Raw genomic sequence first — 68150 nt, forward strand, 5'->3', positions numbered from 1 at the left:
CATTAATGAAATCGTGCAGCCCTTCGACGACAGGTTGAAGCCACTCATCGACTCCCTGAACGCCGATCTCCACGGCTCGCATTTTACCATGATCAATTTTACCAGTCTTATTACACAAGGCCACAATTCAGCATTACGTAACTTAATTATAGTATTTATGTAATTAACTATAGTAAATTTTTTTTATGTGTTAGTTATCTTATGTTGTATTTGTGCAGGTATTAAATTTACAAATGCTTCGTGCTGCACGGTATCAAAAATAACAGGATTATGTAACGCTGGAGAAGAAATATGCAGCAATAGAAATGACTATTTTTTTTGGGATAATTATTATCACACTGAAATCGGAAATCGAGCTGTAGCTGCGAGATCCTCCCCGTGCGGAGCTGCCCTCCGATGCATACCCTTTCGACATTCGTAGTCTTGTTCATCAATAATTTCTTTTACTAATTAGTTTTGCATTCCTCCAAAATTATTTTATTTTTCCTTAATTTGAAATGATTTTTGTATGGAATGGTCGTTGCTTTTTTATACAAAAATAAACGATTTAGATATAATTTATCGGTGATATATGCTGGATGGTAGTAGTAATAAAAACAATACAAACATCAGATATACATTATTAATTAAGTAGTAGTAGTAGTAATTAGTTAAGCATTGTCAAATATTTATAGGTCACAAATACATATATGAACTAAATTTGAGGCCTCAACAGACAAGAATACAACATTAACATAAAAGTTAATCAACCAACAATATAAGTATAACGAAGAGTTTTTGAATCGATGGAGCTCACTTGCGACGACAGAACAGCCTCCACATAAGGTTAGCTGTTAATTCCACAAGAAAAAATAAAGATGATAATTTTAGTAATTAATGTTACACTAATTAATATTGGTAATGGTAGGAGAGGCTTACACTAATTGCAGAGAAGTCTGGTCTTGCCTATGGTAATCATCGGAGGGTTGGAGATAATCGAACGGCTGAGATTGAACGAGGCCGTGATACTGATCGGAACTCCCGGGCATCAAGTTCATGTGCTGCTGCCCTCTCTCAGTTTCAGCTATCTATTTAACAACTCACACTCATTAATAATTCATTCAAATTGTGAAAATTAATGCAGAGAAATAGACAGACATACCTTTGCTCGAAGGTATTGATTGTTTTGATGTAAGTCAATCTCCTGCTGCCAATATAATTTAGTAAATATAATCAGGCACAAAAATTGTTCTAGTAAATACAATCAAAAAAAAAAAAAAAATACAATTCACTTCATAATTAAAATGTTACTGATTTATCTACATACTTACCCTCATAGTATGTTTTATATGGTACTATATAAAATACAATCAAAACATATATATATATATAAAATACTATATGGTGACTTCATAATTAAAATGTTACTGACATACTTACCCTCTTTTGCATGTACTCAATTTCAGCAAATAGAAGCTCATTCTGCAGTAAGCCACAAATAGAATTACAAATACTAGTACTAAATGAAAGACCTTTAATTGGTTGAAATTATTATTATTATTATTAATTTCTTGTACCTTCTTGGATCTGATTTTGCCAATTGCTCTCTCCACTTTAGTCTCCAAATTTTTGAGCTCCCTCAAATTCAAAGCACCTAAACACTCACCAACCATGTTCCTGTTCCAATTAAACAGAAAAAATATTAATTGAGGCAGTTTCACTAAAAGAAATATATATATATATATATATATATATATATATATATAACACAAAAATTGAGAAATATTACCTATTATTGTTCTGCAAATTACTGATTTGTGCACGGAGCTTTGAAGACTCTTGCTGGTAGTACTGAAACAAGCATAGTTGGTAACAGTTAGTACTAAATTTTATCATAATTTTACAACATCATCTTAAAATTATAAGAAAAACGTGGTTAAAATCACAAATCATGAACAAATTGACAAAAATAATGAATTTGTACCTGAGTGTTAGCTTCAGAAATAGAGCCACTACTTGAGGAATCTGAGGATGCTTTCTTGTACCTCTCAATTGTTGCTTTAACGCTGCATTCATTTATTATTCTAATTTCAGTCCTGATTATTTTAAAAAATTGTTCATCTATACATACTTGTAACTACTTCGATGTGTATAAGACTAATTGTGACTAGGGATGAAGAAAATACCACAATATCGAACTTATCGTACGGAAAAAAAGAAAAATACTGAAGTTTTAGTATATCGTGCTTTTCGAATATCTTACTAGAAAAACTATTCGTGAACGCTTTCCTACTAATCAACTGACATTGAAACTAAATCAAATAATTGTAAAATTGATAAAATAGGAAATGAATAGGGATAATAAGTAGTTAAAGTATTCTTAATACATAATGAGATTCTCTTGTTAAAGAGAAACTTATGTAAAATAAAAGGCCTAATTTTTGTGGTCGATTCATAATGAAAAGCATACTACTCCCTCCATCCCAAGAAAGATGAAGATGACCTATTCCTTGGACAACACGAGATTTTATGCAATTTAATTTTGTATATTGAGTGGAAATAATAAAGTAAGAGAGAAAATAAAGTATAGATAAATGTGTTTTCATTTTTAGTAATGAGTTATTTTTGTTAAGACAAACTAAAAATAAAAGTTGATCATATTCGGTAAGAACGGGACGGTATATTTGAAATTAGGGATATATCTATTCTTATTTATTCTTATTTGAAAAGACGATTGTGCAACTTTTTTTTGTCAAATTTGATGTTGTCTACTCAAGACGTCTAATTGACATGATCTAATATAATCAAATTAAATTCAGCTGTTAAAAAAACACCAAAAGCTCCTGAATATCTTAGTCTCTGCTACCTTAATATCCTCGAGCCAGTGATTGGCTGTCCATGCCAAGCTGGAAAAATGTCGCAGCATGATTGGCCCAAATTTCTAGGTCTCAGACTAGGCAGTAATTCACCCATCTTTTACCACAGTCAATACAATTAACCCATTATCCCTTTCCATTCCCCAACGGTTAATACTATTAACCCTCACCTTTTCAACCGTCAATTTTGTAAATTCCAAAAACCTCAGAATCTCAGAACTCTCTCATTGGTTGGGCAACGCCAGTACCAATGACTCTCTTTTAAAGAAACTTAAATTTTGAAGAAAGATTATATTTTTAAGAGAAAATGAAAATATGGTTTCCGGAAATGGAAATTTGTGAGATGCTGCGGTATTAAAGATGCTATAATGAGATGACAAAAAAATGAAGAGAGTTTTCATTGGTTTTGAATTCGCTTTCTCCACTGAATACCTTCTTGTTTTAGCTTTCAAGAACTTTAATGCTTTGTGAAAGCATCAAGATGACTTGACACACACACGCAGATTGGATTTTGAAATCTTCCCAAGAAACACACAAGCTTCTGATTTCTGTGTGTGTGGGAGATTTAATTTGATAAGATGTAATGATGGATTGTTTTGTTGTCAAAAGCTCAAGAATTTTGGAGTGTCATTAACATTAAAGAATCGTGATTAATAGACTTGAAACTAAGTGGAAATCAAAGAAAAGGGAAAAAAAATTGAATCTTGATTGATGGGCTCTGAGGATATTTTTTTTGTTTTGGAAGTAACGTTGATCTAAATAAGGTGAAAAAGATCGAATTTTTATTTGGGTTTTGGGGATCTGAGATAGGCCAGCCCTAACCCTAATTAGAGCAGCTTTTGGTGTAGTTGATTTGCAGAGGTGAAATTTAGAGAAAATATTTTGAAATAGAATAGAGATCAGTTCAATTCAATAAACATGAAATAAAAAAAAGTAATTAAGGTCTTCAATTAAGGAAGTGTCAAGATAGAGAGATGAACAGAATAATCAGAGCTTAACTTGACTCTATGTTTGTGTGCAAGAGAGAGAAAATTTCATTCAAAGAACTTTACTAACACATGAGAGAAGGAGAGGGAGAGAAAGATGAGGAAGATGAGAATGTGGCCATTTTCTTGGTTAGAAAAGCAAGAAGCTGCTATTTTCTCCCACCATGGACACAAAAAAAAAAAGAGATCTCTGCACTAAGCAAAACATGGGCTAATTGGGATCATCACAAAAAGAGGAAACCCGCATAAAGCCACAGTGAAAGTTGAAACAAAAACACAAAATTGGGAAAATCAGAAAGCCATCCAAAATCCATAATCTATCTCAAGCAAAAATCTTCACTGTAAAAGGCCTCATGTCCTTCTTCTCACAATCCTTTCCTAATTTTCTCACACACTGTCTCAAAACAGACCAATCAACCCACAACTATTTAGTACCCTTTTTAGATGTACAAAACTAAAACATCTCAAACAAAACCTTCTTGCCCTAGATCCTCCTATACTAAGATTTTCAAACAAGTTTAGTTTTCTCTCAAGATCCCTTTTTTTAATGTTCAAATATATAAAGATCAATCCATACCTGTTATTGGCATACTCATAGAGTCTCCCTCTGGTTGAGAAAACAATTAGTGCAACCTCAGCATCACAAAGCACAGACAATTCATAGGCCTTCTTGAGCAAACCATTTCTCCTCTTGCAGAAGGTAACCTGCCGATTTGTCGTGTTTTCGATCCGCTTGATCTCGATCTTTCCCCTCCCAATCTTCCTCTCAGCTGACATCTCCCTTGATTGATCACTTTGGAGCTCCATTTCCAGCTGCAAGATTAAAAAAATCGGCATATGAATATATATACATGAAACTTCCTTCTTTATGTTTTTTAACCCCTTTTTAACATTTTGCTTGAGGCCAAGATCAAGAATAAATATAAAGATATCGAAGAACTGCATTTCACACAAAAGGGCATATTAAAGATTCAATTTTTCTCAAGCCCATGATATTTTTTTTTTGCAAGAATGGAAATTTGTACCTTAGTGGGGAGGAATATTGAGAAAAAAAAAGGTTGAAATTTTCTGTGTTTTGAGCTTTTGATTCTCTCAAATGTGCAAGAGAGATGCAGAAAATGGTTGTTTCCACTAGCTGTTGTGCGTATTTATAAAACAAGAAAATGACCTTTGTTTTGATGATTAGTCCAGTTTGATGATATTTTGTGGTCAGCTTATACACTCTAGTAGATGGGATAAATAAATGGTTTATTATGATTTATTAATACTCCATCATGTGTATTAAATTAGTCGAATTTTTCATCACGCATTACATTAGTAATAAGAGCATGCTCAACGTGCTCTCCGCGATGCTCTTTACTATTCATAGATCCGGAACTCAACTTCACTTTTATCCATATTTTATTCCATACTCTTAACGAAGGCACGACACTCACAACCATAAGAGCATGTTCTTCACTATTCATGGATCCTACTCCTTCCGTCCCACGTTACTTGAGAAGTTTCTTTTGGCACGAGATTTAAGAAAGTTGTGTTTAGTGAGTTAAATAAAGTACAAGAGAGAATAAAGTAAGAGAGGGGAGAGTGAGTAAAGTAAAAGAAAGAATAAAGTAAATGTGATTAGATATTTTGTTTTTAGCCAAAAAGAGAAATGATTCAAGTAACTTGGGACAACCCAAAATAGAATACGACTCAAGTAACTTGGGACGGATGGAGTACTATTCTATTAATCAATTTAAACCTAAAATTCCTAAAAACATTTCATTAATAATAAAACTTAATTAAAAAACCCGAAAATGCCATCTACAATTTTCTAAAATATTAAAAATTACATAAAATAAAATTCTAAAAATTAAAGAGTACATAATTTAAATCCTAAAAATTAAAAATCATATTAAAAGATACATAATTGAAAATCATAGTTAAAAACTAAAAAAAATTACTCTTACGGCTGCTGCGGTGGTGACACGTTCAAACGAGACATGAGAAGTGCAATTGTTTGTTGATGTGTCGCTCGTTCTGACAGCGACATACGGGAAGTGTCGACCGTTGTAGCAACGAACAACATTCCAATAAAACAACTATGGAAGTTTGGGGGTCGTTTGGTTTGGCCTGTCTCGTCCCATTCCTCTCGCTTGGTTTGGTCCGTTTCGTCTCCTTCATCTAGACATACTTGAATTGAAAAAATGAGTGATAGATAGATTGGTTTGATGTAAAAAAATCAGTGATGAATGAGGGTATTTATGAAGTATATGATTTGGATGAATTACAGATAAAAAAATGAAAAAAAATAAAAAAAACTGAAATAATGGTCATAAAACGACTATATTTTGGGAAGTGCGAATTGTTTTTTTACTTTTTATTTTTTTGAATTTTTATGAATTAAAAAAAATAATTAAATGGATAAAACGACGTCTACTCGTGGGTGGGTGGGTGGGGGGGGGAGTGGGCGTCACGCACAACCCATGGCGCGCCACCTGGGTTAGGTGCCATTGGGCATGCTCTGACGTAGGTTTTACTATTCACTACTTTTTTTGGTTTCTCATATTTTATAAATTTTGTATTAAAATACATGTCATCCCTTAAAGTCTCTATTTTTAGGGTACGGAGTATGTAACTCGACCGTGCGGGTACAATGTACTCCCTCCATCCCTTGCTTTTCTATTCAGCATAGGATTTTCGAAAAATTGTTCAAGCGAGTAAAGTAGAAAGGAAAAATGTAAAGAGAGAATAAAGTAGTAAGAGATAGTAAAGTAAGAGAGAAGAAATGTGATGTTCGTTCTTGTTTGGTGATCTTGTTGTTCGCTTTTGGTTGGGTTGAAACTTGTTTTGCTCACTGCCGTTTGTGGTTTGAGCATTTTATCCAATAAAAAAAGAGAAGAAATGTATTGCTTTTTGCTAAAAATGTAAAAGACTTTGGACAATTCAAAAAGAAATACGACTCAACTAGTTAGAGACAAAAGAGATTATTATATATGCGTACAAGTGATGTGTATTGATGCATTACGATTTGCGACCACATTAATGGAAGAGATTAAGACCATCCACAACGCGTCTCGCGCCGGGCTCGCGTCTCGTCTCGGAGAGACGAGACCCCCGCGAGACGCATTGCAGCGGCCGTCTCGTCTCCAGCTCGCGACCGGCTCGTCGCGTAGCTCGTCTCGGAGAGACACGAGACGAGCTGTCTCGCCACGCGCCCGAGACACGTGGCACGTCCCCATGCGTGCGTGACGCCCACTCGCTGGCCCGCGAGTGGGCGTCGTCACTGATGACGCAATAATTCATTTTTTTTAAAAAAAAATCGATTTTTAATAAAAATTTTTTTTTTTTTTTCAAACGGTAATATTACCGTTAAATATTTATTTTCATTTTTTAAATTTTTAATTTTTTTACTCTATAAATAATTCTATTCCATACTCATTTCAAACACAAACACACATCTATTCCTCTCAAATCCTCTCTATCACTCAAATTTCCATCTTCAATCAACTCAAACAAATGGATCCTTTTGAGCAAATGCGTCAATTAATGGAACAATCACTCGAAGAAGATCGACGACGAGAGGCGGAGGAAGCCGCACCACCCCCACGACGCTCCCGGAAGTACATCAATCGGAACCGGGAGGAAGCCGCCGCACGGTTAGTACGCGACTACTTCTGCGATAACCCGATTTGGGGAGATACCTATTTCCGTCGCCGTTTCCGCATGCGGAAACCGCTATTTCTCCACATAGCGAATACTTTGGCGGCCAGGGAGGAGTTCTTCCGAGAAGGGTTCGACGCGGTCGGTCGTCCCAGCCACACGACGCTGCAGAAATGTACTGCAGCCATCCGGCAGCTTGCGACTGGACAAACGGCCGACATATTCGACGAATACCTGCACATCGGAGACAGTACTGGGCGCTTGTGCTTGCTCAACTTCTGCAGAGGCGTCCGGGCAGCCTTCAGTGACGAATTTCTCCGGAGGCCAACCACGGAGGATTGTCAGTTCCTCCTCAACCTGCACGAACAAGTGCACGGATTCCCGGGATGCTTGGCAGTGTCGATTGCATGCACTGGCAATGGAAGAATTGCCCGGTGGCTTGGAGGGGTTCCTACACGAGCGGCCACAAAGGCACCCACCCAACCGTTGTACTCGAGGCCGTTGCCGACTACCGACTTTGGATCTGGCACGCGTACTTCGGGGTCCCTGGCTCGAACAACGACGTAAACGTGCTCCAACAGTCCGACCTCTTTACCGAAGTTTTGGATGGTAAAGCGCCGGCCATCAACTTCGTCGCCAACAACCGACGGTATAAAATGGGGTACTATCTCGCCGACGGCATCTACCCGAAGTGGCCGACCTTCGTGAAGACGTGCGGCAGGCCAGCGAACCCAAAGCAGGCTCTTTTTGCGCAGAAGCAGGAGGCTGCGCGCAAGGATGTGGAGAGGGCGTTCGGGGTTCTCCAAGCGCGCTTCAACATCATCAAAGCCCCGGCTCGTTCGTGGTTCATGGAGAGCATGGTCGACATCATGTATACGTGCATAATCTTGCACAACATGATTGTCCGAGACGAAGGACCCGATGCCGGAAATTGGTTCGACCCCGAATCCCCCGGAAGCTCAACTGCAAGTAGTCCGCCGCGAAGTGGAGCGCATCCATCTATACAAGAACGGTTGGCTATTCGGGCAAGGACACGCGACTCTAGCGCCCACACCCAACTCCAAGAGGATCTAATTGAGCACATTTGGGAAAACTTTGGCGGAGAATATTAAATTATGTCATTTTTATTTTTTAGAATTTTAATTATGTCTTCGCTTTTTTAATGTTAAGTTGTAATATTGTTTTAATTTTAATAAAGTGTGTTTGTTTAAATTGAATTGGGTTTTAAAAAAATTATAAATTAATTGAATGAATAGTAATTAAGAGACGGTATAGAGACGGTTAAGAGACGGAGCGTTGCAGCCTCCGTCTCTTAGTTAAGAGATGGAGGAAAAAAGGACAGTGGGGCCCTCAAATAGTGCTCAAATAGTAGTTAAGAGACGGTTTAAGAGACGGTATAGAGACAGCGTTGTGGATGGCCTAAATGGGAGAAGTTGTAAATGTGTCATCTTATACGAAATTAGAAATTGTAAAGGGACTTGTGTCAGTGGATACTTCACTTTCATGGACCACGTTATAGGAAGAGATTTACATTTCTTAATTAGTTATGAATTCAAAGTAAAATTATCTCTAGTTAGTCGAATTGTTTATTACATTTGGTAAATTTTGATTTTTTCTCATATGATCTTAGATTTAATGTTTTATTAATAGGCTAATTTGGGTGATGAATGAATCCCTCTTAAGCTTGCTATGTATGTGTTTGACTTTGCATATGTATGTCAAGCCCGTTTTTTTTTTATTTTGTTATTAATTGTAAAATTCATCTTTAATTATTTTTATTTGTTTCCAAAAATCATAATTATGTCACTTCTTTTTTTTTTTGTTTTTAACCATGTCTTTTATTTTCTTAGGTATCGAAATTGGATTCAAGTTATATTCTCCTTTTTAGGATATTTGAGCTCGTATTGCGGTTAAACCTTCAAAATTCGAGTCCAAATGTAATCAATTGAATCTAAAGCGAATAGTTGGGTAAGATTTTCTCGATAGATTAGGTATTTAGATGCGATTTGCAACCTATACTAGCACTTTGTAACCCTAACTTTTCGGTTCGGTGTTGACTTATTTTAAAATCTTAAAGTAATTCACATTGTTTTATTCTCCGCCACTTATACATAATTTGATATCCTTTATTGTTTTCTAATGACAGTATAGTGTACTTTTTTGTTTGATTTTCATGTCATGTTAAAACCAACTAATGAGAGAAGAATTAACCACGAGACTTATATAGTGATTTTATTGATTTTATATTGATTATGTGATATTGTTATAGTTATTTTTATCTTATTTGTCAACACCCTTTTTCAAATTCTTTAAGATTGAACTTTCGAGGAGTTGGACTAGTTATCTATCAAACTTACCCAAATTTAAAGCCTAGATATGTTAATGGCCAGTTAAATTTATCTATAGCCGAAGACCAGCTCTGATACCATGATAGATTTTCATCCTAAAATCAATTAGTGATAGTGGTTTCACTTCTATCTTCACACCAATATAAGATAACAACAATAACATTGATGGTTATGGTGTACTACATTCGTCCCATCTTAGTTGGGGCATTTCTTTTTTACACAAAGATTAAGAAATGATTGTTTAAAGGTTAACCGGAGATATAGTAATAAAGTAGAAAAGAGAATAAATTATATATGACAGAGAAAGAAAATGTGAAATAGAATAGTGAATAAAATAATTTCTCCAAATAAATGAAACAACTCAATTATAGTGGGATAGATAAATATGAATACAACTCAACTATCGTGGAATTAAGGGAGCGTATTTTAAATTGAAGGTCTTGCTTGAATAAATCATAATAATTCATCTTATTTACAACAAAGAGTCGATAAAATTACATATATACATAGTTATGTCAATTTATCACAAAATCAAAGTATTGACCCGAGTAAATTGAGAAAATAAGAGGGTTGAATCTTTTTAACACAAAGAAATGTACCACCTTTGTCCTCCATTTAAAGAGTCATTTTCAATCAGCAAAGATTTTAAGAAATTGTTTGATTTTGTGAAGAAAAAGTAATCTAGAAATTAAGTGGAATGTGGGACTCAATTCTAGAATTAGTTTTATACTCCCCAATCCCACAAAAGCATGCTCTCTTTCCTTTTTAGTCCGTCCCACAAGAGTATGCACTTGCTAATTTTGAAAAATCTTTTCTCTTTTATGAAGTGAGACCTCTTTTTCACTAACAATACTTTAATTATTATTTTTTTCTATTTCTCTCTTAATTTACTAATTGTGCATTAGAACTCGTGTCCAAAAGTGCATACTCTTATGGGATAGAAGAGTAATAGATTGTGAGTGCAAAAAATAGTGAATGTGGGATTTTGTATACTAAAAGTGGAAAAAAAAGTAAATGATTTTTTAAATTATAGATAATTAAAATGACAAAATAGCTTTTTAATTAGTGGATAGATGGAGTAGCATTTATAACTTTAATTTCCAATCTTCAATACTTTTCACTAAAATTTTAATTTTAAGGTTTCGAACTTTGTGGGAGGCTTTTAATTTTACATATGTTTAATAAGAAGAGTGAACTACATAAATGGTACCTGATCTTTAACTTTCGCACATAAATGGTACCTGATCTTTATTTTATATCGTTTTTGGTACCCCATGACAAAAATAACCCTAGGTACCAAACATGTGATTTTTTTGATATGGAGGATATTTTTGGAATTTCAATTAAATAGAACCAAATATGTGATTTTTTTTCTTCCTTTCTTATTTCTTTTTTACTTCTTTAGTTTATTCTTCTTTCTTTTTTCTTCATTTTCTTTTTTCTTTTTGGTATTTTATCTTCCTTTCTTCTTTCTTTTTTCTCCTTAGTTTATGTTTCCTCTTTTTCTCTTCTTTTTCTTCTTTCGTTTTAGTGTTTTATACATACATCTAATTGCATTCATAATATAAATCAATAACAAAACACCTAATTAAATTAATTATTTAAAGTAATTAAATCAATTGAATATTTTTAATTAAATTATTTATACTCGTATTAGGGTTGAAACACCTAAATAAAAATATTTAACTCTTTATCATTATGAATACAATTCACAATTTTAAATTTTGATTAAGACTATATTGATTAGTTATTAATTTATAAAATAATAATTATTATTTATTAATTACTACTAGTTTTTACTATTATAACAATAATACTATTATAATAATTAAATATAATTATAACTATAATTACTAGTTTTACTATTTAAAATAATATTATTATAATAATTAAATATAATTATAACTATAATTATGATTAAGTATATTCAAATAATATTAAAAAATACATTAATTATTAATTTATAACATCAAAATAATAATATTAATATTGATTAATAATAATAGTATAAAGAGTGAGGAGAATGAGAGAAGATATTATAATATCACTTTTGGTACTAATTGTTAATGCCCAAAATACCCTTTATGACACAAATGGAAAAATAAATTTGTTTAGAGGGTATTTTGGGGGTGAATATTGCACCAGGTACCAAAAATGTAGTTTATAGGTACCAAAAATGATATAAAATAAAGATCATGTACCATTTATGTACGAAAGTGAAAGATCAGACATCATTTATGTATGAACGTGAAATATCAGATACCATTTATGTAGTTCACTCCGATAAGAAATATATGGCATAAAAATTGGTTACCACGTACACATAAAAGCTTAATTGCAAGCATTGCTTATCCAACTATAACGAAAAAGTACATACTGAAACTCGAAATCATTGATTATTTTTTCCAACTAGTTAGTTATAAAAAAAAAACTCGAAATCATTGATTGAACTAATCAATTAATATAACTAAATAAATAAAGAATGAAAAAACACAACCTAGAACATAGGCCACCACATTATTAATTGTGCGCTATTGACGTGATATGTGAAGTTATACATATCACATCACTTAGTGTCTAGATTTTCTAATACCCATACTTTCATGTTTTTTTATATATTTATTTGTTTTTTCTCCTCTTTCACGTCAAGATTTGATTAATCAAGGGGAAGGAGAAAACCTATAATCGTTTCTCTTGAAGTTGTCTTGCTAAAATATAGTATGTCAAATTCTTCTATGAAAACTCATGGCTTGATTAAAACATTGCAAATTTCATAAACCAATTCAGCCAAAAATAAAAGTATTACTACTAGAAATTGAAGATGGTAGGTTTGTGAATTTACACATTGGATTTATAGTTAATGGTTCAAGAATTCAAGGATTAATGAATGTGTTACCCACATGGAGGGTTGATGCGAGCACTTAAATTGTGATAATATGGTAATTAAGTAGTAACATAACTCACTAAATAAAATCACTTTATGATTTAAGGTTTTTATTTTACAATTTCTTTTTTTTAAACCCTAACTTGATTATATAAAATTATACTCGACTTGAATCGACTTATGTGATTGATAGAGATGCCAAACTGTTTGTAAAAAGTGGGCATAGGGTTCATGTGAGATGTCTACTTTTGCCGGAGCATCTATTAGAAAGGGTTGGTCATTTTGCCTTCTATTTTCAAAACCAATATTAATGGGCAAGAATCGAACACTTTGCCATAAGCAATTTTGCATTTCAAGAAATATTATGTGTGCTATTAGTCCAGCAATTCACACGTGCATCTATTGTTTTGTTTAGTTTAATTTTGGTGTTCTATACTTTGGTTGAGATTAGATTTGTAGCCAACTATATATAACTTATAAGTCATATATATACATAGGGATGTATGTATGCAAATCTATATATTGTACAAACTTCGAATTATGATATGGACCGTTATATTTCAAGATTTGATGTCAACAGATGACAACTAACATCAACAGAAATGTCAACACAATGTCAATCGAGATTAAATTAATTTGGATCTCCATTTTTGAATCTAATGGCCCAGATTAGTAGTCGAATTATCTTCTAAATTGAGTTTTCATCTTAATGCGACCCTATATATATATAGGATGTGTGAAGTTTTAGAATGCTATGCATCGTGTGAAAAGTACAAAGCTAGCTAGCCTTCTTTTTCGGTTAATTTTCTTTTGACATTTCTTTAAATAAATCGATCGTATGTATGTTTGTGTGAAATGAATGGTTGTGCTAAAATCAATAAACTTGAGGAATCTGAAGATATCAAGGAACTTCACATAGTCATAACAAGAAAATCTTCTAGGTATCTAGAATTAATGTTATTGTTATTGGATCTACACTATACTTCATATATATATATGCATGTATTAACTAAATTGACTTCATTTTTTTTTTGTTATAGTTCTATCTCATATTCCACAATTTGATTCGTCACTAACGTATAATGTTAAAAGTGTAACTCATGATAGTGATGATACTATAGTCTAATCACCAAGCTAACTTTGATGTACAAAACAACCCGACTAACTGTTTATTGAGTGACACCTAAACACATGTTAGAAAAAGAAGAGGAACCTTGTCAAGCTGGAAATGAAAACAAAAATTATCACTAATACTACTATATCTGTGTGGAGCTGTGAACATTACAACTAACAATGATATGAGATGCGAAGTAATTCTCTTATGACGTACTTAATGTCAATTTTATATGCTCATATAAATGGGAGATAGGAAACAAATTTCAAACGTGCTATCCATTATAAAAAAAGTTAGTTCAATCATTTTTATATATAAATCGGTTGGTCACTAGACTTTATCAATAATATTCTCTCCGTCCACTGTAATGGAGTAATATCGTTTTAGATTGTTTCATTATAATGAATCATTTCTTCTTTTTAGCAAAAAACAACACATCTTTTCTCTCTTAATTTATTCTCTATCTTAATTTTTTTAAGGGGTGCAGAACACATCCTGCATCAGAAAATCAGTAGTTTCAAACAATCCCAACTCCATTAGTATGAGACATTTTGGAGAGTGTCCCAAGAGCAAAATCGTGAGAGGATCACCTCTCTACTTTATTCTATTTTCTACTTTAATTTCTTTCACTTAACTCATTTAATACAATTTCTTTAATCACATGCTTAAAAGAAATGTCTATGCTAAAGAGACGGAAGAAGATAGTTAGGTAAGTCTTATTTCAACGTAATAGCCTACAAATAACTACACTAGCAAACCTTATGCTGACAACTCAACCTAGAAAATGTTATCAATATACCTACTAGCAATACAATACACACAAAAAAGCTAGAAGGAAGTACACTAAATTCAAAACACAACAATAAATTATAAATTATGAAACTAAATAATAGAACCACAGTGTAGCCGAGTGGAGGAAGACTCTATTCGCAAAACAAGATATGCCCCGATAAGGCTTTCGCACTAGGCTTGTTGTCCTCAAAATTAAAATGGTTTAGCCTCAAATCTAGCAACACTGCTGACAAACAAACTCCGACAAACTAGAAGAGATGGTTGTGTTTTGTGAAGGCATAGAATGCCTCTCTATTTATAGATCAATACAGACTTAGCTCTGCCATCATCTCGCTATTTATATAAACTAGGCAACTATAGGAGGATCGATACAGAGTTAACTCTGTCATCATTGCTACAGTATAACGGTCGAACGTTATGAGCATATAAAAGAATTAAATTGGTCTAAGACTATTAAGAAAGACTAAAGTCCAATTTTGGTCCCTTACATTTGTCATAAAATTATTTTTAGTCTCTTACATTAAGTTTGTGACCTTTTGGTCCCTAGCATATTGTTTTGGAACCTTTTGATCCCAAACAAGATCACAAACTTAAAGTATGAGACCCGAAAAGAATTTTATGGAAAATGTAGGGGACCAAAATTGAACTTTAGTCCAAGATTATAATTAAGTTATTAAATTGGTCAAACATTTTGACTGTTAATTTTAACAGAAAATGATTATTTGGACCAAAACAATATGTTTGGGACCAAAAGGGTACCAAAACAATATGTTATGAACCAAAAGGTCACAAACTTAATATATGAGACCAAAAAGAATTTTAGAACAAACGTAAGAGACCAAAATTTGACCTTAGTCATTAAGAAATGCCAATTGTCAAGATCCAAGTCAACGACGCCCGACACATGGCACGAGGCAAGCTAGCTGGCAGCGAAGACGCGCGAGTGTATGTTTCACAACCCATTACTTGTGTACATAATTATGCACTTAGAAATGAAACCTCTTTAAATACATGATTTAATGAAGGTTCATTTTCATTAAGTATTCCTTGTGTCCTACCACAAGTGATCAACTTTCCATATTGGGTTGTTCCACTACAAGTGATCAATTTCCTTTTTTTAACAAAAAACAAAAGTTTAACCACTCTCTTACTTTATTCCCTCTCTCTTACTCCCTCCGTCCCTGAAATTTGTCACTTATTTCTATTTTCGTCCGTCCCTAAAAATTTGTCACCTTTTACTTTTACCTTTTATGGTAGTGGACCACATATTTTATAAACTCATTCCCACTCACATTTTAATATAAAACTAATATATAAAAGTTGGACTCATATACCACTAACTTTTTCAACTCACTTTCTATTATATTTCTTAAAACCCGTGCTAAGTCAAATAGTGACAAATTATTAGGAAGGAAATAGTACTTTATTCTCTCTTTATCTCTCTTACCTTTTCCTCTCTCATACTTTATTCTCTCCACTTTAACTCAATATATCATTTTCTTAAATCTTGTGCCCAAAAGAAATCCATCACTTTTGGTGGGACGGATGGAGTATTATATAACACATTCACTACAAAAAACTTACCTCCTCTGTTCCATACTAGTAGGTCAAAATTTTCATTTTGGGCGTTCCATAGTAGTAAATTCATTTCATTTTTTTGGTAAAAAGTAACACACTTTCTCACTCTTACTTTTACCATTCTCTTACTTTATTCTCTCTACTTTTTCCTCTCTCCTACTTTATTATCTTTTTATTTAATACATTACACATCTTTTTGTTAATCTCCGTGCCGGAAAGAAATGCCTCCACTACTATGGAACAAAGAGAGTATATTTTAAGGACACAAGAATTTTGACGCAATACTTGCGTTGGAAATTTTTTAAAAATAACAACAATTAAGGACACAAAAGAAAACGTCCTTAAATTAATGATAAATTAACTTGGTCTTCTATTTTTTAGGACGCTTTTGTTTGCGTTCTCTAATTTTAGTTGGGACACCAACAATAAGGAAGCTTTTTAAAGTGTCGGTGGTATATTTAGAAATACAAATTAGCGTCCTTAGATGCATTAAAAAACATCCTTAATGGGTTTTTTTGTTGTAGTGATATTTAATCTTCACCTTATTATTTCATTATTCAAATGACAAACTTTAATTCACTATTTCTCTCTCACTGGGAATTGGTTTAGAGAAAATGAATAGGTCACGGTCATCTACTCCAAATGTAGGTCGATTCTATAGTATTTAAATTCACAAAATTAAATCATTTGTCACTCGTATGACCTGGTTAAGCTGCGTTGCCAGGTTAGATTCTACTACCTTCACACCTTAAACACTTATAAGTACATTAATAAACGATTAATGCGTATGCTTGTACACTATATTGGTGCCGAAAACAAGATTCCTCCATTACTATTATTTGTCTTGTACTTATACTTATCTTATACTTATAAGAGTGTATTAATGTACTCCCTCCGTCCCTTATAAATTGTCACCATTTGACTCGGCACGAGTTTTAAGAAATGTAATAGATTGTGAGTTGAAAAAATTAGTGGTATGTGGGTCCTACCTTTATATATTAGTTTTATAATAAAATGTGAGTGATAATGAGTTAATGGAGTATGGGGTCCACTGCCAAAAATAGTAAAAATGAAAGGTTAAAATTTTTAAGGACAGACGAAAAAGTAGATAAGTGATAAATTCTCAGGGACGAATGGAGTATTCGCGAATGGAGATCGATATATGAATTAATATAGGGATATATGCCCTTAAGTCATACTAGAACCAATATTCTTTCCAAGAAGGGACCACCAAGATCAATTCCAGTATATTTTTTAGGGTTCTTGATGTTGAAATTTCAATGGTTTCAATGCACAGAACTAATCAAATTAAATACCCCACAATTCCTCCAACTACTATGCATCCTTTGAAACCCTAGTTATTTGATTGAAAAGTTTAGCTAATATGTTACCAAATTATCATTAAAAATATTGTGTTACTTAGGAATTGTTCAACTAAATATATTTTACATAAATGATTTTTTTTATAGTAAGAGAAGCAAAAAGATATGTGGTGATCGATGGTGTAAAAAGGTGCACTAGTTGAAGATATGTTGCTTCTTATGTTCAAACATATTTATGTAATTCTTTAGTGGTCCTACGCCAAAACCTTGATATATATGGGTATTGTGGATGTGGATTTTAATGATGTAATGGGAGTTAGTTTTTTATATATGAATTTTGTGGAGTTTGACCATTTAATAACTTGTTTTGTACACATTTGATCATCTGCATATTCACTGTCGTGCTTTAATTTTATGTTTTGATTCACCTGTGCTCGTAATGCGTGTAGTTAAACAAATGCTTAGTGCTTAAATTGGGTAAATTGTAAAAATGTCATCTAAGTTTAATAAAATTCTAGTAAAGTACAACCTCCGTCCCAACTTGAATGAGACGTTTCATTTTCGCACGTGTTTTAAAAAAATGATAAATAAATAGTTGAAGTGGAGATTAAGTAATGTAAAAGAAAGAATAATATAGAAGAGACTTAACTCTCTTCGTCGCAAGAAATATGACCCTTCCTTGGTTAGCACGGTAGTTTATCCAACTTTATTTTTTGTGTTAAATAGAGAGAGTAAAGTAAGAGAGATATAATAAAATAGAGATAAAAAATAAAGAAGAGAATGAAATTATGTATTGCGTTGATGACACATGAAGAAGTGAACTGTAAGTTTGATTAACATAATTATATTCTTATTAAAAGTTCTTAGTCTCTAACATTAAAATATGATTTTGAGATCAATTATGAGAGGCGTTTATGAGAACGAACATGATCAGCGATGTTCAAGATTTGATTTCCACACCCTTGCTCCACGTACGTACGTCAGTATAATCAGTAAGATCGATGGCTGTGTACCTCAACTACATGAAAGAATTCCAAATTCAAATGCGCATCTCCGAGTCGTCTTTTCATTACACTACACCTACAGTACTAGTACAACGGCCGTAAATAAGTAATAGCGTTACATTAAAAGTTAAATTTATTTACAAAAATGTAAACATCACAGGTATACAATATTGCTGCGAGGAAACCTGATTTGACTCAAGCCGAGGCTCAGGAAAAATTCTGCACAACGTTAAATGAATTTGTGTCAAAGATTGAATATTTCAAATGGGAAAATTATGACATGGTAAGTCATAATGAGATATACATTACAGAACAACGTACATATATTTTTGAAAATGACATTTGTATATAATGTTTTGAAAATTAGATATTCTTTCCGATATGGGTGCACGATCATTTTTATATCATGTGCTTCAATCTCAAAATTCAAATGCTGGATGTGATTGACAATGCTCTGGTTACTGAAGAGGTGATAAAGCAGAAATATGGAGGTGCACCAACTATACTGGCATGTTTAGTTAAATGCATTCAATATCATTTAGTACCAAAACATAATATCATTTTTAATCAACCTCATGTATGTTTTGTGTTATTTGAATAGAAAAAAATTTTCCGAATTTATCTTGGAAATTGTGTTAATCCAACAATGGAGAGTATTGTCAAAACGTCAAAAATCAGACACATGACTCTACCATGGCAGAACGATACAAATAAAGTTGACTGTGGAGTTTATGTGATGCGCCACATGGAGACTTACATGGGTGGTCTAGTTCGTAACTGGAATTCAGGTTTAGCGAAGAACGGGACAGAGGCGTTCATAAAACTTGGTGCCAAATATACTGAAGCATTGCTTGTTGGAGAAACTAACAAGAAAGCTTTTGAGACATTTTCAATGATACAGCAGAAGTTTCAGAATGATAGGAAAAAAGTGGAAATCAATGTTGAAAAGATGATTAGAGAATTTGAACCCCGTAAAGATGGGTTGTAGTTGTAATAGTAACTTGTAAGACATTTTGTCACGTTAAAGTATCATTTTATCAGCTTATATGTCATTTCTTCAGCTTATATATCATTTTATAAGGTTACTGTCATTTTATCCGCTTAGAATATCATTTTATCAGGTTAAAGTGTCAGCTTATATAGTTTCAGGGGCTAAAATAATAGTTGCACTTGATAAAATATCATTTTCAGGGGATAGAATGATAGTTTGAGGGGATAAAATGATAGTTTCACAAGGTAAAATGATAGTTAGACTTGATAAAATTATAGTTGCACTTGATAAAATGATAATTTTAGCTTATACATTTTAGGTTTACTGCTTAAAATGATAGTTTTGCTTCATAGAATGATATTCTGAGTTGATAAAATGATACTTTTGCAGATAGAATGATACTCTAAGTAGATAAAATGATACTTTTGGATTATAAATGTTAGGTTTAATGCATAAAATGATAGTTTTGCCGCATAGAATGATACTTTGAGTTGATAAAATGATACTTTTGCCGATAAAATGATAGTCTGAGTTGATAAAATGATAGTTTTGCTTGATAGAATGATACTCTGAGTAGATAAAATGATACTTTTAGTGATAAAATGATAGTTTTGCCGGATAGAATGATACTTTCAGCCGATAGAATGATAGGTATTTTTGGTGTATAAAATGACATTTTTGTTTAATAAAATGATACTTTTACTTGATAAAATGACAGTAACCTTATAAAAATGATACTCTGAGTTGATAAAATGATACGTTTACTGCTTTGTAGGTTTGTATATTATGTATTGTGCCGATTATATTACGTTTATTGCATAGAATGATAGTTTTGCCGATAGAATGATACTCTAAGTAGATGAAATGATACTTTTGGCTTATAAATGTTAGGTTTAATGCATAAAATGATAGTTTTACCGCATAGAATGATACTCTTAGTTGATAAAATGATACTTTTGCCGATAAAATGATATTCTGAGTTGATAAAATGATAGTTTTGCTTGATAGAATGATACTCTGAGTAGATAAAATGATACTTTTGGCGATAACATGATACTTTTGCCGGATAGAATGATACTTTCAGCCGATAGAATGATAGTTTTGCCGGGTAGAATGATACTTTCAGCCGATAGAATGATAGGTATTTTTGGTGTATAAAATGACATTTTTTTTAATAAAATGATACTTTTACCTGATAAAATGATAATCTAAGCATGACAGTAAGCTTATAAAATGATAGTTTAGCTGGAGAAATTGCATATAAGCTGATAAAATGATACTTTAACGTGACAAAATGACATAAAACTGACAAAATGATAGTTTTGTAGGATAGAATGATACTTTCAGCCGATAGAATGATAGTTTTGCCGGGTAGAATGATACTTTCAGCCGATAGAATGATATGTATTTTTGGTGTATAAAATGACATTTTGTTTAATAAAATGATACTTTTACCTGATAAAATGATAATCTAAGCGGATAAAATGACAGTTAGCTTATAAAAATGATAGTTTAACTGAAGAAATTGCATATAAGCTGATAAAATGATATTTAACGTGACAAAATGACATAAAACTGATAAAATGATAGTTTTACCGGATAGAATGATACTTTCAGCCGATAGAATGATAGTTTTACCAGGTAGAATGATACTTTCAGCCGATAGAATGATAGGTATTTTTGGTGTATAAAATGACATTTTTGTTTAATAAAATGATACTTTTACCTTATAAAATGATAATCTAAGCGGATAAAATGACAATTAGCTTATAAAAATGATAGTTTAGTTGAAGAAATTGCATTTAAGCTGATAAAATGATACTTTAACGTGACAAAATGACATAAAATTGATAAAATGATAGTTTTTCCGGATAGAATGATACTTTCAGCCGATAGAATCATAGTTTTGCCGGGTAGAATGATACTTTCAGCCGATAGAATGATAGGTATTTTGGTGTATAAAATGACATTTTTATTTAATAAAATGATACTTTTACCTTATAAAATGATAATCTAAGCGGATAAAATGACAGTAAATCTAAGCCGATAGAATGATAGGTATTTTTGTTTATTGTATAGAATGATAGTTTTGTCGGATAGAATGATACTCTGAGTTGATTAAATGATACTTTTGACTGACTGATAAAATGATAAAATGAGCGAAATTCAGAAATTAAATGAGCGAAATTTGGATACGTAAATTTTATCATGAGCGAAATGACATATTTACCCCCACGCTTTTTTTTATGAAGTAAATCTAAGTTTGAATCTAGACCGCGTGATTTTAAAAATGTGTGGTCCAGATTTAGTTATAGGGTTATTACGGAAATTGGGGTTATCATTATAATACACACCTATATATATATATATATATATATATATATATATATAAGTGGGACTTATAATCCACTAACTTGGTTAACTCACTTTTCTTTACATTTCTTAAAACTCGTGACCACATTTAATGAAGTTAATTAATTGTGGATAAACAAAAAAGAAAATTGTTGTCAATAAATCATGGACAGATGGAGTAGCATTTAGGGTGTAGGGTTACATGCCATATGTAAGTATTATTCGCAAGCACTAATATCATTCAATGCACATTTAGCATTATTTGTGTTGTTTTATACATTTAATTTGTTCTAAATATGTTACATTTTTTAATCGTACATGTATCAAAAAAGTAAAAGTTAGGATCTAAATATTAATTTTATTATATTTAATTTCTGTTCACACAGTAAAAGCTCTAAACATAAAATATAGTAGTTGATTACTTCTACAAAAGTAGCAATTACCTTCTGTCCCAACGAAGATGATCCCTTCCTTGGACGGCATGAGATTTTATGCAGGGAGAGATGGAGATATTTTCATTTTTAGTAATATACCATTTTGGATATGACAAACTAAAAAGAAAAGTGTGTAATCTTCAGTAAAATGAAGAGAAAGAGTATATTCTATATTAAAAATAATTAAAACTAAAACTGTCAATTGATCACAAAAGGTAATTTCTATTAAAATTACTAAATAGATAAACAATTTATTGCGAAGACATGATTAATATAGTACTCTCTCTGTCCCATAGTAGATGTCACACTTGGAAATTGGCACGGAATTTTAAGAGGTGTTATTTTGTGTGTTAAATGGAGAGAGAAAATAGTATATTTATATTAATGTGAGAGAGAGTTTTTTCTAAAAAAGGAAATATGACATCTTTTGTGGAACAAACTAAAAAGGAAAGTGTGACATCTACTATGGGACGGATGGAGTATGAAAACTAACAAGTGTTACTGAATAAAATAGAATATTTTATTAATACTTACATATTCCCTTCGTCCGCAAAATATAGTCCAAGTTTGACTCAATACGGGTTTTAAGAAATGTAAAAAAAAAGTGAATGAAAAAAGTTAGTACAATGTAGGTACTACATTTATATTTAGTTTTATAATAAAATGGTAGTGATAAATGTACATAATTGTACGTACATAATCGAAATTTTTTAACATTTTACATTGAAAATCGATTTATAAACATTGGTTTATTTAAAATAAATTTCATACTAATCATTTTGCAACATATCGAAAAAGTTGAAAATTTAACTTAAATATTTTTTATTTAAGAAAAAAAATATTTTCTTACTAAATATTGTATAATTAATTTGAGTCAAGCTCGAAATCATGTTACGATTTGACATAAAATTCTCATATCACTTCTTTCTTATCACTACATATAATACAATTAATAACAAAACTAATTTTTAATTAAATTCAATAAATTTAAAAATTTAAGGATATTATGTACATGTACAATTTTTGTATAGTTTCCGTAACTGAATCGCTATTTAAGGTTTGCTCTTTAGTTTTTATTCCCTCCGTCCGTGAAATGTTGTCCAATTTTGCCATTTTGATCCGTCCGCGATATGTTGTCCACTTTGCTTTCCTTCCATACCTCACTTTCCACTAACTTATTACACTCTCATTTTATTATGGGTAGTGATAAATGTACATAATTGTATTTACCAAAATATCTAACGTACTTAATAAAACATTTCTTATAATAGATACTTCACTCTCTCTACTATTTTTCTCTACTTAACTCAGAAAACAACACTACATAAAATACTTCCTCCGTCCATAAAAAATAGTCTCATTTATGGACGACAGTTTTGATGAGAAATTGATAATGTAGGAGAGAAGAAGAAAAATTGGGTAAAATAAGAGAGATATTAAGAAAGATGGTTAAAATATGGGAAAGAGGAGAAAGAGTGAATAAAGTATGCAGAGAAAATTTTCATTTTTAGAAATGAGACTATTTTTTTTAACATCCCGAAATAGCAAAATAACACTATTTTTCGTGGACGGAAAGAGTATATGTGTACATACATGGTCCTATAGTACTACAAACTAAAATTTGAACCATTAAAATTTTCAGATCTGGTGTCAACATATGACAAATAACGTAAACAAAAATGTTAACATAATGTCTACAGGTTGACAATGCATTGAAATTTTTTGATGACAAATCATTTTAGTTTGCAGTTTGTAGTGAAAATGCACTTTGCAATTGATTATAACTCATATGTACATATATACTCCCACCGTCTTTTAAAATTAGAAATTTTTGAAACATCATAAGTTTTAATACATAATTGATAAAGTAAGAGAAATATTAAAAAAATGATACTGAAAAATGAGTCTCTTCTCATTATAGACGAAAAAATTTCCTAATATGTGAGATTGAGGGAGTATAAAAAATCTAAATACATTACTGTTTTGATCTATTACCAAAAGTGTAAATGTTCAAGTTGTGAAATTAGTTTGGGTGTTAATCTACTTACTATTAAATAAATATTGGTTGTACATATCATAAGTCAAAATGACATCTTGTTTTAACTTCTTAAATTGATATTCTTAATTTTTTAAATTGATATTCTTAATTTTTAAATTTCTTTTTATTGGTATTCTTAATTTTTAAATTTCTTTTTATTGGTTGGGGCACCGTAAAATAAAGAGTGAATTGTGTTATTAGTCCCTAACATTTTGGATTGTGACACCATAGACCCCTAAAAAATAAAAATAGCGCTAGAGGACCCTACGTTCAATATAATCACAAATGATGTTTTTCCGGACTAAAACACCATCAGGTCTTATAGAGACATTTTCGTAACTCCATTATATTGCTGACATATAATCTGCCACATTTATGTCAACAACTTATTATGTAATTTCCTAATAAATTCTGTTACTTCATACTTAATTAAAATTTCTTCATTAATTACCTTTCTATTTTTTATAATATACAGATCTATCATAATCAGCATTAATTAATATGAAAATAATAAAATTAGACTCTTTCTTTTTTATAAAACTTATTTTTTAGTAATTTTCCGTGTTTCTGTGTCCCCTAATATTTCTTTGTTTTTTTACCTTGATTTACGGATTAATTTTTTTTATTATGAAAATATCCTAATTTTACGGTATTAATTTTTAAATTTACATTCTTTTAATTTTAAATACTATTATTAATAAAAAATCAAGGAATAAATAGCTAATATCATATGCTTGAATATTTTCAAAATATTATTTATGTTTCAATTTAATAATGAATGGTAAGAAACTATGCAAAAATTTATATCTAAAGATTATGTTAAAAATTTCAGTTTTAAGCTAAATTAAAATTTTCAATAAAATATCAATCATAAAAATCGTATTACTCTAATAAGAGTAATAAATTAATTCGATGATATATAATAAATAATATTTTAAATGTCAGTGTTTTCAAGAAAATAATTACTATATCATTTAATTAAATGTGAAATATTTTTTATTTGTGTATTATTGATTCAGATTTTATTGCGTAAATAACTTCACTTTTCCCTAAATTTTGTTGTATCTCAATGTATTTTCTTCATGATAAAACTAGTTGTTACCACTAACTAGAAATAAAGGGATATGAGAAGTTTTTTTTCTGTATAAATAATGACAAAACTTTAAACACGTATGAAGTTTCATAACTTATTAAAAAATCACATAAGAAGTTGCTGACAGAAATGTGACAGAATTCATATGTCAGCGAATTTAGGGATTGCCAAAAATGCCCTTCAAGCCATTTGGGCATTTTCGTCCGAAAAGTGACTAAAAACACTGCATTCGTGATTATATTAAACATTAAAGTCATCTGGCGTTATTTTTTTTTGTTAAGGGTTAGTGGTGTCACAGTCCAAAAGGTTATGGACTAAAGAGACATCTCACTCTAAAATAAAACTAGCAAAATATGGTAACTTTTGTATGATAATTAAGCTCTATAAACTTGGTTGTACAGTGGGTTTTTGAAGTTTGAGTGGGATTAGCTAGGTGATTTCTATCAAAATGCTAGTAGGTGGGATACATATTTATTTCTTTATGTACGTAAAACCATTCATCAATAAATTTAATATCTATAGTAAGAAAGATTCCAAGGTAGCTTATTTCAAAAATTTAATATAAAATTAATTATTTCCGCCTCATATAACTCCCACCAGCCATTTCCGGCGGACAAGTAGCTTTCTTTGATATGCAAATTACGTCCAGTCCACTTTTACCATTTTAGTCCATCACATAACAAGAGTCCACTTTTATTTTTACTATAATTCAGTAGTATGTCTTACATTTCATTAACTCATTCCACTCACATTCATTGTTAAACTAATAAATAAAAGTGAGACCCTTAATCCACTAACTTTTTCAACTCACTTTTCTTTACATTTCTTAAAACCCGTACCGAGTCAAATGTGGACTCCTATTGTGGGACGGAGGTAGTATTTCGTTAAAATTTATGCAATTTATAACCTTATTTCGATTTTTCATCTCTTGTTATATACTCCATAGTAAATTGTACAGTATATTGTGGTTTGATGCCTCTATACTCTTCTTGATGTCACTTACTATTAATTAGTTGTCAACATATCCTATTCACGTCACTTACTATTAATTAGTTGTCAACATACCCTATTCACGTAAGACATATATTACTATAACTCTAGTTTTTTTATTTATGTGATTTAATGAATCATATCAAATGTACGTTGTTTGCACACTACTTTACTCTAGCACCCGTGCCTGATTTTCATTTGATGCACAAGTGGTTAATAATCAAATAGAAATCCAAGTCAATCGAATATCGTTAAGCATGATTAGGTGTAAAAATGGATTATATAATTACACCGCAACTTGGTAATAAATATTCTCATTTGCCCAGCTCAACTATACAAAGATGAAATTAAAATTAAAAATAGAAGTAGGCAAGCTAGTTTGGCTTCGTCATGTAAACTTTAAATGGAAGAATTAGATCATATTTTTGAAGCAAACTCATTCTACATATGAAGTTATATATTGTTTAATATTTTAATTACATAGAACACGTTACTTTCGTCACCACGCATACATATATTAGTAATGTAAACTACGCAATCAAATAAAAACACAATAGAAATCTTTTTTCATGTGCTATGCCATATTTCTCGGTTCATTTTTTTTCTTATCTATCTGTAAATTTGACCCTAAAAATGTGAGAATTGGACACGTTGTTGTGCTGAGGAATTCTTCTACACGAGTATTTCGGAAACAATTGAATAATATTTAAAAAGTTGCGTATTTAAGCCCGAAGTTTGGTTCTCAATTTAAAGTTTAAACCCTTATTAGTATTGACTATGTTATAAAACTAAATAATACTATAATAATAAACTTGCCATTGCAAAACAAGTGACGTCATATTTATTATATTTTATTACTGTGACTTTAAAATGATTGTTTGGTAAAATTATGTAGGTTTGCTTAATTAACTATGTGGATTGTATTTAAAGTTATATTGATTATATTTTATGATTATGATGATCGTAATATAACATATAAGGATTGTTTAACAACGTATGCAGATTGACTTGTTTAATTATGCAGATTGTTATTTAAAATTATTGACTTAGGGCATCCGCAATGGCCTTCCATCGTCCGCATCCATTGCGGGTGCGCGCCATAGGGCGCGGACGATAGTCGCGCCCTATACTTCGGTCGCGGAGGATAGCGCGGACGATGGCCATCGTCAGCCCCATTGCGGCTGTCGCGGACGATGGCCATCGTCCGCCCCATTGTGGAGGTCGCGGACGATGGCACGCGGTTTCGTTTTTTTTTATAAATACCGTTCATTTGTAACATTTCATTTCACTCGATTTCATTTTCGAAACTTACATTTACATAATTACTACGAAATGGATTCAAGCCCCAATAGTCCTACGTTTAGCGCAGGGGCGCATTGGCCGGGTACAGAACCGGCGATTATCGTTCGTTCGACACCAACACCCATTACGATCCCGATTTTAGTACGGAATCGTATGGGTTGTCTGACATGGAGCCGTCTCCGCACCGCCCAACCGCAGCGGTCGATCCCGACCCCGCCGCGACCGATTCCACCCCAGCCAGAAAGAAGCGAACCGGCAGCGGGCGCAGAAGTTGCTGCCTCCCGGTGATTGCGATGAGTACGCCCCTGGCCGTACGAACTACAACGACGACAAAACTCTCACTTTGGCCCGGTGTTGGGTAGATATATCGGAAGATCCGATATTCGCGAACAACCAGCGACAGATCGCGTACTGGGAACGCATCGCAGACCTCTACAATTCGGTCAAGCCGCCGACCGCGTACAAGCGCAAGCGTGAGCAACTCCGCAAGCACTGGGATCAAGTCAAGAAGCAAGTGAACTTGTATGCGGCGGAGTTCGAGAAGTTCACGCGGTCACAGGGGAGCGGCGAGAGCTTGAGCGACGTGCGCGCTAAAGCGCTGTTGTCGTGCCGGTCGATGTACGGCGACTTCAAGCACGAGGCCATCTGGGCGTTCTTGAGGGACAAGCAGAAGTTCCAAGGTGGAATTCTGCACACTGGTGCGCCGAAGAGGACGAAGACCACTGAAGCTGGTGATTACACGAGCAGCGGCAGCGGCAATCACCCGGTTGACCTCAACCGGACGTACGTGGATGAAGGGAGTTCCGGCACACCGGTGTCCGTCCGGCGTCCTCCCGGCGTCAAGGCTGCGAAGGCCAAGGGGAAGGCGACCGCGACCTCATCGTCGACCGCTGCAACCCAAGCTCCGGTCCCGGTAGAGCTCCCGACCCAGACGGCCACCGCGTTTGAGTCGTTAGCAACAGCGTTGATGGCAAGGACGATGTTGCAGATGCACAAGGCCCTCAAAAAGTGTACCGACCCAGACGAAGCCGAATATCTCCGGGCGTTACTCGATGAGCTGCGTCGGAAGTTGGGAATTGGTCCGACTTAGTTTTTTTTTTTATTAGTTCAATGATGTAACTTTTTTTTATTAAAACTTCGCCGTTTGTTATTTAGATCGTTTTTTATTTACTCGTTACTTGTTATTTGAAAACAGTTAAATTAATTAAACAAAACAATAAAATGATGATGTGGCGCGCCATAGGGCGCACCTTAGGGCGCCCCAGTGCTGGTGGGGAGGTAGGAGGATAAAACTGGTGACGTGGCGCACCTAAGGACGCCCCATTGCTAAGACCATCCGCAGCGGTGAGCAGCATGCTCACCGCCGTCCTTGCCGCTGGCAAGGACGGAGCTCGTCCGTTGATGCGCCCTGCCGCTGCAGGGTGGTGCTCTTAGCTAAGAGCACGTCCGTGCCAGCGCAAGAGCACGAGGTGGCGACGTGGCAGCTTCTGATTGGCCCGTTGATTTATCATTTATTTATTATTATTTTTTTAATAAAATCGAAAAAATCTGAAAAATTCAAAATTAATAAAAAAAATATTCTCACTTCCTAATAAAAATATAATCCATTTTTCCACACTTTAATTTATTTTTTTTTCATTATTTTTACCCCAAAATTCATACTTTCATCTATAAATACTCTCATTTCAAACACAAAAAATGACACTATACTAAACAACTCTCTAAATCTCAATTTTTATGAGTTTAATTATGTAATTTTTAATTTTTAGGAGTTTAATTATGTAATTTTTAATTTTTTAGGATTTTAATTATGTAATTTTTAATTTTTAGGATTTTAATTATGTAATTTTTAATTTTATTTGTAATTTGTAATATTTATTGTGGTTTTTAAATGAATTTTAATATTATGAAATGTTTTTGTTTAATTGAATTTTATATTAATTGTGCTCGTCCTTGCGGAAGAGCACAGTTGTGGGTATTGTGCTCTTGCCAGAGAGCAGGCATGAATAGTACCGCCCGGGCCCACAACCGTGCCGCTGGCAAGAGCACGGTTGTGGATGCTCTAATGCTCTTATGCAATATTCCGCAAGCACTGCAAATGTGCTCGGACAAAGGTGACACTCCCACTTTTTCTGCTAGCTTTAGTTTATTAATTTCTTTTTATAGAGAGCTAAAGTTTTGTGATTGTGTTTATTACACAATGTAATTAATTCAACTAGTTAGTTTTTCGTATAATAACACTTTATTCAGTACATTATCTCGGAATTCATCAACTTTAACAAAACAAGAGAGACAATTTAAAGTAACAATATTAGTCATTTTTATAAACTACTACCAAACATACCATAAATATAGGGTCATGAAAATCCGTACCTTCAAATATATCAAAGTTGTTTTTATTTTGTTTTGATGTACCTTTTGTATTCTTTTTATGGTTAATTGTCTATAAACTTATGAAGTAATTAGTCAAATTCTGATTTGTCTGACACCTTTCAAAATTTGAATTTTAAAATTTGAATGATAAAGTATGAAGTTCCAAAAATTTCTTAACTATCCCATGATATTTTGGTGGCAAATTCAATGATAAGTTGATGCACACATTTAAATTTTACTGTTATCAAGAAATAGTGGTGTAAGGGTATCCGCAACGAGTGCCTTCACGGTGCCGGTGCCGGGTTTCGTGTCTGCGGAACGAAACCGCGGAGACACGCGTTATAGCCGTCCGTGTCGTCGCCATGCCGTGCCCATATCGTGCTGTGAGTCGTAGCCGCGAGACGCGGCACGACACGTCTCGCCACGCGCCGAGGCGACGTGGCGAGCTCCCAGCGCATGCGTGACGCCCACTCGCCGGCCCGCGAGTGGGCGTCGTCACGTGCTGACGCAGTAATTCATTTTTTAAAATATATTTTTAAAAAAATATTTTTATTTATAAAAATTGATTTTTATATTTAAAAATAATTTTTACAAATAAATAAATACAAGATATTCGTAATAGTCCATATATATTTGATGGGCTTGCGAATTTACGAAACTCATTCTTGGTTGTTTCTCTTTGATAGAGATATCCTTGAATGTTTTATGTTCCACTTTCGATGTGGGACAAACTCATTCTTGATTGTTTCTCTTTTATAAAGACATCCTTGAATGTTTTATGTTCCACTTTCGATGTGGGACAAACTCTTGGTTGTTTCTCTTTTATAGAAACATCCTTGAATGTTTTATGTTCCACTTTCGATGTGGGACAAACTCACTCTTGGTTGTTTCTCTTTTATAGAGACAACCTTGAATGTTTTATATTCCACTTTCGACGTGGGACAAACTCACTCTTGGCTGTTTCTCTTTTATAGAGACATCCTTGAATGTTTTATGTTCCACTTTCGATGTAGGATTTTAATTATGTCTTTTTCTATTTTTTTAAATTATGTCATTTTTATTTTTTTAGGATTTTAATTATGTCTTTTTCTATTTTTTGAATTTAAGTTGTAATGTTATTTTAATTTTAATGAAGTGTGTTTGTTTTAATTGAATTGGGTTGGAAATAAAAATATAAAATGAAATTGAATGAATAGTAATTTAAGGAACGGTTAAGAAACGGATAAGGAACGGAGGGTTGCAGGTTCCGTTCCTTAGTTAATGAATGGAGTTAAAAAGTATAGTGGGGCCCGCAAATAGTAGTTTAAGGAACGGTTAAGGAACGATGGGGAACAGCGTAGTGGATGCTCTAAATATATATTAATCTTCTGCCATTTCCTATATTCCTATTTTTGGGAAGAGAACAAAAGGCTACTTAGAGCATCCATAATAGGGCGGATATCCCAGCGGACTAGCATTAGGACTAGCCAAAAACACCTCCTGCGACGTCACTAGGACATCCCACTGCACTGTCACATCACTAGGACATCCCACTGCCCAATAGTGGACAAGCACCAGGACTAGCACCAGGACATCCCAACAAACAAAATCACAAATTCACAAATACGGAACTAAAATTTTGACACGAATACGGGGAAATGCAAGGGCGCTTGTATCAGGTGATTTATCTCCGCGGATGTATAGGCCCGCAACTCTTCTTTAATTCGCTGGCCTACGTCATCAGCATCCCCACCACTACCACCTGCATCAGCCATTTCGGGATTTAGAAAAAAAGAAGAGAAACTTGTTAATACAAGTAGTGCAAATGAAAATGAAGTGCAACGAGCCGTATATATAGAGTTTTGAAAAAAAAATCAAAAAAATCGCTAGTTCGTCCGCTCATCCGTCGGGAGCCCACAATAGCGAACTAGGGGACGGACTAGCGCGTTATCCGACGGACAAGAGGTTGTCCGTCGGGCTCGTCCGTCACTCGCTAGCCTGTCGCAGTAGTGGACTAGCGCGACGGACGAACGGCTCGCTGGTCGCCAATCCGCGCGCCAGTCCACTATTGCGGATGTATTATGTTTTGCATGTTAGATATATGTTACTACATTAGTCTGATATTGAAGGATTCGATTCGTTTTCACCAATGCAAATTTTATGATATTGTTTGAATTTGTGAAGAAAGTAGGTGAAAAATTTTAATAGAAGGATATTTTGTATCTCTAAACTTTGAGGGGCTTATGGAGATATTGAATCCTACGAAGTTCCCAAATAAGTTTATTTTTCTTTTTTCTAAGCTTAAATATTTACTCCTTCCGTCCCTTATTATGTATTATTTCAGTTTTTAATTTTGTCATCCCTTATTAATTATCCAATTCATTTTTAATATTTTTGGCAGTGATTCATATATTCTACTAACTCATTTTAATTATATTTTATTATAATATTAATATTTTCTCTTTCCCACAAAAATATGGACATTTCTATCAAACTTATACCACCATTAAATTACTAATAATAATTTAGGTCTCACTATCCACTAACACTACTTTAACTAATCATTTTCCTCCTCTATCTTATTTTACCAATTTCATCTTAATTCTCATGTCATATTATATGTCATATTTTTATGGGACGGAGGAAATATATAATAATAGCTTTTACACTCCAGTATCACACAAATATAAAATATAATTAATAGAACCATATAAAATATAAAATATAAAACATAATTAATAGAACCATATATTGTATACATAGGAGTAGGATATTTTGTATCTCTAAACTTTGAGGGCTTATGACATACTGTATCCTACGAAGTTCCCAAATAAGTTTATTTTCTTTTTCTAAGCTTAATTATTACTCCTTCCGTGATAACGTCTCTTTATCATGTATTTCAGTTTTTAATTTTGTTCGTACCTTATTAATTATCCAATTCATTTTAATACTTTTGGAAGTGAAATATTAACTCATTTTAATTGTATTTTATTATATATTATTATATAATACTCTTTCCGTCACATTTAAGATGACACATTTTTTTTTAGTTTGTCTCAAATAAGATGACATATTTCTATATTTGAAACTTTCTCTCCAATTAATATACTCAACGATTTTTTCTCACTTCTATTAAAATATTCATTTTTCTTTTGCTCCCTATTTTAATATTTACACCTACTTTTTCTCTCAACGGTTAAACGCATTAACCAATAGCTCTTAAAATTCCGTGTTGACTAAGAAATTGTACAGAGGGAGAGGGAGTAATATAAAATAACAACTAAAATCAACTCACACGCATAAACAACACACATAAAAGCCCCACGGCCCACACATGCAGCTCCATCCAAACCCCCCAAATCCCAAATCCATACATCAAAACCTAATTTTCACATCAATTTTCCCTCCAAAACCCAACCGCTACGATGACACGATTTGTCGTCGTTTCGTCTCTGCTCCTCCTCGCAATCAGCCACCTAGCCCACAGCCGCTCGATCGCCGATGACCGGAGCTCCGTCTCCGACATCGACGTCGACGGCGACGGCGGCAAGTTTCTGCAGTGGGCGCCTCTTTCGGCCGCCACGGTGACGTGCGAGCCGGTGTACGGATTCCTGCCATGCTCCACCAATGGTTGGGGATTGCTGTTCATGATCGTCGTGTACAATATTTTGCTGTCGATCGGAGGGAGCTACGTCGCCGCTGGGTCGAACCTGTGGCTGCAGATCATCGGGCCGGGCGTCGTCGGCGGCAGCGTGTTTCAGTTCCTCGGCACGATTCCGCAGCTCGTTATGATGCTTTGTAAGTACATATTTTCATGCTTTATTTAATTTCATAGAGTTTGACTTACTTAATTCTGAAATGAAATTCGATAATTGGTCTAGCTAGGTATAACGTGTTAATTAATTACTGAGTGGGTTTTACTATTTACATTTGAATCGAAATTCAAAATTATATTTTGACTTATCAAACCCTAGTCATATTTGAAAAATCGTCTATATATTCATATAAGTATAACAGTGGGAATGAATAAAGGTTTTAGGTCGTTTTGCTTTTGCATAAGGTTGTGGAAGTAATAAAATTGTTAAGATTCAAATTAGACTAATGTCCAAAATTGATCTCGTACATTGCAAAAACTATTTGCTTATACATATTAAATGTGTTACTTTCTGGTCATATACTGCTCCCTTCATTCCATAGTAATAGAATCATTTTGCCATTTTAGTACGTTCCATAGTAATGAAGTCATTTCCATTTTTAGTAAAAGTCAACACATTTCTTTCCACTTACTTTTCCCTCTCTCATACTTTATTATGTTTTTATTTAATACATTACACACTTTTTTCTTAATCTGCGTGCCGGAAAGAAATGCTTTCACTACTATGGAACGGAGGGAATATATATTTTGGTCTGTTAATTTAACTCATTAATCAGGTTAAAATGTGATTGACCGTTAAATATTGATCAAAACATATTGTTTAAGGAAAAAAACTAACACATTGAATGTATAGGATCAAAAAGTTTTTTTAGACAAATATACCATACCAATTTAGGACTTTAGTCTTCAAATTATGTTTAAGTCACGAAATTCCCACCACCGGAGTTCTTTTTATAAACATTATGTATATTGTTTTAGTTTCTCTATAAAAAAAATACTAGTGTAATACTTAGTCACTTTTGGGGTTCAAATTATTTTGAAGACTTGATTTGTTGCATCAAAGACCGGATTATAATCACACGATTAGTTATCATACCTTAATAATTAATATTATTTGAGATCCCATTAAATGATAGGTGTGGCTAATCATGTTTTTAAGTAGCTTGCTCATGTTTAAAAATAAAAGAATTATAGTATATTCTCTTTGATACTTGCTGAATATACCAATTGATAATCCCTAGCAATATTCTCACCATGTTTTGTGCAACTAAAAGTCGTCGTTGAAATATCACGAAACGTGATATTACAACTGTAAATAAAGTTTTGTCTTTATTTATGCGTGGGAGTGGGATACAGATAAAAAGCCAAGATACAACAATATTTTGATGAAGCAAATAATAATATTTTAACAAATTCTTAGGAAGCAACGATGCAGTATGGAATAAAATAATCACTAGATTATCCCAGTAAATAACTGTTCATATCTTTAGAATTATTTTTTTTCGTGTGACACAACTTGTTGAATAAGATTAAGGAAAGGAAACAATAAAAAATGATTGCATGCACATGGATCAATATCTGTTAATCGCCACATGAGAGAATAGTTCGATGTAATAATAAACAAATATAGATGTCCTATTTCATTATATTAGTCGTGCGGGTAGGTGTCGATAAAACAAAGACTTAAATATGGAAAAATTCTATGTTTATTAATATCAAGTTACTGTTTTCATAGTTATCAAGTTACTATTTTCATAGTGGGTCGATAAATATAAAGTAACGCTACCCAGTCAACTTTTTTGTTTTTTAATTTTTGTAATTGAAGTTTTTTAATGGTCGAACTGTATTGTATTCTACCGCATTGAATTAGATATGGAGAAAATTAAATGTTCCATGACCGAGCCGAGTTTTAAAAAATTGTTTTACTTTATAAAGTAAAGTAGATTAAAAAAATTAGTAAAATATGAATTCTACTTTTATATACTATTAACTTTTAAAATAAAATGTGATTGGAATGAGTTAATGGAATATATGGATCACATACTAAATATAGTTAAAGTGAAATGAAATATTTATTGACGGACGGAAAAAAGAAAAAAGAAAAAATGAGACATTTAATGGCGAATGGAGAGAGTATAAAATATAAAATCAGGCTAACAGATTTTTTGGCTTCAAAATCATGTACATAATTTCACCCAAACCCAAACCAATAGAAGAATTGAGAAAATTATCAAAGTTGTGATATAATTAACTATATTCAGAAGTTGCGTTATCAACCACATTTATTCGTACGTACAAAATCATCTGCTTGCTTTCTTATAAAATCCTGTGTGTTTTAATCAAGTACCAATACTTACGAGTACCACAGAAGAGGCTCAAGCACGGGTGACATCAGGAATGGGGATGGTGCTTGGAGGAGTAGCTATCCTTCTCACATTGATATGGGGCCTTACCGTCGTGCTCGGAAGTTCCGATCCGGCTGACGATGCTGGAATCGATACTTCCGAACCTGAAACTGCCACAGGTGCTGGAAATTTCCCTCTCTCCTGAACACTAAAAAATCACTGTTTCGATCTAACATGTGGCCGTTGGTTCTCATGTAGCCGGCTCTAGTATCACTACAGACGTTGAAACGAGCTGGACGGCCAGGCTGGTGTTGGTAGCTTCGGTGCCATATCTTATCCTTGAGCTTCAAAATGCTATCACCTCGTCGTCGGTGAAAAAAGTCTTCATTCTTATCGCTCTCATTATCACGGTTGCTTTGCTCTTTGGTTACATTTTGTTTCAGGTATATATAAACAAGATCTCCCTCCAACAGCATGATGATATGTTCAAGCTCAAAATATATGCATATGTTATATTCACACACACACACACACATATACCTCAAGAATACCAGGATTTTGAATGTAGATAAGCCAAATCTAGTGTTTTGAGATATCAAATCAATGAAAAATATCTCAGGTGCAGCCTAAAACACCCTGCATTCACCCTAATTATGGTTTAATTCAATCTAAACGGATATTCTTTCGTTCCCCATTCATCCGTTAAGTGATTGGGGCGTTTCTAATCATTTCTAAAGCGGGGACGAGGGTCCTAAAGAGGTTACGAGCCACAGATTAATCTCATACTTAGCAATGCAACACCAAACAATGTTATGTTATTATGTTCTTTCACAACATTCTTGCCCTTTTTTGTATATTCGTGCAGTCGTTCCAGCCGTGGATACAAAACAGACATTTCGAGTTTATGGTGGACAAATATGCAAAGGATAAGCTACTGACACTTTTAACAACAAATGGCAAGCCCAGTATTGTGAAGATACAAAGGTAAGTTTATGCATATATTGCATAAATTTTTGTCGTTTATTGGTCGCGACAGTTCACTAATCCACACATATACTAAACAGGTTGTTCAACAAAATTGGTAAGGACAACACTACATTAGTAACACCAGCAGAAATCAGAGTCTTGGTCTTAGGAGTAAAGATGGACGACGACGACATCAGCACAAACCTTGTTTTGGACGAAATCGAAACATATTTGACACCACCGGTGATGGAGAGTATCAGCCAGGAAGAGTTCGTAACGGGCATGACCAAATTGGCTCTAACCCTTTAGATCAGACTCCATCACAGATAGCAACATCGGGACAGGTATCCGGATCATCAGAAAGCATGTCAAGGTATCGAAATCTATAGATATATATTCATGCAATTATATGAATTCAAAATTTGCAGATAACCAGTCCGGAGCAGGAAGCGCTGTTAGGTAGAATCACGAGCACGAGCCGAGCAGCCAGCACTTCTTGGTCAATTTACATCAGAGCAACTTTATCCTTGGCATTTGAATAGCAATCGCGTGCACCCTTTCACAGCCATTGACGAAGTCAATCACGGAGTTCGCCACAGCAGCGAACGTGTCATCCTTCTGGGTTTCGTATTTGTTCTTCCTCTCGCTCTCACAACATAACACTATCCTCCAAACAATTACTTCGCCTCACAGAAGTCGCAGAAGACCAACTCGTTGATGCTGTCTTCGGTACATATATACATTCTTCTTATATTATGCAGCTTTAACTCTAGACGACTGAGATCTCTCTTTTCTTTGAACAGCTATATTCTGGTGTGTTCATGGGCAATATTATCGGTTTGCTTCCATTCCTCGTGCCGGATACTTCCGCGACTTGTCATCAGATGTCACGGCAGAGCTTCACCTGGTTCTGTTGATATGCCTCGTCATGGCGGATTCACTAGCTTCAACACCACGTTTCCACGCTGGACGGCTATGTAGCACTAATTCTATACCCGATTTCTCTAGGACTGTCTACGTTATCACCTCTATTCAGTCTTAAATTCCCAATATGTTATCAAATATCACTCTATAGCAATTCATTTGGTGTGAATTTTCAAGAAAGTGTAAGCAATCATCTCTGTAATTTCTTTTGTTTAATAGTACACTATAATCTAAATATTCACTAGTAAGCACCTATTCCAAGCATTTTGTGGAGAAGACACTAAATCCTTTCATATATTCCAATAATCCAATAAATGAAAGAAAATTGAAGTTAACAGAAGTCTTCAATATAGGATATTTATCCTTTCAGAGCTGGATAGTCTAGAAATCATAGAATCACAAACGATACAAGATATACATGATATATAGACACGTACACCATTACCTTCATCGGTTCATAACTCCAGAATGGAGGCCGGCGCTCTTCAAAAGACGGTGCCGTTGGTAAACAACAGATGCAACCTTGATCAAAATTCCAGCAGTCAGAGCCCATATTACATACATCTCATTATCGATTTGATGATCAAAAATGACGCAAATATTTTGACCCTTCCAGTCTTGCTCCTCTTGTCTCCGATTCTCATCCTGCAGCGTGCCATCAAGCACTTCAATTGCTTAAATTCACAGTTCAAACATGAGTCATGACTGAAAAACAAAACCGAGAGCACAAAATGAGCCAACCTTGAGAAACATTTCCAGCGAGCATCGAATACAGACTCCACTTCAGCTGCATTGAGGGTAGGTTCGAAGGCCGTCTTATCCCACATCACCCCTATCACTGGAACTACAGCAATATTTATCTGAAAAACTCAAGACCTGATCTTTAGTTCTGAGAATACTACAGATTTTGAATAAAGTATACACACTAAGTCTATTTTTAAAATATAGACCAAACAATATAGAGTTTGCATTTTATCACTATCCTTTGATATAATAAAATGCAAACTCTATATTTGTAAAAAATCCAAACTATGGTCTGGACCGATAGATTTCAAGATTTGATATCAACAGAGGCAAATAACGTCAACAGAAAATGTCAACAAAATGTCAACATTGTCAACCGATTGACATTGTATTGACATTTTTTGTCATCTGTTGACCTCAAATGTTGAAATCTAACGATCTAGATCATAGTCTGGATCTCAAATGTTGAAATCTAACTATCCAGCTCACAGTTTGGAGATTGTACATATATAGAGTTGCATTTTATCACTAACTATATATATACATTAACATTGAGAAAAATAAAAAATTACCTAGTGTGAAAAGTTCAAGAACCGTACAATTTCCACCATAGAAGGATCCAATCCAATTTCCTCATGAGCCTCCCTCAACGCCGTAGCAACATCATCACTGTCATGTTCATCCCTTTCCCTCCGGGCAAAGCAACTTCACCTAACAAAAGGATTTCCCCAAAATTATCATTATTAAAAAATATCATATCTACCAAATTAGTAAAATCTCCAATCTACAAAAAAATGCAGCGTTTTACCGGGAATGGGATGATAATTTTGAAGATCTCCTAGTGAGAATCACGCGAAGATAACCGTTTTCATCTTAAAACAAACAAATCAAAACTGCAGCTCTATTTGCGCTCGATGGGTCCAGGTGCAAATTTGAGATTCATGAGCTCTTGAAATTACCGAGAGTGACGTTGGCATCAGGATTTTGATTGCGATTTTCGTGGCGGATGCGTTTAGCTAATTCGAGAAGCTTTTCTGATCTTCCCGAACCGTCAAGCGGCATCGTAGGAGTCGGTTTGGAAAACGAGAACGGAGATCTAGCTCCACCTCCAAAACACCGATCTATTTTCTACTCCACGCTTACAACCAAATAAAATAACCCCACCTTCACTTATTAAAATTGCTCGGATTTATAAAATTATTTTATTTTGTAATGAGCGTGGAACAGGAAATGAATTGGTTTTTGAAGTGTGATACTGTAATTTAATTACAATTAATATAAAGATTAAGATGACACATTTTTTAATAATTGTTAGATTAATGTGTTTAATTTTGAGAAAAAATTGTAGGTATAAGTATTAAACAAAGAGAGAGCTTAATCTTTAATTGGAAAAAGAAAAAATGGTTGAAGGTATTAATTGGATTAAGAAAATTTATAAAAATAAAAATGTGACTATGGAATAAATTAAAAAGAAAAGTATGGCATCATTACGAGGAAAGGAGTATTTTGTTACTGCTCAACTTCAGGGCTCTATTGGCTAGACTTTGCTTGAAATATCAGAAAAATGCATATCGTTTTGAGGATACTCTTTAATATCACAACTAACGAGGAATAAAAATTATAATAAAAATAAATAAATCAATTATACTTCCTCCGTCCTTTAAATTGTCACAGTTTGACCAGACACGATTTAAGAAATATAATGGAAAGTGGGTGAAAAAGTTGGTAGGATATGAGTCATACTTTTAAAAGTATTAGTTTTAATAAATGTGAATGAGAATAAGTTAGTGAAGGTAGGGTCCACTATCAAATGTGGTAAAAAGTGAAATGTGACAAATTTTGTAGGACGGACGAAAATAGAAAAATGTGTCAAAATTTCAAGGATGGAGAGAGTATAAGTCTTTCAGAGGAAACCTTATTTTCAGATTACCGTGTTATCCTGAAATACAAAACGACTCACTTCTAGCCAAGGTGGAGCCAGGGTTTGATGAGAGGAGGGCAAAAATATTTTATAAACAAATTTTATTGTAAAGAGTATTTTAAATAAATTTTAAATAAATTTTTAAATTTAAAGAAAAATGCCATGGATATAGATTTTGAAGGTGGGGCAAATGCCCCAGCAATTCACTTCATGCAGATCCGCCCATGCTTCTAGTATGTAGAAGCACACTAAACAAGATTCTAATAATTGCTAGTCGTAAAGCCAGAGACCTTGGTCGGCGAGAGGCCACAAGTCGAGCCATGCAAGTGGCCACAAGTCGAGCCATCAATTGCAATAAATTTTATTTACTTTGATGAGAGTTTTGTCTTTTGAGTTTGAACTCTTAATTTTTTTTTAATTTGGAAACTCTTTTCACCTAATAAGGCAAGATTCATTGTCCATTAATAATAATCCCTCCATTTTTTAAAAATAATAACTATTTCAATTTGGGTCGTTCCTTAAAATAGAAACTTGACCCAATAATCCACTAACTCTACTTTCACGATTTTTTCTCTTCATCTCTATTACTTTACTCATTTTTCTTTTCCTCTCTCTTACTTTACCAATTTTTCTCACATACTTTACCAATTGTGCATTAAAACTCGTTCATTTCAAATGTTTCTATTTTTTTAATACGAAGGAAGTACTTAATTACTTTTTCTTTCTACTTTTCTTTTACTTACCAATTATGCATTAAAATCATGTTCAACACAAAATGCATATTCTTGTGGAAGAAGTATTAGATTTCATTTTCATTTTTTTTCTTAAATTATTTTAAGAAAATGTTGTAGATTGGCTCAAAACATATTTGTGGGTAGTTAGTTGGTGTAGCTGCTCCTCCAACAAATAATCAATTATCTAACTGTGTCAGTTGGGAGTATATATATAATCCTCCGTCTAATTATAAATGAAATATTTTTCTTTTTGAATTGACCCATTAAAAATGAAACGTTTTCTAAAATAGAAATAACATCATCTTTACTTTTTCAACTCTCTTACTACATTCTCTCCTCAATAAAATAAAACAACACTCTAAAATTTCATGCCAAAAATTAAATGTTTCATTTCTATTGAGACAATAAAATATATATATACACTCCATACATCCCAAACTAGTAGCTATAATACATTTTATTTCATATTGGATTATCACAACTACCTCTTTCATTTCTTTTTCAAATTCACTCTTCTTATTTTACTTTTAAACATTGATTTCTTAAATCACATGCCAATTATTTTCTACTATATATTTGATTTATTCCTTTAGCAATATTTTCTTGTGAAATATATTTCCTAGTGTGACCATAATTAGGGCTCTTTATTTTATTTATAAATAGAGTGCTCCCTCGTTGTATAAATCGTCGTCAAAATTATATAGTGAAATTTCTGGTTTGACATCACCCACATTAAATATACTTGTATCGAATTGGATATTATGTTCGATCTCTTTTATATCTGTGATTACGACATTATATTAAGACCGTTCCAATATTTAAAACAAGAATCGAAACTTTAACTTTTGGAAGGATGGTACCCTCAAAAGACGAATAATACATGTACATGTAATATTTCCAAAATCTAAAGCATACTGAAATTACCACCCCTTTCCCAAAAAAGAATCACTTTATGAATGATCGATCTCTCTCTCAAAATAAAGTAATGTATGTGGAAGCAAACATTTGTACTTGTGAAGAGATGATTAAATGAGAAAGAGCAGATGTGCAGGAAAGTGAAATATGTGAATTCCCACCAAAAAGTCCCCACATTTTTCTTCTTCTTATTATATGCTTCCCACTCATCTTCACACATTGTCTCCTAACAAACATCATTTACCTCAATGTACTATGTAGTTCATCTCTCTCTCTCTCAACATGCACTCATCATTTAAACAAGTAAATCTCACATTTTAATGTTCTTTTCCTATTGTTGGAATCGTGCTTGGTCAAACGACTTTGACTAATAACAAGTATTACAAGACATTTAATTTTATGAAATTAAATGCAATAGCGTCGATCTAAGTTCCGAGTAGATGCCCGTAGCATATTCATTTTCTCAAATCCGATTCCCGTGAGTGAGAAATAATATATAAAGTAAGTCACAATAAAGCTAGAAATGAGTTATTAGAAAAAACTAAGGGATTAATTAACTAAGTGTTAATTATCCCACATCGGGATGAAATAAACTTCTTAGATGAAGTATTCAACTATAGAGCCGACTCTGCCTTATCGAATCGTGGCCCCCTTTATCCGGTGCACGTGCTCCATCGCAGTCCCTTTTAGTGCACACACAGCCACATATACTATATTTATCCACAAGGACACAAATAATGCTAAGAATTTATAAAATTATGTAAATAATGAACTTTACCTAGAATGAGAGGGAGAAATCCCTTGAAAGAAGACCTTAGTCTGGGAAGGGTTGACATTTTGGTTGACCCAATGGGCCACGTGGTGAGGGCATGAGAGAAGGCTCGAAGGCGGTCCATGTCCTTGGCTATGGTGGAACCATATTGAATGAAGTCCCAACCTTGTGCTTTGGCCAGTGTGGAGCACCAATGCCATGTGTTGAATATAAGCATGTCCATTCCTAGCCATGCTTTGCCTTCTTCTCAATGGAGTCTAGTTTTAAGACAAAACCTTTGGCTTCTTTCACTAGGTCCACCAAATAATGGGTTGTATGGAGGTATATTGTCACTCCAAACTCCTGCATTTTCAAAAGTTAAAGCAAAACATTATTTATTATGTTGCATTTCCTCTCTACCATCTTATCTTGCATTTTAGGTACAAAGTGTTGCTCGGTTCTCGAATCAACGTCAAGTTTGTCAATGCCAGCAAGTTTGGGATTCTTTTACTTATAGGGGTAGATCGTTTCATCTTTTAACACAACACACCAGTCCGTGAGTACTAGCCTATTTTTGTTATTTTTAACCGTTGAGTTATAATAACAAGGATTCGCACAATTTATTTTGTCACGTTAATAGCGCAATTTGAGATCGTTTAGACTCGATTTTCATTAGGACTGTAGGGTTTGCGGAATAAACTAACCTCAAATGTAACATGAGAAATTGGGGTTTGTCTAACGAAGGTGGTCTTAGCATTCAGGTGTGCAGAATGTAGCATGCACACTAACGAGTTCCATTGATTTAGACTCAACGAGTCGCCCACAAACATTATCTTCTTCCCTTTCCATCTCCTCAGAAAATCAACACCATCAAATCTGTAGCCAAATACATAAAATTAATTTAAGAAAAGTTCAGACAGAGTGAGTTATATCGTTCGACACTGTCTTTAAAATTTATGTTTATTTACCATTAAAAAGAATGAACTTACCTAGGCAAGTTGCAAGAGCTTGGTTTCCATGAGTAATTGATGTAATCTTTGTCTGGGCGGCCATGTTTGAGGCAATCAAATTGAGAATCAATGAAGGGACAAGTCGAAGAATCGTAGAGATGAGGTGAAGAAGAATCATGCACCCATGCACCACTAAACAAGTTGCATCCACTTGCTAACTCTCCAAAATAATTACTTGTGTTTGCAAATAATTCTGATTTTGCATATATGAGATATAACATGAAAATTGCTAACAAAGAATGACACTTGAATCCGGCCATCTTAGCTTTGCATACTAAAATCTTGAAAATGTAGCACTCTTTATATACTCATATTCCCCATGATATTAATTATTGATGCATTATGCACGAATGGAGAATCGGAGATGAAAATTTATAGAATTTCAAATAGTATATGACTCTTATATCTGGATATTTAATTTAATTTGTTGCATGAGTATTGAATTTGAAATTATGAAGCCGTTATATTTTTCTTTTCAAATAATTAAGAGTTGTTTAATTGTTAGATGAGAAGGCGAATGGGGTACGCAATTTAACTAACTTAAAATTGTCTTAATTGAGTTATAGTACTAGTATTATGTGTATAGTATATTTTGAGAGGACAAATAAATTTAATATATTAATATATAATTTTACACTATATTGAAAAATAAAGATCGATCGATAGTTAAAAAATGATAAAATTAATGTAGTTTATACTAAGTTTGCGCGTACTCAATTATTAAATGCCTACACTCCTAAAAGAGGGATATGCGCAGTCAGTGGCGAAGCCATGATTTGCCGATGGTGGCCCAAGTCATTGTTAACAATTGTGGAGTTAGATGATGTTGATTTTGAGGGGTTATCAAAAAATAAAAATATAAAAAGGAAGTTTTAGTTAATGCAAACCATTGGTTAAAATAGTAATTATGGCTAACGATCCCGAAAAATATATTGAACTAATTAATAAAGTCACTTGATTTTTTTGCCTTTTACATTTTGAATCACATGCATAAAATTTGTTATGATATTGAGATCCTCGATGGTAGACTACGAAATTTAATTCAATATTCTTATCATTTTTTGAAATTTTGATTGATCAATATTTCAAATTTATAGAATCTGATATCTATACATATAAATGGAAATCTAAATTTTATTGAGTATTTAAATTATACAATATGATATTCAATTGAAAGACATAAGCATAGGCAAAATGATATATTTTGTTAAATGTAGTTTGTTCAAACTAAAAATCCGACTCATCCAAGCCCCTTGGCCTAGCGGTAAAGGGTGCTGGATACCGCGTCCATCCTGGAGGTCTCGAGTTTGAACCCTGGGTGGCGTAATTTGTCTTTCCTCCTTGTTATAGGAGTTGATTTGTAATTTAAGTTAATTTTTTTTTAAAAAAAAAAAAAAACTAAAAATCCGACTCAACTAACTGTAATCATACACTAAATATAATTTTTTATGTAAAATATTATTCACTTTTGAGTTTTTCTATGGAACAACAATAAAGATGGGTGTATACCACAACTACTGTAAAAAATTTGTGTGACATATACTCCAAAATAGTGTAAAATTTGAGCTTGGTATTAATATGAGTAAAATTACTTTTTGGTGTGACATATATTATTTTTTTGGTTCAATGCGTGAAGTCGACTTTGAAGATATACAAGTGGGCTTCTTTTTTGAATATGAAATTATTATTTTAATATAAAAAATTATTTGTATATAAAAATTTTTTCACAATTATTTAATTATATCCTTTTTTCCAATGGATTTCAATCTATTTTTTTTCATTTTAATCATACTATCTATTACTCCATCCGTTCAATAATAGTATAATCATTTTGTTATTATGGTGCCATTACATAGTAGTTGCGTCATTTTCCTTTTTAGTTTAAGTGAACACATTTATTCCCACTTACTTTATTCCTTCTTCATCTATGTTTTTCATTTTCTACTTTATCTTCCTTAACTTAACTTATTCCCACTTACTTTATTCCCACTTACTTATTCCTTCTTTAGTTTAATTATGTTGGGGTTTATGGTTTTTATTTATATAATTTTTAATTAGTTGAATATTTTAATTATGTAATATTAATTATTTGTGTATTTTAATTGGATATCAATGGATAAATTTACATTTAAAATATAAAAGAAAATAAGAAGGTTAGACATAGGAATAGATAAGTGAAAACAGGGTGACTGTTAGACCATCCACAATGCCGCCCAGCCGACCGCCCAGCCGAGCGCCGGCGCTGGGCGGTTCGCTGGGCGGTCTATTGCAGTCGTCCAACGGGCGAATGGAGAGAGAAACCGCGCAGCGCTGGGCGGTCGCGTGGCGCTGGGCGGTCCGCTCGGCGCTATTGCAGCGCCCGGATCGCCCAGCGCACCGCCTAGCGCGAAATTAAATTTTTTTTTTTCCGAAACACTATATATACGCGCTTTGCTCGTCATTTTCATTCGCACCACTTGTTTTAACGAGTACTCTCTCGTTAAATTGGCACTCCTTTTTATTATTGTATTTTTTTTAAAATTAATGTATTTTTTAAAATTATTGTACTTTTTAAATTTTAATATTATTATTAAACTTTTCCGTATATGTCTCGTAAATTAAATTTTGTATATTGTGTGATTGTTAATTATTTCATTTTGTATATTTTTGTTAATAGTGATGTGGATATTATGTGGCTAGGTTATGGCTGGGCTATTGCTGGGCTATTGCTGGGCTATTTGCTTGTTTTGATGATGTGGCAGGAGGATTTTTAGTTCTGATGATGTGGCAGTAGCTAGGCTATGGCTGGGCTATTGCTGGGCTATTCCTATTGTGGATGGTCTTAGAGTTGTTCCTTAAGTAAAGAATGTGGTAAAAAGTGTTGTAGAGCTAGAGCCTATAAGTAGGGTGATAAATGAATTGGTTAAAAACATGGTTGTGGATGGCGTAATATATCAGACAATCTAGATATGCACCAATGGTTTCAATTGAGGCCATCGCTGTTGTATATTGACGGACGAGAGTCCCTTCGGAGCTCCAACAAGGCAATGGCATCAAGTAGATAAACTGGTTGTCTCAGTGTACTCAACACGACGTTCACAACTTCGACCAGGGGCGGAGCCATGAATTTGTAGGGACAGGGGCAGATTTATCTATGAAGAAAATTTAAAAACTCGAGGAGGGGCATTTCCTGAAAAATTAAAAGAAATAAATTACTCCCTCTGTCCCAAGGAAGATGACCCCTTCCTTGGGCGGCACGAGTTTTATGCAACTTTATTTTGTGTGTTAAGTAAAGAAAGTAAAGTAATAGACAGTGAATAAGTAGAGATAAAAATATTTTCATTTATAGTAATGAGTCATCTTTATTGGAACAAACCAAAAAGGAAAGTGAATCATCTTTAGTAGGATGGATGGAGTATATGATAGACAATATTTATATAGAGGAGAAAATATAGGGTGAGACAAATGCCCCTCATAAGGTATGAATAGATCCACCCCGGACTTTGACCTGAATTTGACAGTTCTTTGTCGAGTGACTAAATTACCACATACTTATTTTTTTTATTAGTAAATGAATTTAAATTTAAAGGCGAGAAACTGACTTGCTATTTGTTTTAGAAGAAATACAATAGGAGAAAATTAACAAAAACGAAAATTACATTGGCGCATTCAACACAATCCCAAAACCACATCTCCGATTACACGATAGGATAGCGACAACCACGAACTCTCACTGCAACAAGCACGATGAAGAATCGAGGCACGAGACCTGCTGCCTCTTACGAGGAATAAACAGTTGCTCAGCTGACTCCACCAACACCGACACCTTCTCAAGAACATCGCTCAAAGCTGCACGAACCGAGCCAACCACCCCGTCCCCTTCAACCGAAGTAATCAAGAACGCGACCTTCACCCTGCTTCCTTATGTGGATATCTCCGTCTTCACCACTCGAACCGGAAGGCTTCTGATCACCTTCCTCACATCAGACAGCAGATCAGGGCCAGTGTTCGCAGCAGAGTGAAGCCCTAAGCAAGAACGAGCCATCGCCACTATGATTCTCAATCGCTTCAACTTTCACTTCATCCGTGTCCATCGGGATGTGCAGGCCTTCGCTGGCTTGTGACGCAGTCGCCCTCAGCTGTTTTATTTGGCTTACGACTTCGGCTAGTAGAGTTGCCTTGTCCATCTGCTAATTCACAGAAATAACTCTCATTAAACTTCAAGAATTATAAGATTTGATCTTCATTGTATCAAATAATAGACAAAAGTATATTACTATTATCTAAACTAAAATCAAAGGCATTAAGCAACATTTCAACAAATGTTAAAGTATAAAAGAAAACTACTAACTAATACCAAGTCAAAATTTGCAATGAATAACTACTTAATATATAGCTTCTCTTTCCCTGAGAGTCGCAATCGCAGCTCAACTTCCCATCTAACTCTTTTGTCATCGAGACGAAAACTGTATAAATCATACTATTATATCAACACAAAGACAAAGATTTGCTGTCAAGTTAAAATATAATACAGTCATCTGCTAGAAATTGACTTGTAAAACTAAGCATGATATGCATCGGCAGGCAGTTAGCCTTCCATCCAACCAAAATCATCGTTCGATCACATCAAAGTATAGCCGGGGATAGCTTTGAAAACCAGCTGACATTAAAAAATACAGAAGCAATACTTGACTAACTAATGTAATACTGCAGAAGTTGACATTTCAAGAGTAGAATACCTCTCTCACTTCCTAATTTCAAAGGGCAACATCCCACACACGTCTAATACATTAATCGAGTATTGTAATAGAACACACACAGTCCACATTCGACGAAGAGAATCAATGCCTAGTTCATCAAAACGCAGACGTTTCTTACTATTCATCGTATCACCTATCATCAAAGGGGCTAAACAAGCAATGCTTCGCCTATATGGAACTATAATCCTAAACAATGATGGAAAATCTAAACATACTCAAATCCTACTTCTTAAGCACACAAGTAATCAACAATACAAATCAAACAATCAATCCACAGTAATGATAGAAATTGTAAACAAACTTCAAAAACAAGCATTCTATTCATTCAAACAGCAGACCTTTTCATTGCTCGGTACAAGCCCTCGGAGGCTCTCCAAATGTGCATTGATTCTTTCCCTTCTCCTCCTCTCTGCCTCACTATGGCTCAAAGCCTCTGCTGTCTTCGTCTCCGAAACCCCTCTTTTTCTCCCCACTCTTCCACAAGCCTTCACTAACTCCCCCTTTTCACCATCCAACACCAAAGACTGCTTAACAGGCAAAGACAAACACCCCCTATTTTCAGAACTATGCAACAATTGATTCACAAACTGTCCACCATCAGACTCGAAGCTAATACCATACTGATTATTATCACACTGCATCATATTACAAGTTAAATTGAAAATTTTAATCTATTCACAAGACACAATATTCTTAAGATATTCGTTTCAAGACATGCCACAAATAACACATGCTTCAATAATCTTAAAAAATTGAATCTTGAAATAGGCCTCGGCACTAAATCGAATCTTTTTCACAGAAAGAGGGAAATGAAGTGAAATTAAAGGGAAGAAATTTATGGGTCAAGGCCAGGAGGGCGTGTGGCGAGGGCAAACCAGAAAACAAGCATTTTTGATTGAGTTTTGAGGGTTGCAACAGAAGGGATTGTGATTATCAGGGCTAATGGCATGGACATTGTTTTCACGGAGGAGATTTGAATAAATCAAGAATGAGATGAAAATATTGCAGAAATCTAGTGAGCAATTAGCTTCTTTATCATTATGAAGGGGTCGAATTCCTGCATTTCAGAATCTTGTTCAAGCTCTTACGAGAATTTAAATGGGTGGGAGGAAGAGGGAAAAAAATAGCTCAGGTTTTGTTAGTGACTGTGTCTTGGCAAGCAAATAGCTCAATTGAAACACAGACTAAGCAATGGTGAAATTTGGGATTGCATTTGGATATATAAATACGAAAATGAAATTTAAAAGTCAACTGATTTAAGTGGCAGTAAACGAAATTTTGGACCTTAAGTTAACAATTTTTTATTTAGTTGTGCAAATAGCAGTTGCATGTACTCTTTCCATTTTATGAAAGATGCTCCCCTTTTTTGAACGGTAGATTTTATCATAAAGTTATTTTATACATTAGGTTGAAAGAATAAAGAATAGGTCAAACTAAAAATAAAAATGAGTAACTTCACACAGAATGAGTATATATTTATTACAACGTGTAACAAAAATTCAATCATGTTTAAATTTGATGTAAGTGAATTATGTAACTCTCAGCTGACTGTGAATATCTTTGCCTTGGCATTACATAATAGTAATTCCTATTATGACAAAGACCAGGTATTTTATACTCCATCCGACTCAAAAGAATATATATTTTAAGTTTGAAATGAGTTTTAATGCACAATTGGTAAAGTAAGAGAAAGATAAGAAGAAAAAGTAATTAAATTATTCTTAGTGAAGAATCGGTCCCACCACCTCATTATAGAGAAAATAGTTTCTAAAAAATAGAAAGTGAATATTCTCGTAGGACGAACTAAAAAGAAAATAGTGCATATTCTTTGAGACGGAAGGACTACGTATATTATAATACTAATTAAGTGTTTAATTAAATAGAGCACTAGTGTCCTTTTACTCTTAGAGTCCTTTCACTCTTAGAGTCATAATGTCCTTCCAACCACATGCTGCCACGTGACAGGTATAAGCAGCATAATAACAATATTAAGCAACAAAGGATAACACATAAGAGTTACCCCGGATGATATAAAAGACAGTTTATGTTGCATTTAATGCAATTTATTTTGCATTTTAGAAAAAAAATGCAAAATAAATTGCATTAAATGCAACATAAACTGTCTTTTATGCAATTCGCTCATATAAGACATCCACTAAGTTTGTTGCTTAATAACTTTGCTTTTTTGCTTATATGCCACGTGACGGCATGCGATTCGAAGGATGTTGTGATTCTAATTTGAGTTATTTTTTAAGTAGACCCCTAATTAAGTATTCTCTTATTAAAGATCACATTTAAAATACTAATTTAACTATACTAAAAAATCAATCCTAAATTTATGATCTAGAAAGAAAAGTGCAAGTTAATTAATATATTATTATTAATTAAGTATTCTTCTATTACACTTAAAATATTTAACTTAATTATATTAAAAAATTAACCCTAAATTTATAACTAAAAAAATGCGAGTAATATGAAATAAATTAGTATCATAAAATGCGAGTAATATGAATCGGAGGAGTATTATATTGTGATTTATATATGTCAATGAGTGAGTATTAGTCAAGAGTGATTAGCTTAAGACTAAATTAGTATTATATCGTTGTGGTGTATATATGTGAAAGACTAATTAGTTTGTGGCATACATTCATTGGCTCATTAACGGCGGCTTAAGGTATTGACACGGCATAAAGTAGTAGTAGATCCGAATTCAATCAAGTAGTTGATAAGTGACAACTCACATTTTTATTCTCGCTTATTCTTAAATTTTTATATGTGATGCTATAGACTCTTTGTAATAAGATAGAAGATACAACACACGTTATGATGAACTGTGTTTTATAATTATGATGCGTCAATCATGGCCGATGTGTCCATGTTTAAGCATCATATTTTTTTAAAAAAATAATCATCCATATTGTTTAAGTTTAATTTGAATTATTTTTCGAATTCTTTGTTTTTGAATTGGTAGCATTCCTTTTCTCATCCTTCAGTTTTAAATTTTAATCCTTTGTTCACTTCTTTTAACAACAATAATGTTTGATCGAGAGAAATTATTTGATATTATTAATTTATTATACCATATTCGGTTAACTGCGGCTAAACTATTACTTTGACATCAATCTAAATTTAAATAATTCATGAAGACAAGGGCATTCAATTATTTTATAGTTGACTTTCTGAACTATTGGTTTGGGGGTCTCTTTCTCATCAACCATTTTTAGTTCTTATTGGATTGTCTATTCAAGATTCAGTTTATCTAAGTTTTAATCATATCACCAAGAAAAATAATCTTGATGATTAAACATCTAAACAATTAATTTTCTGATACTATAAATAAAATACAGATTTCCTCCTTTTATGTTTTAGTTTTGCAATCTGTGAATAAACAACAATATAATATGTACTATTTTTAAATTACTCGATCTTCTTCCTCACTCAGGTATATGCGAGACAACTAGAATTATTAAAACGATATACCTATTTCTATACCTCTTTCTATATTATTTAAATTATTGATTACAATTACGGATCGATTAAAAAGATCATATGTTGTGGAGTATTCCAAAACAATTTTAAAATCTCTGAGATCCTCCCTAATTATTCTCAAACCTTTCAGTCTTATTCATCTATCGTCTTATGTATTCAGTCATTTTTTTTTTTAAATTAAGTGAAACTGAATCTATTTACGTTCAGATAGAGGTGCCCACGGTTCCGGAATCGGTGGTTACAGTTCGGAACCGCCGGTTCTGGTTTTAGAAATTGCCGAACCGGAACCGAACTGCGAGGGTGTTTCGCCGGTTACAGTTCCGGTTATAAAACCGCCGGTTTCGTTTTCAGTTCCGAACCGACGAGTTTTAACAGTTTTTCACGGTTTCGAACCGGAGGTTTTTTGCAGTTTTTTGCGGTTCCGACTCCGATTCACGGTTTTCCGGTAGTTTTTCGTGGTTCCGGTTTGGAATTGCCCTGAATCGGCGGTTCCGACACGGTTTCGGTTCGGGAATTTTTGAACCTGAATCGAACGACGGTTTCGGTTTGGGTAAATACTCACGGTTCCGGTTTGGAACCGTAACCGCTGGAACCGTAAACCTTGGGCACCTCTATGTTCGGAGTAGATGATCGTAGCATATTCATTTTTTCTAAATCGATTTCCAATGAGTGAGAAATAATGAATTAAAGTTGGTCACAATAATAGAGATATGTAATTAATTAATATTCCATCCGTCCCACAAGAATATACACTCTTTCATTTTTAGTCTGTACCACAAGAAGGGGCGGATACACTTGGGTGGAGGGTAGGGCTTAAGCCCTTACCCATTTTTTTTTTAAATTTCTACTTTCAAAATTTTCAAAATTTTGAAAAATCATATTAAGCCCTTACCAACTAATGGTATTATAGAAGAAATTATTTTGGAATGGATAGATGTAAGGGCTGAAATTAAAGAAGGAAGAAGGGAAAATTTAAAAATTGCAAAGAAAAAGTATAACCATGGCGCAATGGGGAGTGACTGAGTGAGGAAGAAGATCGAGTAATTTAAAAATAAAACTAAAAAAGTCAAACTGACCTCTATTAATTGGTTTGACGCGTTTTTAGCTTAGATAAAATAGACTTGAAACTTGTAAAAGTGCTAACACTTTTATAAGTGGGAACACGTTTTGTTTAAATAATTAAATAAAAAATTTGTCTTCTGTAAAATATAAGTACTTTAAGTTGTATATTGCAATTTAGAAAAATAAAAAGAGAGAGATTGAAGGGTTTATAACAGTGGCACACAGAAACGGAGAAAAGAGGGTTTGAGTCTTTGAGATTTTAGCGAATTTAAAATTCAAATTCTACACAAATTGTGAAGTAAAGGAATTTATTAAAGTGTTAATTTTGTATTCTATCTATTGTTTTTTTAAGATTTTCAGAGAATAGTTGCAAGTTTGTAAAAAAAGTTATAAACAATAGTTATTTTAAAGTTTTTATTTTTTTTAATTCTATGGCTTGAACTTTGAAATTCTTGTCAAATGCACATATTCTAATAGCTAATTTTTATCAAAAATATGAGATTGTCTAGACTGACTTGCAAAATCGATGGAAGAAGAGTGGAAGAATGACAGTTTAATTATGTATATTGAAAAAGACCTGTTTTTAACAATTGAAAACGAACAAATTCTGCAACGTTTTCAATCGATGAGAACACGTAGAATTCAGTTATCGCCGCTTTAGATGTAAAAACACAGCCATGACACGGTTTTTTTGTTCTTTTTATTAGATATATATTGGACTAGTTCGTATTAAATATATACATTTTTACGGTTGTTGTAATTGTGGTTTTACATTATATAATATTATATATAATACATATTATATAATTATATATATAATATATTTGACTATGAAAAATTATATAGTGGAGTCCAGCGCCAACCCCTATGGCCAACTTTTTCTGCGCCCACCCCTGCCCACAAGAATATGCACTTTTTAATATTTGGAAGTCTTTTCTCTCTATTGAGGTGAGACTCATTCTCCACTAACAATATTTTAATTACTTTTTCTCTCTACATATATCTTACTTTACCAATTTTACATTAAAACCCATGCCGAACCCAAAGTGAATATTCTTTGGGGACGGAGGGAGCATGTGTTGTAATTAATCCCACATTGATTTTAGATCCTTCATTAAACTTATATTTAAGAGAGTCAATCATTACATGTAGGAGTAATAATTAATGTGCACAAAAATGGACTACAAAGCCCACACGAGCAATGGACTACAAAGCCCACACGAGCACGGGGGCCGTAGCCGCCCGCCTTGCCGAGGCCTTAGACTTAAATCTTGACAATTGTTCTTTGATCGTTGGGACGGGAAGTTGGGCTCGGGGCATGGGCTTTATCCAAGAAAGACTTAATCTAATTGGCCTAATAAAATGGACCAAATAAAACAGTCTTGTTGCCTTAAGTGGCGCTAGTAACGTCTGTAACCTCCTTAGGCCATCCACAACGCTGTTACTTATCCGTCCCTTAAATTACTATTCATGGTCCCACTGTACTTTTTTACTCCATCTCTTAACTAAGGGACGGAACCTGCAACCCTCCGTCCCTTAAATTACTATTCATTCAATTTCATTTTTTAATTTTTTTTCCAACATATTCAATTAATAAAAAACACACTTCATTAAAAATAAAATAACATTACAACATAAAATTCGAAAAAAAATTAAAAAACATAATTAAAAATCCTAAAAAAATTAAAAATACATAATTTAATTTCCTCCTCCAAAGTTTGCCCAAATGTGCTCCATTAGATCATCTTGGAGTTGGGCGTGGGCGGTAGAGTCACGTGTCCTTACCCGAATAGACAACCGTTCTTGTATAGACAGATGCACTCCACTTCGAGGCGGACTACTTGCGGTTGAGCTTCCGGGGGCTTCAGGGTCAAACCAATTTCCCGCCTCGGGTCCTTCATCTTGGACAATCATGTTGTGCAAGATTATGCACGTATACATGATGTCGACCATGCTCTCCATGAACCACGTACGAGCCGGGGATTTGATAATGTTGAAGCGCGCTTGGAGAAACCCGAACGCCTGCTCCACATCCTTCCGAGCAGCCTCCTGCTTTTGCGCAAAAAGCGCCTGCTTTGCGTTCACAGGCCTAGTGCACGTCTTCACGAAGGTTGGCCACTTCAGGTAGATGCCGTCGGCAAGATAGTACCCCATTTTATAGCGTCGGTTGTTAGCGGTGAAGTTGATGGCCGGCGTTTTACCATCCAAAACTTCGGCGAAGAGGTCGGATTGGTGGAGCACGTTTATGTCGTTGTTCGAGCCGGGGACCCCGAAGTACGCATGCCAGATCCATACCCGGTAGTCGGCGACGGCCTCGAGTATAACAGTGGGGGTGGGTGCCTTTGTGGCCGCTTGTGTACGACCCCCTCCACGCCACCGGGCAATTCTTCCATTGCCAGTGCATGCAATCGACACTGCCAAGCATCCCGGGGATTCCGTGCACTTCTTCGTGAAGGCGGAGCAGGAACTGACAATCTGTTGTGCTTGGCTTCCAGAGAAATTCGTCGGTGAAGGCTGCCTCGATGCCTTTGCAAAATTGGAGCAAGCACATTCTCCTAGTGCTGTCTCCAATGTGGAGGTATTCGTCGAACACATCCGTCGTTTATCCAGTCGCAAGCTGACGGATTGCTGCAGTACATTTCTGCAGCGTCGTGTGGCTGGGACGGCCGACGGCGTCGAACCTATCTTGGAAGAACTCTTCCCGGGCCGCCAATGTATTTGCGATGTGGAGAAATAGCGGTCGCTGAAGGGGCTGGCAGCGGAAGCGTGCGTTCAAAACGGATCACATGAATTTGATCTATTTAGCAGATTATTTAGACAAAATCTATTCGCGAAATCATCACATGTATCATGCTCATAACTTGAATTAAAACATGCTTTAGCACATAAAATCCCTAAAACATGCTTACTACGGAATTAGCCAATTTACCTTGTTGATTCAATCAAGAATCGATGATGGCTTGCTCCGTCTCCACGTGAAGATCTTCAATACAAGACCTCGGATCTTCTGACTGGTGTCCCGGACTATACACTGATATTTGTGTGGGCAAATCTCACCAACGTACTAGGACTCGAATAATGGAAGACAGAACTCAGCTCACGGAGGAGGCACAAATTTCGAGCTCTCTCTTTAGAGGGACGAAAATTTTGATAATAAATTGTTATGTTTCTGTCTCCTTTATTCTCCTATTTATATAAGTCACATATTGGGCCCAGTCAGGGATCTAAGGAAGAATTTGGAACAGGCCTCACCCAATTAGCTTTTTACTAATTAAATTGAACCCACAATTTAATATAAGCTTATATTGGAATATTACGAGCAGCCACTACAGAAGTAATATTGCACTGCCTTTCAAATCCGAAATTACAAGTATTCCGGGTTTCCTTTAATTGCATTTGATTCATTTCCCGCGCTTAAGATGGAAACATCCATTAATCAATTAATGTCTGCTATAGACTTAATTAATTAACATATTTCGAATTCCAAGAGTGGACTTAGCAAGAAACTCTTATTTAATATTCATAGAGTAATCAAACTCCAACTAGTTAGGTTCCGAATAATAAAACCTCGTTTCGAGCTCCTCTTGTGGATGTTATCAAACGAGACTCTCCTCGCGCACGTTTCAACATAATCGCAATCCTAGCACCTCTAGATAATGATCACCACTACCCAATATACCTGGATCGTTGGGTTACGAAAAACCCGCACCTTTGGTAAGTCAAAGTAGTGGATCCTCAATATCGTATGCTCAATGCTAACTTACATTGATTAAGAAATTAATTTTGAAGACCTCGTCTTTCAGTAGATAGCATAAAGACTCGTCTTGCTGTTAGATCCATTCAGTGCTATACCACACCAACGTCATCTTATTTCAATAAGGTTTAGAAATAATCGGACTGACATTGCAACCTTTCGCGATAGGTAGTCTAGGCCTATCTAGGTTGTGAAATTCTTATTTTTCATTGTTTAGAACTGACCGTGTTACCTTAAACTGGACGACGCCCACAACCGTTCTACTAAAACAAAGACTTAGACTTTGTTACGTTTGCTCATACATTTAAATATGTAATAAACAACCATTAAATGTAAAACATAACAACATTATGACAAAAATAATCTGTTGCATTTATTGAAAAATAATCATTAGAGTTTTACAGTATCCAATCACTCGAAAGGTGATTTCTAGTATACAAAACCCTAACAATCTCCCACTTATACTCAAAACAGCTTTCGAGTATACAAAATAGTAGTGCACACATCTAAATTTCTCCCACTTATACTGAAAGCGAGTTGAGGTCTTGAATGAGTCGAACTCCCATCCCTTCAACGTGGCACTCGAACGGTTTTACCGCCAAAGCCTTTGTAAAAGGATCTGCCAGGTTGTTCTCTGACCCAATCTTGACCACTTTTATGTCCCCTCTCTGCACTATATCTCTAATGATATGATACTTCCGCTCTATGTGTTAGCTCGCTTTGTGAGCTCTTGGTTCTTTCGAGTTTGCCACAGCACCAGAATTGTCACAATAAATGGTGATGCTCTTGGGCAGATTCGAAACCACACCTAAATTTATAAGGAAGTTCTTGAACCATACGGCCTCTTTTGCAGCCTCCGAAGCGGTCACATACTCGGCTTCCATGGTCGAGTCCGCGATGCATTTCTGCTTCACACTCTTCCAAATTACGGCTCCACCTCCTAAGGTGAACACATATCCTGAAGTAGATTTTCTCGAGTCCTGATCATAGCTCGGCTGCATTGTAAACTAGAGCATAGTCAGTATATCCCAAAGGACAGAGCTCGGCTGCATTGTAAACTAGAGCATAGTCCTTAGTCCGTTTAAGGTACTTGAGTATGTTCTTTACGGCAGTCCAATGTCCTTGGCCCGGATTCGACTGATATCTTGCCACCATGCCAACATCAAAGCAAATATCTGGTCTAGTACAAAGCATAGAATACATGAGACTTCCAACTGCCGAAGCATATGGAATCCTTCTCATTGCTTGTATCTCAGACGGCGTTTTAGGGCACATCTCTTGAGATAAATGGATGCCATGTCTAAAAGGTAAGAAACCTTTCTTGGCGTCCTGTATGCTAAAACAAACTAAGTACTATTTCGATGTAAGATTCTTGAGATAAGCACAACATCTTCTTCTCTCGATTCCGAAGAACCTTGATCCCGAGGATGTGTCCCGCGTCTCCCATATCCTTCATCTCGAACTGGTTTGATAACCATGTTCGAACTGATGACAACATCTTTTTATTGTTTCCAATTAGAAGAATGTCATGTACATATAAAACTAAGAACACCACATTCCCCTTATCAACTTTCTTATACACTCAGCTTTCACTTGGGCACTTTTCGAATCCAAACTTGCAAACAGTTTGATCGAAACATTGGTTCCACGATTTGGATGCTTGCTTGAGGCCATAAATGGCCTTTTTAAGCTTCCAAACCATGTGTTCTTTGCCCTTTATGGCATATCCTTCGGGTTGTTCCATGTAGATGGTCTCCTCAAGACTGCCGTTTAGAAACGCAGTCTTAACGTCCATCTGCCATACATCCCAATCCATATAAGCTGCAATAGACAACAATATCCGGATCGATTTGAGCATGGCCACTGGGGAAAAGGTCTCATCATAATCGATGCCTTCCTTTTGGGTATACCCCTTGGCCACTAGTCTTGCTTTGAAGACTTTAACTCGTCCATCGGGTCCACGTTTACGTTTATATATCCACTTGCTCCCAATGGCAGTACAACCTTCGGGTAGGACGGACAAATCGTAGACGTCTTTGTCTATCATAGATTGTAGTTTCGAATTCATTGCTTTTATCCATTCGCAATGATCGATGAAAGAGCAGGTTTGCGTAGGTGTCGTTCAAGCAAGGATGTATCCTACTGATCAGGATGAAACAATCCCCCGCAAAGCCTAAACCTGGTATCAATAAATCTTCAACCCTCTTCTACATGGTTGTATAGTGAAGGTAGGGGTCGAATCCCACAGAGATGAATGCGTTTTTAGAATTATGGTGATATTCTGGAAGGTTTGGTTAGCTACCACGCTTGGGTTGAGTTTCTACCTAGACAGGAAATTAAAGTGTTACTCTACTGACTAGGAGGAGGGAGAGTTGTTAAACAGACGACTGTGTACGTGTGAGTGGGGAACATGATGTTTCATAAATAAATGTAGAAGGTACAAGTTTACTATAAAAGGTTAAACAGAATATCAGAGGAAAAAGAGGTAGTTAGGTGACTAGGCCTACAGGTCTGAAAAGTAACAGCTGAAAAGTAAGGAAAAGTAAAGGACAAAAGCAAAAAGTAACTAAAAAGTAATGTGGTCCCAAATTTGGATGTGGACATTGTCTTCTCCAACAAGTTTGAACACAAATCAAACAACTCAGGTTCCATGAACGAGAAATGCAGATTAACAACTTCACAAAAAAAAGATCTACAATCTAAACTCCAAATCAAAAGATTAAACTAACGAAACTGAAATTACGCTTACTGGTCAACATGCAGAATGATGCAGGGTGGCAGAATAACGTAAACTCGGATTTCACACTAGACACTTCTGGAAAATAAATCTAAACAGCCACTGAACTAACAAATCACAGATCGAACAACTCCAAATGAAATCATGCTTCCAACACTTAGAAATTACTGCAACAACTAGATCTAAGCTACCTAGGAAGAATGAAACAGATTTGAACAGAAAGAGATGCATAAAAAACAAACTTCATGCATAAAACGTTTGGATCTCAACAAACATTTCAAAGGATGATAAGTACTGAAAATGCAGCAGATCAAACGAAAGAAAAACAAGTAAAGGTTAACTAAGAATGTGAATAAAGATTGTTTTGCCACTCGGACGATGAAACTGCTACGATAGAAACTAACTGGACTACGTTACTTAAACAAATTGAAAGAGATGCGATCAACAGCTATTCGACTATTTGTGCGATCTCCGCCTCTTCCCGGCGAATAGAGCCGGAATCCGCGTGCTCCGCCGCGTGCCACTCGACACGTCGAAATCAAGCTGGTGGGGCCCACGGAGCGGGTCGAACCAGCAATACCATTAGAACAAGATCAGCTGAAGGCAAGGGCCTTGCTTTTGCCTTGCGACGGCCGCGCCCGACGCGGGAACATTTGCGCAGGGCGCCGCGGCGGTCCAGTAGCGCTGGCAGCCCTTGCAGAAGTGGCGCGGCTGGTTGACGTTGTAGTTGTTGAAGTAGCAGAATTTGGTCTCCGTGCTCTTGCACCTCGGACACGGGATGATCTTGTCCGGCCGCTTTTCCTGGGCAGGGTCAGGTTTCTCGTGTTCGGGGTCGCGTTTTGGGTCTGATTTTTCTCTAGGGGTGATTGTGGCTCCGAATAATTTGATCCCTGATGGGGTGTTGTTTTCTTGGAGTTGAGGCATGTATGTGAATTTGTGATGTGAGAGAGAAATGGAGAAAAAAAGAGCTATTTGGTTGTGAAGAAAATTGTGTGAATATATGTTTCAAAAAAGCGAAAAAGTGAACCGGAAAGAGCGGGTGGGGAGAGTCTTTATAAGTGAAGAAAAAAGTGCATGGTTGATCTTGATGGAGAGGATTTTGGTGTATAGACAAAATTTACTATTGGATTGTAGAATTGAGAGCATCCACAATGGCGGCGAACCCACCGGCTAGCCGATCCCTGGCGCTCGCCGGTCCGCTCGCCGAACCATTGCAGCCGGCGAGTGCCAAATCGGCGAAAAAAACGGCGCCGCGCACGCCGATTCCCGACCAGCAGGGCAATACGCTCCCCGATCGGCTGACCGCCATTGCAGGCTCCCGATCGGCGAGCGGATTTTATTTTTTATTTAATTTTTGAAACACTATATATACACGATTTGCACGTCATTTTCATTTGCACCACTTGTTTTAACGAATATTCTCTCTATCGTAATTTCTGTACAAGAGCAACAACACGAAATGAGTAGCGTGGGTGGTAGTAGTGGTGGTAGTGGTGGGGATGCTGAGGAGTACGACCGGCGAATGAACGAAGCGTTGGAGGCGTATACGTCCCGTGAGATAGACCGGCTGTTACAGAGGGCCTTGCAGCCGGCGGTACCTCGACCCGTTGTCCACCGCCGAGCAGTGATTGAGCGGGATCACGTAGCTGCACATCAGCGGCTATATGAAGACTACTTCGCACCGGAGCCGCAGTTTAACGCCAACCTTTTCAGGCGGCGTTTTAGGATGAGCAGGGCCCTGTTTATGCGTATTGTTGACGCTTTGGAGCGTCGATATCTGTATTTCTGCTTCAGGCACGTTGCGGCTGGCAAACCCGGCCACACACCTATTCAAAAGTGCACTGCGGCAATCAGGCAGTTGGCCTACGGAGGCGCGGCAGACATGTGGGACGAGTACCTCCGCATCGGTGAGACGATTGCCCTTGAATGTATGAAGTATTTCTGTCAGGGCGTGGTTGAAATATTCCGTGATCAGTACCTTCCAAGCCCTACCCCCGAAGACTGCCAGGAGCTGATGCAGATGCACGGGGAGAAGCATGGGTTCACGGGTATGTTAGGCAGCATAGATTGTATGCATTGGGAGTGGAAGAACTGTCCCGTTGCCTGGAAGGGGTTCTACACGACCGGCTACAAGGGAAAGAATCCCACGATGATCCTCGAGGTCATAGCTGATTACCGGCTGTGGATTTGGCATGCATATTTTGGGGTAGCTGGGTCGAACAACGACCTCAACGTCCTCAACTCATCGCCCCTTTTCAACGAGCAGTGCCAGGGCGTCGGTCCGGCCATCAACTTTATCGCCAATGGGAACCAGCATGATATGGGCTACTACTTGGCGGATGGGATATACCCTAGGTGGCCCGTCTTTGTGAAGACGATCAGGTGCACATCAGATGAGAGGAAGGCCTACTTTGCGGAACGGCAAGAGTCGGCGCGCAAGGACGTGGAGCGCGCATTTGGTGTGCTCCAGTCTCGATGGGCGGCAATTAGGGGTCCAACGTGGTTGTGGCATGTCGACTGCATTGCTGATATAATGTACGTCTGTATTATCATGCACAACATGATTGTCGAAGATGAAGGTGTACAACTGACTAGTTGGACCAAAGACGATAATGAAGGCGGTCCAAGCCACGACGTGGCCGCCCCGAACGTACGAAGTGGGGTACCTCACGATGAAGCCGGCCCGGCCCCGCCCTCAAGCACATGCCGAACATGCGCCAAGTAGAAGCTCATATTCGACTCCAAAAGGATTTAATTGAAGAGTTGTGGGCGCGGAGGACTGCACGGAGTTAGTTTTTTTTAAATTATGTAATTTTTTTTAATGTACCTTTTTATTTAAATAAAATTATTGCATTTTCCCGTATATGTGTCGTAAGTTGAAGTCCGTATTTTGTGTGATTGTTATTTTTATTATTTTGTTTATTGTGGCTAGGCTATGGCTAGGCTATTGCTTGTCCTGATGATGTAACAGGAGGAGTTTTTAGTGCTGATGATGTGGCAGGAGGAGTTTGTGGCTAGGCTATGGCTGGGCCATTGCTTGTCCAAAACCATTGTGGATGCTCTGATGGTCTAGATTTACCGTCGTCGATATCACTAGGAAGATGGACAACATAGGCGATGTGAGAGTTAAAACTACTTATACTCATTTTCTCTATCCTAAAAATAACTTAAAACTGTCTTATAAAAATATGCACTTTTAGTTGGGCACGAGTTTTAATGAATAAATTCTAAAATAAAAGAGAAGTAGAAGTGGAGAATGAGTATCACCTCATTAAAGAGAAAAAATTGTTTCAAATTTAGAAAGTACATATTCTTATAGAACCGAATAAAAAGAAAAAGAAAACATATTCTTATAAGACGGATAAAATAATTAATTTAATCTTAATGGCATAAGTTCAAAAAATTACTTCTAATTTACATCAACCTATGTCAACAGTATTATTGATAAATTCTTTTTTTATAATTTAGAGTATATGTCAGTAATTTTATTATAGTGGCGAGCTACAAGTCTACAATTATTATGTCGTAAACATTGTTTACCGTTGTTAACTACTGAGGGATTGTCAATCGTCGATAATTCTGTAAGTAATACTCCCTCCGTCCCGCACTACTCGCACTTATTTCCTTTTTGGGCGTCCCAAGTTACTTGCACTCTTTCCATTTTTAGTAAAAATTTTCACCTATAGCCATCATTTTTTACTTTTCTATACACTCATTCCTTAATCTCCGTGCCGAAAAGGAAATGAGCGAGTAGCTCGGGACGGAGGGAGTATGTGTTATGTCGGTAACAATGTTTCATCAATAGTATTACATAAACATCCACTTCACCAATCGATATCTTATTATTATACGCCCTCCCTCCCCCGTTACGTGTCTCAGTTTTCCATTATGGTATGTCCTGTATTAATTGTGCTATTTCATTTTATCAGTTTTAGTAATAGACTCCACATGCGATTAACTTATTATCACTCACATTTTATTACTCTATAAAACTTATAGTAGTATATAAAAGTAGGAGCATATTCCACTAACTATTTCAATCCACTTTCTATTAATATATTTCTTAATATCCATGACGGGGTAACGATATATAAATGTAAGATTCATATTCCATTAACTTTTGGTATAGTAACGGTATCAAATTTTCCTATTCCGCAGTATACCGAATTCTTGGTCCATACTGAAAAATCAGTATAGTAATCGTCCGGTGCTGCGCTCGAATTTTATTTTTGAATTTTTGATTTTTTTTTTTTTTTTTTATTTTTATTTTTTTTTCAAAAATTCAGTTTTTAATTGTAAAAATCGATTAAAAATAAAAAATATATTTTCCCAATCCCAAAAAATGGCAGTTTTTTTGCCCATTTTTCTACTTTTTTATATTTTTTATTTTTTCCCCCAAAATCATCTATAAATACACACATTCATCATCCATTTTCCACATCAAATCATCTCTCATTCATCTCTCATTCATATTTTTCATACAACTTATTTACACCTTCATCTCTCACTCAAAACCTCAAATGGATTTCACCTATCTTATTGCGGAAGCGGAGCGCGAAGAACAAGAATACTACAAACAACATCGTGCTGCTTATGATGCATATGTCTCAGCGAATACCCCCGCCCCGCCCCTCCTCCTCAACCAACTAGATCAACTCGCCGCTACATCCATCGTGACCGGGAGGGAGCCCACGAAAGGCTCGTTACCGACTATTTTACCGACCAGCCGCGGTTTCCGGCGGATTACTTCAGGCGCTGTTTTCGCATGTCAAAGCGCCTATTTATGCGTATTGTCAACACATTGTCCGCCCCTGTTGAATTTTTCCAAACAGGTCTAGATACAGCCGACCGGCAAAGTATCACGCCGTTGCAGAAGTGTACGTGTGTCATCCGACAACTCGCTACTGGGCAAACGGCCGACCTCTTCGACGAGTATTTGTATATCGGTGAGTCCACTGGAATCCTTTGTCTTAAAAATTTTTGCGAGGGCGTTTGTACAGCTTTCGGTGATGAATTCCTTCGGGCACCCACCACCGATGATTGCCAACGGTTGCTTCGTCTTCACGAATCAGTCCATGGCTTTCCCGGAATGCTTGGCAGCATTGACTGCATGCATTGGAGGTGGAAGAATTGCCCGACTTCTTGGAGGGGGCAACACTTAAGTGGCCACAAAGGCAGCGGCCCAACACTTATCCTTGAGGCGGTTGCCGACTACCGCCTATGAATTCGGCATACAATGTGCTCTATTCTTCACCCCTCTTCAATGATGTGTTGAATGGTGTAGCACCGGCGATCGACTTCACCGTCAACGGAAATACATACCACATGGGTTACTATCTCGCCGATGGTATCTACCCAAGGTGGTCGACTTTCGTGAAGACGCTCAGCAACCCGCAAGACCCGAGACGAGTTCTTTTTGCGCAGCGTCAAGAGTCCGCGCGGAAAGACGTCGAAAGAGCCTTTGGGTCCTTCAAGCCCGATTCAACATTGTGAAGGCCCCGGCTCGGCTGTGGTACTTGAACAATATCGCTAACATCATGTACACGTGTATTATCTTACACAACATGGTTATAGCCGACGAAGGACCGAGGGCGGCTAGCTTCTACGACGAGGATGAAGCCGGAAGCTCAAGCGCGAGCTCTCCCCCATGCCGAGGTGTGCATACGACGGTGGGTGAGAGGATCCAAACAAGGCACACAATGCGCGATACCCGAACCCACGTTGAGCTACAAGAAGACCTTATCAAACACATGTGGGCGAAATTCGGCAACGCGTAGTTGTTTTTTTTTAATTTTACGAATTTAATTATGTAATTTTTAATTTTTAGTATTTTAATTATGTAATTTTTAATTTTAAGGATTTTAATTATGTACTCCCTCCGTCCCAAATAATTCGTCCCAGTATTCCATTTTGGTCCGTCCCACATAATTTGTCCTACTTCAAACTTTCCATATTTGGCAACAAATTACTCCACTCCTAATCTCACTTTCGGCTACCCAAATTCCACCATTTACTCATCCACTTCATTTCATCCCCTTCTTCATTTACTCCACACAACCTCCACCGATTCCCATTCTTCCTCTTAATTGCACTTTCGCCTACCCCAATTACACCATTTACTCCACTTCATTTCATCTCCTTCTTCATTTGTAACGCCCGTACTTTTTAAGTACTAAATTAAAGTATGTCATGGGATAATTAATAAAATTTTTATTTATTATGCTATGCCTCTCGTTAAATGTGCTTCGGGAAGTAGTATGGTATTTATGTGACGATGTGACTTTGGGACGTTTTATTTAATTATGAAACCTTGGGAGATATGTTGAAGGTCTCGTTGAAAGAATGACGACGATGTTGCTATATTTAGCAAGACGAATGAAATACGTGGAGATGAATATATTTTTCTTATGGAAGACGACGTGCATGAATCGAGGAATGGTTGAAGGAACTATATTTGGAACAACACCAAATATGAGTTGTGCCGTTAAACGGGCTTTAACTTTTGGTTGTGAGGAACGAGATAACAAAATTTAATAAAGACCCGTGAATTTTAATTATAGAAGGAAAGTACGAAAATATAAAGTCTGATTTTGTTTTGGACTTTGCAAATTTAATTAGAGTCCAAATGACTAGTTACAAAAGGGCTTGGGCCTAACTATTTTAGAATCCAACCAAATAATAATCCTAACATGGGCTTACCATAACTTGAGCCCAACAACATGGAATTAAATTAATTTAGAAGCCCAAAGACCCCCCCCCCCCATCTTCTTCTTCTCTCATTCACCAAAGTAACCGACGGTTTCCACAAGAAAAGAACTCTCCACCTCCAACTCTTTCACCTCCTTCCACCGTCAATGCCTACAAACCAAGAGTCACCCACCACTTCTCATTTAACCTCTTCTCTAAACCCCTCACATTACACTACACAAAAGAAAAAAAAGAGAGAGAGTGAGATAGAGCCGAGAAAGAGAAGCCGAGAACAAGTGGAGGATTTCTTTTCACCATTTTTGTCCATTCACCACCAAGCTCAACTTTTTGTTTTTGAGGTACAATCTCTCTTCTATCCACAAAGCATGAATTGTTGCACATGTATATATTGCCTACATAATTTCATAATTCTCCCTTAGCCAACTCAAAACAATTTAACAAATTAACAATCGAAACTAATCGAACACTCGCCGTACTTATTCGAACACCCGAAAGAACTTAACTTTACGATGAAAACATATCCCGCGGGTTGAATCGGGGTTGTTCGGAGTGGTTTCGGGGGGAGGAGGTCAGCCGGCAGTGGCTGGGAACAGCAGCGTCGCCGCCGACCCTGCGACGGCCAACCGGCGACGGTGGCAGCAGTCGCGGCGAACAGCAGGGCCGGCGACTCCAGCGAGCAGCAGCGGCGGTCGACGACAGCACGGAGGCAGCAGCGACAGCGTGGCGACGACTGGAGCTCTTCACTCCGACGGCGTGCGCCGTCGTGAGGAAGGAGGACGCGACAGAGAGGCGACGAAAGTTGAGAAAGATAGGAAGAAGGAAAGGGGGAGGAGAAAGATAGAGAGAGGCGTGGAGTATGGTGGGAGAGGAAGAATTTGGGCCACTTTTGTTTTGTTGAATTGGGCCTTGTTTTAATTGGGCTAAGTAAGTTGATAGATGTTTTTAGTTGGGCTCATCTTTTAATTGGAGATATAAGGTGGGGAAATAATTAAGCTTTGGGGCTTTTAAATAAATCTTTGGGCCGATAATTAATCATGACGAAATTATTTAATTAAATCCCGAAATATTTCGAAACGCGAATAATTTTATCCCAAGTCCGAAATATTTAATTCGAGGAAAAGTAATTGGTGAAAGAGAGTTACGAATCTTGGGATTAAATCCTATATCATGGAGGAAAAATATGAGGAGTCAACGAAGGAGTTGTGGGCGTAAGCGGCCGACCCGCGTCGCACGCGACACCTTGGGCGGCCGCCGAATAATTGAAAATGCACGAAAACAGAGAAAATGAGTTAAAAGACTTTAATTAGAGTGCATGCATTCTAAATGTTGTCGTTATTGAGATTGATGTAAACTTTATGTATTTTCCGAAAAGGTGGTTCGCACGGCCGCTAAAGTCGGAACGAGAAGCTACTTAAGGAAAACTCTAAGCTTTTGAGGTGGGCTCTATTACTTAAACTCTTTTATTTACAATGTTATGCATATGGTGAGATAAGGGTGGTTTGAATGTTATGTCATGCCGTATTTTATGTTTTGAATTGCCTATCTGATTGTCTACTAGGACAATGTCCTACTAGACGTTGATGGTTAACGAATTCGGGTCTGACTAGGGAGTGAGTCCC

The 68150-nt window shown here is 35.3% G+C and overlaps 3 protein-coding genes and 3 pseudogenes across 4 annotated transcripts; 1 reads left to right on the top strand and 5 right to left on the bottom strand.

Moving 5' to 3' along the window:
• Nucleotides 1-588: 588 nt before the first annotated feature.
• Nucleotides 589-4772, bottom strand: LOC121783818 (floral homeotic protein AGAMOUS-like). 2 transcript variants are annotated; one of them, XM_042181995.1, is made up of 8 exons: nucleotides 4419-4772; nucleotides 1964-2045; nucleotides 1769-1830; nucleotides 1557-1656; nucleotides 1420-1461; nucleotides 1142-1186; nucleotides 919-1067; nucleotides 589-830 (listed from the first exon to the last, which is right to left on the bottom strand). In XM_042181995.1, exons 1-8 carry the CDS (start codon nucleotides 4676-4678, stop codon nucleotides 827-829), a joined length of 744 nt encoding a protein of 247 aa, XP_042037929.1. In that variant the 5' UTR covers nucleotides 4679-4772; the 3' UTR covers nucleotides 589-826. The 2 variants fall into 2 exon arrangements, with proteins under 2 accessions (XP_042037929.1, XP_042037930.1); XM_042181996.1 differs by having other exon boundaries at nucleotides 1142-1183; nucleotides 4419-4771.
• A 28730-nt stretch (nucleotides 4773-33502) lies between these two features.
• Nucleotides 33503-37065, top strand: LOC121784148 (sodium/calcium exchanger NCL2-like). The gene is made up of 4 exons (XM_042182328.1): nucleotides 33503-33875; nucleotides 36077-36256; nucleotides 36336-36520; nucleotides 36943-37065. The coding sequence occupies exons 1-4, from the start codon at nucleotides 33503-33505 to the stop codon at nucleotides 37063-37065; spliced, it is 861 nt and encodes a 286-aa protein (XP_042038262.1).
• Nucleotides 37066-38333: 1268 nt separating this feature from the next.
• On the bottom strand, nucleotides 38334-40978 carry LOC121784149 (annotated as a pseudogene).
• A 2077-nt stretch (nucleotides 40979-43055) lies between these two features.
• Nucleotides 43056-44302, bottom strand: LOC121784150 (annotated as a pseudogene).
• Nucleotides 44303-47669: 3367 nt separating this feature from the next.
• On the bottom strand, nucleotides 47670-49954 carry LOC121783787 (annotated as a pseudogene).
• A 10451-nt stretch (nucleotides 49955-60405) lies between these two features.
• LOC121784151 (dof zinc finger protein DOF1.5-like) lies at nucleotides 60406-60747 on the bottom strand. Its single transcript, XM_042182329.1, has one exon. The coding sequence runs from the start codon at nucleotides 60745-60747 to the stop codon at nucleotides 60406-60408; it is 342 nt and encodes a 113-aa protein (XP_042038263.1).
• Between the last annotated feature and the right edge of the window lie 7403 nt (nucleotides 60748-68150).

Source organism: Salvia splendens, chromosome 21 (assembly GCF_004379255.2).
Source record: "Salvia splendens isolate huo1 chromosome 21, SspV2, whole genome shotgun sequence".
In the NCBI taxonomy this organism is placed as follows: Eukaryota; Viridiplantae; Streptophyta; class Magnoliopsida; order Lamiales; family Lamiaceae; genus Salvia; species Salvia splendens.

Bases quoted from the DNA above. Each gene is read 5' to 3' on its own strand.
- LOC121784148 (XM_042182328.1), top strand. From the start codon at position 33,503: ATGACACGATTTGTCGTCGTTTCGTCTCTGCTCCTCCTCGCAATCAGC. The intron at 36,257-36,335 runs GTGCTGGAAATT...GTTCTCATGTAG, and splicing joins CGAACCTGAAACTGCCACAG to CCGGCTCTAGTATCACTACA. The intron at 36,521-36,942 runs GTATATATAAAC...ATATTCGTGCAG, and splicing joins TTGGTTACATTTTGTTTCAG to TCGTTCCAGCCGTGGATACA.
- LOC121784151 (XM_042182329.1), bottom strand. From the start codon at position 60,747: ATGCCTCAACTCCAAGAAAACAACACCCCATCAGGGATCAAATTATTC.
- LOC121783818 (XM_042181995.1), bottom strand. From the start codon at position 4,678: ATGCCGATTTTTTTAATCTTGCAGCTGGAAATGGAGCTCCAAAGTGAT. The intron at 1,657-1,768 runs GTAATATTTCTC...TAATTGGAACAG, and splicing joins AATTTGCAGAACAATAATAG to GAACATGGTTGGTGAGTGTT. The intron at 1,187-1,419 runs GTAAGTATGTCA...TTATATTGGCAG, and splicing joins TTGAGTACATGCAAAAGAGG to CAGGAGATTGACTTACATCA.